This window comes from Photinus pyralis, unplaced genomic scaffold (assembly GCF_008802855.1).
Source record: "Photinus pyralis isolate 1611_PpyrPB1 unplaced genomic scaffold, Ppyr1.3 Ppyr1.4_LG3a, whole genome shotgun sequence".
Lineage (NCBI taxonomy): Eukaryota > Metazoa > Arthropoda > Insecta > Coleoptera > Lampyridae > Photinus > Photinus pyralis.
The window spans coordinates 11,761,442-11,831,091 of NW_022170509.1; the positions used below are offsets into that span (position 1 = coordinate 11,761,442).

At 37.5% G+C, this 69,650-nt stretch overlaps 7 protein-coding genes across 12 annotated transcripts; 3 read left to right on the top strand and 4 right to left on the bottom strand.

Annotated features, from left to right (window-relative positions):
• Positions 1 to 3,469: 3,469 nt before the first annotated feature.
• On the bottom strand, positions 3,470 to 5,884 carry LOC116165831 (solute carrier family 41 member 1-like). Of its 2 annotated transcripts, none has more exons than XM_031480518.1 (3): positions 5,737 to 5,884; positions 5,551 to 5,681; positions 3,470 to 5,496 (listed from the first exon to the last, which is right to left on the bottom strand). In XM_031480518.1, the coding sequence occupies exons 2-3, from the start codon at positions 5,650 to 5,652 to the stop codon at positions 4,150 to 4,152; spliced, it is 1,449 nt and encodes a 482-aa protein (XP_031336378.1). In that variant the 5' UTR covers positions 5,653 to 5,681; positions 5,737 to 5,884; the 3' UTR covers positions 3,470 to 4,149. The 2 variants fall into 2 exon arrangements, with proteins under 2 accessions (XP_031336378.1, XP_031336377.1); XM_031480517.1 differs by having other exon boundaries at positions 5,551 to 5,654; positions 5,722 to 5,880.
• An 18,361-nt stretch (positions 5,885 to 24,245) lies between these two features.
• Positions 24,246 to 26,720, top strand: LOC116165720. The gene is made up of 4 exons (XM_031480383.1): positions 24,246 to 24,391; positions 25,021 to 25,396; positions 25,447 to 25,602; positions 26,231 to 26,720. Exons 1-4 carry the CDS (start codon positions 24,331 to 24,333, stop codon positions 26,568 to 26,570), a joined length of 933 nt encoding a protein of 310 aa, XP_031336243.1. The 5' UTR covers positions 24,246 to 24,330; the 3' UTR covers positions 26,571 to 26,720.
• Positions 26,721 to 29,258: 2,538 nt separating this feature from the next.
• On the bottom strand, positions 29,259 to 38,245 carry LOC116166126 (cytosolic carboxypeptidase 3-like). 3 transcript variants are annotated; one of them, XM_031480967.1, is made up of 21 exons: positions 38,116 to 38,245; positions 37,613 to 37,669; positions 37,507 to 37,565; positions 36,702 to 36,951; positions 36,520 to 36,648; positions 32,191 to 32,307; positions 32,006 to 32,137; positions 31,782 to 31,958; positions 31,597 to 31,729; positions 31,336 to 31,545; positions 31,195 to 31,290; positions 31,080 to 31,143; positions 30,820 to 31,027; positions 30,613 to 30,776; positions 30,419 to 30,562; positions 30,183 to 30,364; positions 30,046 to 30,133; positions 29,833 to 29,997; positions 29,618 to 29,788; positions 29,470 to 29,573; positions 29,259 to 29,420 (listed from the first exon to the last, which is right to left on the bottom strand). In XM_031480967.1, the coding sequence occupies exons 1-21, from the start codon at positions 38,150 to 38,152 to the stop codon at positions 29,357 to 29,359; spliced, it is 2,751 nt and encodes a 916-aa protein (XP_031336827.1). In that variant the 5' UTR covers positions 38,153 to 38,245; the 3' UTR covers positions 29,259 to 29,356. The 3 variants fall into 3 exon arrangements, with proteins under 3 accessions (XP_031336827.1, XP_031336826.1, XP_031336828.1); XM_031480966.1 differs by having other exon boundaries at positions 31,597 to 31,735; XM_031480968.1 differs by having other exon boundaries at positions 31,597 to 31,735; positions 38,111 to 38,203.
• A 2,843-nt stretch (positions 38,246 to 41,088) lies between these two features.
• LOC116165577 (lipase 3-like) lies at positions 41,089 to 42,808 on the top strand. The gene is made up of 5 exons (XM_031480134.1): positions 41,089 to 41,468; positions 41,520 to 41,718; positions 41,762 to 42,123; positions 42,168 to 42,411; positions 42,456 to 42,808. The coding sequence occupies exons 1-5, from the start codon at positions 41,232 to 41,234 to the stop codon at positions 42,761 to 42,763; spliced, it is 1,350 nt and encodes a 449-aa protein (XP_031335994.1). The 5' UTR covers positions 41,089 to 41,231; the 3' UTR covers positions 42,764 to 42,808.
• A 3,160-nt stretch (positions 42,809 to 45,968) lies between these two features.
• LOC116165578 (sequestosome-1) lies at positions 45,969 to 48,601 on the bottom strand. 3 transcript variants are annotated; one of them, XM_031480138.1, is made up of 7 exons: positions 48,446 to 48,601; positions 47,474 to 47,654; positions 47,274 to 47,420; positions 46,835 to 47,222; positions 46,725 to 46,786; positions 46,305 to 46,625; positions 45,969 to 46,254 (listed from the first exon to the last, which is right to left on the bottom strand). In XM_031480138.1, the coding sequence occupies exons 2-7, from the start codon at positions 47,646 to 47,648 to the stop codon at positions 46,115 to 46,117; spliced, it is 1,233 nt and encodes a 410-aa protein (XP_031335998.1). In that variant the 5' UTR covers positions 47,649 to 47,654; positions 48,446 to 48,601; the 3' UTR covers positions 45,969 to 46,114. The 3 variants fall into 3 exon arrangements, with proteins under 3 accessions (XP_031335998.1, XP_031335995.1, XP_031335997.1); XM_031480135.1 differs by having other exon boundaries at positions 46,677 to 46,786; positions 48,446 to 48,600; XM_031480137.1 differs by lacking the exon at positions 48,446 to 48,601 and adding an exon at positions 47,750 to 48,349 and having other exon boundaries at positions 46,677 to 46,786.
• A 6,979-nt stretch (positions 48,602 to 55,580) lies between these two features.
• Positions 55,581 to 59,021, bottom strand: LOC116165762 (PDZ domain-containing RING finger protein 4). The gene is made up of 6 exons (XM_031480430.1): positions 58,956 to 59,021; positions 57,425 to 57,691; positions 56,771 to 57,372; positions 56,362 to 56,722; positions 56,128 to 56,301; positions 55,581 to 56,082 (listed from the first exon to the last, which is right to left on the bottom strand). Exons 1-6 carry the CDS (start codon positions 59,019 to 59,021, stop codon positions 55,786 to 55,788), a joined length of 1,767 nt encoding a protein of 588 aa, XP_031336290.1. The 3' UTR covers positions 55,581 to 55,785.
• A 4,850-nt stretch (positions 59,022 to 63,871) lies between these two features.
• Positions 63,872 to 67,808, top strand: LOC116165763 (uncharacterized protein K02A2.6-like). Its single transcript, XM_031480431.1, has 5 exons — positions 63,872 to 64,928; positions 65,008 to 65,537; positions 65,586 to 66,845; positions 67,153 to 67,311; positions 67,470 to 67,808. The coding sequence occupies exons 1-5, from the start codon at positions 63,872 to 63,874 to the stop codon at positions 67,806 to 67,808; spliced, it is 3,345 nt and encodes a 1,114-aa protein (XP_031336291.1).
• Positions 67,809 to 69,650: the final 1,842 nt, after the last annotated feature.

A 69,650-nucleotide genomic window follows, 5' to 3' on the forward strand; every position in this document is an offset into this window, starting at 1 on the left:
GCTACAAGACAGTCTTTGAGGATGGGCCCTAAAGTCTGCCAATTGCGCAGTAATTTTACTGACTGAAAATTGGAGGCGTTTTTAGAATAGCAGGGGAGTTCGAAAACTCTATCTTTTTTTTCGTGTGAAGAGAACTAGGTCCGCTTTTGTCAAGTTGACGGACATGGAGAGTGTTCCATCATAGTGGTTCCATACACAATTCTTCGGTTTTTTTGACGAATCTATAATAATTGAACATGCCAACTTTCTGCGCAGGTCTTGGATGGTCTTTGGTAACGAGAGATTATTGAGTCTGGATATCCTGATGGTTTCATACTATTGCCAAAAACGCAAGCGATGGTACACCAGCCCTGATGATGTTAACAGAGGATATAGTCCGTGCTTTGGCAACAGTGTCGGCAGCGTGTTGGACGAATGTTAGTCGCGCCGGTTGATATTATGACTCCGAGATACTGCCCATACGGCGTAGTTTCGTCAAATCCGTCGTCCTGCGATTCGTGAACACTATATAGATAGGGTCTTAGCCATCAGCTGCGTGTTCAACGTAGCGTATATGGTCTATGGTTGCTTTTGTACTCTCCTTATTGCCGTTTCCGGTAAGCTGGAGCTCGAGTATACGTGATGTTCTGCAGGGCTCGATAGGTTATGCCGTCAACTCCGGGTGCTTTATCGAGTCTTTGTTGAAGAATGATGGTCATGGTTTCCTTAGTGCTCGTTCCAGGACCTGTTATATTTCTGGATATCGATTTTGAGGACGCGACCTACTTGGCGTTGACCTGTTTCCCAATGTTGGGTGAGTTGCCATCTCCGAACAAGTCTCTCTCATTTCGTTCTTGAGATACCTACTGGGGGAGCTGGCTCGCCTTCTTGACCGGGTTTGGTTGTCAGTATAGCTGTACCTTTTCTTTTAAGTCGGCCGAGGTGCGGATGTCTGGATGGGATATTTTTTCTAATTCGTGATTTGTATGGTACTCGGGGATATTGTAACGGGTGGAGAGTCATTATAATGGAAGGGTGGTCAGATCTCCAATTCTGAACTACCTACGTCGAACTTGTACGGGTACGGAATCGTCGTGCAATACCGTCACGTCGAAAATGTATGGTTGGAGCGCAGGGTCGCCAGGCCGACATGTGCGTTGGGTGGTCGGGAGCGATGACATCGTATCTTCTCCTTTCGGAATGAGTTTACAGTGATCGTCCGGAGGTATTGGTCTCTAGGTGAGATCTTTCACGTTTAGGTCTCCTACAAGGATGCGGTGTGATCTGCAAAGTACCATAATGTTGTCGAGGTCTTGTGAGATGAAGCTGTTGCGTGGCCTGCGGTAGCCCAACTACGACGCGTTGCTGGTAAGATGGCCCAATTGATTGGTTTCGATGCCGGTGGCTTCAAGGGTAAGTTTATCAGCATAGAGGAAATACCCTCTATATGTATGGCATCAGTCAGCGATTGGCTATTAGGGCGGTACCTTGAGCCCTGCTATCGGTCGGTCTCGTCTGTAAATGGTGTAGTTTGGGATGTTGAGAGATTTTTTGGCGAATAAATGTGTTTGTAGCTCCATTAAAAAAAATCAAGTAACAAGCTTTGATCGAATTAATTTTCAAAATTGACGGAGCGATTTCTTTTAACACAAAAAAACTTTAACTTTGACCGTTTGAAGTAGACATGTTAGTACCTTTCATGGTTACCTAGTACCTAACACTGCAGTGTCGCGGCCTAAGTTTTATGACAACTGCGATTTCTAATATAATATTTACTGGACTACTTTTTGAAAAAAACGACGTATTTTAATGCACCGGTCCTTTGAGTTTTCTGTCTCCCCTACGCTATAACTACCCACTTATTTGTTAAAATCTCAATATCAAGTATAGACGTATATAGTACAATATATTTTTTATCAACAGCAATAAAAAGCGCAAAAGTATGGGTATAACACTTGTGTGTTATGAGAGTCCTTAGAGCTGCACGTTTTGAGGGAAAATGTACCACCGGGGGTCTGGACGATACGAAATACCCCCCATTATACAAAGAATTTAGGTAAGGGAATATTTAATGGCACTTTTTTCCTGAGGGGTATTCCAGACCCCCCGGTGCTAATTTATTTTCAAAACGTTTACCACTTTCACGTCTCTATATTTTTTAAGGAAGACCTTCCATTTTTCACTTTCTGCGGAGGTAGTAGATTACATAATTCCCAAGGCAATATCATGATTGTGTTAAGCGTTCCAAGCATTTTGGGGAACAGCTAGAATCTGGGGGTAAGGAATAACCCCCCTCCCTCCCAGCAAAGGGGGATTTGTTGGTCCTTCATATAAATATATAAATATCACAAAATGATGTGTTACTTGCGGAACAAATTACATCGGTAGAGACGGCCGCGTGAAGTTGGCTGTACGGATACGGATCGGCCCTTTGGTTTTCTGTCCCTGCATAAGAGTAGAAAATGTGCAATCCTCAGCAATAAATAACTTAGCCGTACCCTTTTTAGCGCATTTTACGACAAAAATTAAAAACATTGCGGCCACTCTTTGGCCGTCCGTTCCTATACAGCCGTTGGGTCGCTACTAGTTTTTTTTTATCTTAAGAGCTATATTGTTCTACTTTTTTCGCTATTTGGTTCGTTATGGTTTCCCACCAAGGAATTTTTTCTATGCCGGTTACGAAAAAAGTTATGGTAAAAATCAATTTTTCTTATGTATGTACCATAATTTTACACTTTTGCGGTTTATTAACGATCCTCGAGATCGTTTATAATTTTGTATTGCGGTCTGTCTGTCCGTGACTCCGTGTGCACGATAACTTTTGTATTTGCGCAATCCAATTTTTGTATTTGCGAAGATATTTAAATGAAATGTTGTATGTAGGTACGCATCTCGAATGAAGGTAAAACTAATGCCAGATATGTGCCAGATTAAATAAATTTGTATGCGCAATTCTATCCGATTAAAAACACTTAAAAACTATTGCGCATGCCCAGACCACAGATATACGTAAATCTGTGCCTAGAGCCCAGACACACATTCAGTATTTGTAAACCAATTCTAAAATTGTACGGTAGGATTCTAACTTTCCTATTTGTGCCCGGATTTTAACAGAAGTTGCATCTTACAAATGGGAAAGGAATGCAAGTGGAAATGCGTTTTTCGTACATCGTTTCCAATTATCTTTTTAACTTGATGTCGATCGAGTAGCATATTTTTTTTCGTCAGTAATAAATAGCACAAAACTATGGGTATAACACTTGTGTTTTGTGTTACTTGGGTACGACAAAACATTTTCTGATGCTCCAGAGCTATTGAATATCATTGGGACATGAAGTAAACTAATATGTTAATTGTCAACATAAGTTTTATTTATTATATAGAAAATAGCACCATTTTTGAATGAATGGCATGTTCTTACATATAGGATATTTATATACATATCACACAAGTCATTAACACTTAGGTACTTTAAAAATGTTGCTACAAAATGTAATCTCCTATACTTAAATAATAAAAGTACCATACTCTTAAATTAAAACTGTAAACTATATAAATTACAGTTAAATACAATGTCAAAAAATTGAAAGAACCACAGTATTGACAGCAATAATTGCTAAGGATCTACATACTAATTAGGCAAGAACAAAAGGACACTAAGGCGAAAGCGATTAGTGTACACTTGTGTACTGTAAATTAACGACTAGATTTTCAATTACACTAAATTAAACTAATGAGGTCAATAACTAAATTAATGAAAGGGATTTGGGAAGTCACAGTCTGTAAGTGGAGGACAAGCGAAAATATGGATAATCATTGTGCAATGAATTATGAGAAAATTAAAGCTACAAAGTGGTACTGGCTCATGATTGTATGCTGACCATATTTTCATAGGGTGTTTCCAATTTCTGTGTCAAAATTAAAATTATACTCTGTATGGGGCAAAAAATATGCGTTTGGAAAAAATATTGATTCAAAAAAAATCATAATAGAAAATTTGGTCCCAGTATATTTATAAAATGAATGAGAATTTTGAAAAAATGAAATGGCCACTTGTTTAATAGGCACCTATTCCCTCAAGCTACCATGAAACATTGAACAAAATTTGTAGTGTCGAAATGTAAAAATGTTTACCCTGTAGTAGCCTCTCTCAGCATAACAAAAACTAAATTAATCACCAACGTCACTATCACGGTCTCCGATGAGAAATAATAATTGAAAGGCGACGCCCAAAAGAAATGTACCTAACAAGTCTCCGATCGCGGTCAAGTATGGGATAGCAGAATTGTCTGGATCAATTCCAGCACGCCACATCCACGCAATCATAACTTGAGCTATGTAAAGTAAACAAAAAACTTGTAACATCGCTGCTGTCAAATACACCAGCATAAAAATGGGTGTTAACGAAGTATGGCCCGCTTGTAAGTAACTAATAGTGTATGAGAATATTAAATGTCCGGGTATCACCATTAACAGTAACATTCGTGCCGTACTCGAGTGCTTGGATTTATTTTTATCACAGAAAGTGGCACACGGGTTCAAGCAAACCTTCATACCTTTTGGTAAATGCCCTAACGTGGCTTTACTGTGCAGTTCTGTTGATATGCGGCTTGCTTGTACCGCGACTAAGTTTCCCCCAACCCCGTTTATTATTAACTGAAATACGGCAACTCCCTTGTACTGTGAAACCGTGAAATCTAATATTAATCCGCCAAGGCTACTAATTAACATTGCCGCAATAACCGGAGTCCAGCCCGTATCTAGCACCTGCCTACTGTATACATTTCTGCTTGCGAGCCAAGCCCACACAGGTATCAAGATGACAGCCAAAACTATGGCAATAATAGACAACAAAGGCAAATTGTTCATACTGTTATAAAACAAGGATGCGAGCCACGAGAGACAAGCTAAAGTTGTTAAGTCACCTAGGCTAGCCGCAATTGGCGTTGCGACATTATCTGGATTAATATTAAACCTTCGAGAAAATAATATGACGCCGACCATCACTAATCCTAGTATGAAACTTGCTCCGGAAGCGGTCACTACACTACTAGCACAAAGTAAGAGCGCATGTTCCGTATTAAATTCTCCACGTGGTACCCATCCTAAGACAACTGCGGCGAAGGACGCTAGGAACCCAACGACAAGAGCTTGACACTGTATGAGAGCGAGGTTGCCAACGATCAAGCTCCACTGTTGGTGTGCTGTATCCATATTCCCTAAATTTGCGTGGGTCGACAGCCGAGAAGCTAACGTCATCTCTAAATTGCCCTTCAAACCCAAAAGGGCAGGAACTAAGATGTAGACTTCTGAAACGTGCCTGTAGACTTGCCAGTGTTGCACTGTATCCAACAGTAGACTAGCAGTTACCATTCCAAAACCGGCCAATAAAAATGGTATAAACGTTTGTAAAGATGTGGCCCATAGAGACTCCTCATTTAATCCAGTAGCCTCCTTATCTTCTTCTTCTGCTGATAGTAATAGGCACGAGTCGCTTGTTGCCAGTTCAATTTCTTCCTGAAATTAGTACTTAACGTTATTTAAGGTGTCACTGTCACTCACTTCGCTTACAGAAATTTCGTTAAAGGAGTCCTTGTTCGATTTAGGAGTCATTTTGGTGTCTTTTCTCGCTTTTTCCTCTATTAAATGTTTGCCACGAAATCGGGTTTCCATTACTGTTATATTTATTATTTAAATAAATGCTGTAAATAGTATGATATGAAGATGAAATGAAAAACTAACCTTCGTGCGCATTACATGGTGGAATGGCGGCATTTAATTGTAAATCTCCTAACTTTTAAAATGGAAAATTTAATACGTGTCCCACACTCATTATTTTTTAAATAAACTACCTGCGATAGCAAACGAGAAACTGTCAAAACTGTCAAATGGAAATGGTATTTGAGGTTAAATTTACCACAAATGCAGAAACCGACATAACCGATATAACAAAAATCGCCAGTAGACCGTATAATCTTCTTGCGGGTTATGTTTTCCTGGTACTCCGGACAGCGGTTGTTATGTTCTATATATTAAAAAACGGCCGTTTTTCTGAACATCGAGTATGACGGGTTGCCTACATATCAGGTTAAATCAATGAATGGTATTCTTTATTCATTGGGTTAAATACATGACAATCTGTGACACTACTGTACGGTACGTACGCTGATATTATAGAACGCATTTTAGTTCCGTGCGTAAACAAATTTTTAATATGCAAAATTGGCCACAGGGAACGTTAGTTACCCGTTATATTTGTAGCGTACGAATAAATCTACGCACTGCCTAAATGTAACAAAACATAGTAAAATTAGATAACAGCATTACGTTTTTTAGCGCATTTTTGCAAATTTATTTGTGAAAAGTAGCTTTTAATCTCACTTTGGCTGGCTGGCTGGCTGGCAGCAAATGTGGGCGCGTAGAAGAACTTGTAGAAAGGCAACGGGTGTACGTGTATCTACAAGGCCGTGTAATTTGTCAACCTTAGGGACAGGGCTACAAGATGTGGGGTTGGTGACATCTGGGCGTCATCCTCGAGCGTAGTTTACTAACGTGAAGGGTTTTCAGTTTTTTCCTATCTTCTACTACAGTTTTGGTCCGATTCTTTTCAAATTGTTGTCATCAGAAAGATGCGCACAACTCTTGCCTGGCGGAATTTTGTTTTTTTGTCCTAGGAGCGAAATTAACGACCTTTGCGCGTCTTCGAGAGGTACTCAACTTCGCGCCCCTTTTACCTTCCGTTGCGAATTTTGTCACGCGGCTTAACGTTTCGTAAATCTCGAATCGCTGTCTCTCTTTCTCGTTCTCCTGTCGCCAATAGAAGCTCGAGCAATGAGAAGTGCCCCAAAAATTAAGTACTATTTTGTGGAAGGTTTTTAGCGAAATCCACCAAAATGTGGGTGTAATATAAGTATGCACCGAAAAAGGAAATGTGGTAGCCTCCGACAAGATCTAACTGATCTAATGGTGGAAACTTCAAACGCGAATTGCGGGTGAACGGAACGTCGGAAGTCGGTACCGTAAAATGGAATGTGGTAGCCCCCAACAAGATTTTACTGATGGTGGAGTCAAAACTTTAAACGCAATTGCGGGTGCACGCGGAAAGTGGGAAACGGGTACCGACAACGTGAATATGGTAGCCTTCTTATTGATGGTGGAGTCAACACTGGCTATTAAAACACTGATCTGCCACACAAAAATGCGCTGAAGTTGCATCGATCTCGATCTCACACGAGGACTTTGATAATTTTTTTTTAATTACTAATTTCTGCAAAAATAGTATGCTACGTCAGATACGTCGATTGACAAAACTAGCAGTGAATCGTCAATCGTCGTGTCTGAAGTGAGCAAGTGACCAAGCATTTACTAACCCGTTTTTGCAGCGTTCGAGTGCTTGATTGAGTTGGCTTGTCCACTCGATTTGTGGTTTGTCATTATGTGTGCTTGGGCCTTCGAGTAAAGTTTGTGAGTGCGTGTTGGGATGTGGCTGCGTTTTTGATAAATCTTCTATAATAGTTGAACATGCCTCGTACTCTATGAAGGTCGTACGGTAGTTGGTAACATCTTCGCGAGAGACGTCCATTCCAGGGAATGTGAGCGATGACACTCCAAACTCTGCATTTGGCGACGCTGATGGTGATTCAATGTTGTTGAAATAGTTGCAACACTGTTTTGAGATGCCCTTATGTGTGGTTTCGCTTGGTGATGCTATTAAGACATCGTAGAGGTACGCGAACGTGTAAGAGAACTTGGTTCATTAAACATTGAAAAGTTTGCGCCGAATTCTTGAGACCAAACGTCATCACCGGGAACTCGAATAGTCCGAAAGGAGTTGTAATGGAGGTCTTCTCGATGTCCGAAGGCACATCTTTGTACTTTTTAGATGGGTCTGCGAAGAGGTTAGAACTTTGGGCCGATTGCACTGTACACAGAGAACTCGCGGGTGCGGATGCGCTTGCACTAACTCGCGTTTCTCCGTCTACCAGTCTGCTTCCTTTTATACGTGCACGGTCCACCAGCAAATTAAATCGGCGAAGGGTGTCGGAACCGATGATGCCATACGAAGTTTCTGCGAAGGCCTAGGTCTGGGGATAGCAACTTACCTTATATTCTGTATTATTTCTGTTGTGTCCCATATGAGTGAAGATTTGTATCTTGGAACATGTATATCTAAGTGAGCGAACATAAGGGACCGCCGACCATCGCTCCGACCATAGCATAGCGCCATAGCATCAATCACAAAAAAGCATTCAGTGCATATTGGCGCCTCCATCCCCGCTCCGCTCATAGGTCTGAGTCAGGCCCTGGTACCATGGAATGGAGTTTAGTATTTTTTCGACCGTCGACCATCGTTCACGTTCTATGGTGCGATGCTATCGTCGGAGCGATGGTCGGCGCTCCGTTGTGGCCGTACCCTAATACTGCATAAATCATTCTGTATAGTTCTAACATTGACATTTTGATGAGAGTAAAGTGGGTACCGATCTATACTAGATAAAGCTATATATAAGTTAAAGTACCTGACATTTTTAAAGTTATAGTTTCTTTGTTGACTATTAGTATAGAGGAAAATTACACTATAGTATTGGCGACTTGATTTTTGGTGGCATGATTTCGACATCAAAGCAATCTATTGTTGTTACTTTTGGGTCATTGCCAAGTTGATCCAAAAAATGGGATATATTAAAATCTCCAACAATTACCACTCTCTGATTGGACATCTTCACTTGATAGCCCCTGAATTTTATCTAACAAAAAATGTTAAAATCACCACTTGGTAGACGGTAACGTCGGTAACAGATACATTTTGCAGTCTAACCACATTTGCGCGATGTTCTGCATTATGCTAACATAATATTTTAGTTTGACAAATTCAAGGTATTCATCCAATCATTATTGCACCATGTCCCAGTAAGGCAGATGAGATTAAAATTTGAAGTAAAGATCAACTTCAACTTGTGCGAGTTTGGGTATTGCAAGACGTTTATAGCTAAGTTTACATCAGTTCTGAATTCGTTTCTATGTACTATATCTGAAGCCTTTTATGGATAAAACTATAATTATTATTTTTTACATTTTGCAACGATACTATGTGAAAATGATTAAGTTATTGGAAATAATGCAATTCACTTCACTTGTATGATCATGCGTTCCGACACTATACTTTTTTCCCCGACATCAGACGACAATGTTGCGGTCTGACCAATAATTAGCTTCTATTTAATTAGGTACTGCTTTCCTTAGTAAATATAATCTTACAAAATAATTATGAATGCTCTACACACGGGCTGCTAACATAGATATTTGACAGTGATTGTTTATGATGTTAACGAGATAATTTTGTACTATTAACATTTGGATGTATCTTTGCGTAAAACTACAGCAAGCTAAAAGCTTTGTATTCTATAGATACAAATCTATTGTAAAATAAGATTCCAACGCTATATTGAATGGTTGACAAATACTTCCGATTTGAACGGAAAACCGGAGGAAGTGATAATAGTTATTGTACGTGCTTGTATTTATGATTTGTAGACGAGACATTAATTTTAGAAATAATTTATTACTGACTTGAGATGATGCTTTACATTATTTCGCTATTTTCCCCGCTCAAACTTATAACAGGTATTTTTTTCTTACTATTTATAGGCCCCTATTATTAATGACCCATCTCGTATATTTCTGCAGATGCTATCAAGGGAAGAATTAGGCATGTTACTCTTATTCAGATCGTAACATATGCAAGTATACGACCATTAATCAATAAACACAATAATTAATTTTGGTACCGCAAATAAGAATTGTTTGTTGAAAAATTATACATAGAATTCAAGTTAAGTGGGTTGTTTTTAACCCTGGACCGATTTGGTGTAAACTTTGCACAGATGATCTATAACAGGTAATAAGGCTATCGTAAATGGGTCAAATCCAATGACCCCTTGGGGTCACACCTCTCTGTCTCTGTCAAACGCTTGAACCTATTCAGTTCATGCCAGAGCTGGGCAGAATACTTTCAAAAAGTATTTGAATACTAAATAGTAAATACTTTACACAAATCAAAGGTATTTGAATACTATAGTATATTGGAAGACAAGTGTTACAATGCGACCTATTGTAATACGACTATCTTGTGGCACGAGTGGCGACGCGAAGCGTAGCCACGAGTGTCCGCAAGATAGGAGTATTACAATAAAGCATTGTAACACGCGTTTTTCATACTATTTTTTCTATTTCGGTGCTTTAATTTAATTAAAAAAATCATTATCAGAAACTATAGGGAACATTAGAACTAACATGTTTTATGTTGGGAACACTTTTTATGCCGTTAAGTTTTAGGTTGGCAGCGTAGTAAGACTGACATTTTGAAGTTCAAACATGGAAGTACCCAACGAAGTACCTACTTGTACTAACTAGTAACTGCCAACTTAAGAGATGAGTTACCAAAAAAAAACGACTATAATCACTGTCTTTGTACAACTGTTTTCGGCCGAAAACAGTTGTACAAAATCATCATTGTGACACCGAAATAGAAAAAATACTTTTACGTCCAGCACAAGCGAATACTAGATGCAGATACATTGAAAAGTATACAAATACTTAAAAAAATAAGTATTCAAATACTTTAGAATGTATTCGAATACTATAAAAAGTATTCGAATACTTTGAAAAGTATTCGAATAGGTACAGTAAAAAGTATTCAAATACTTGTCACTCAAATACGCATCAAAATTAATAAGAAAAAGTGGTTTCCCGAGAAATTTTGGTGTAGTCGATTTTTGGTAAAAAAGGAAGGTTTATACACTGCTTTTTTTTGAGGCCCGAAAAAAAATTGTTTCAGATCGACCCGGAAAAAAATTTTTCTTATAGAATGTGGCCTGTAGAATCCATAATTTCAAACAATTCCAAGATTGGGCTACTAGTTCAAAAGTTACAGCCCTTTGAATTTTCTTTCGAAATTGGTTTCTAGTCTATAACTTTTGATTGAGAAGTCTGATCGAAAAAGTACGAATTGTTTTGGATTCTACGCACCAAAATTAATAAGAAAAGTGTTTTCCCGAGAAATTTTGGTGTAGTCGATTTTTGGTAAAAAAGGAAGGTTATACTTACACTGCCTATTTTTGAGGCCCGAAAAAAAATTGTCTCAGATCGACCCGGAAAAAAATTTTTTTATAGAATGTGGCCTGTAGAATCCATAATTTCAAACAGTTCCAAGATTGGGCTACTAGTTCAAAAGTTACAGCCCTTTGAATTTTCTTTCGAATTGGTTTCTAGTCTATAACTTTTGATTGAGAAGTCTGATCGAAAAAGTACGAATTGTTTTGGATTCTACGCACCAAAATTAATAAGAAAAAGTGTTTCCCGAGAAATTTTGGTGCAGTCGATTTTTGGTAAAAAAGGAAGGTTATACACTGCCTTTTTTTGAGCCCCGAAAAAAAAATTGTCTCAGATCGACCCGGAAAAAAAATTTTCTTATAGAATGTGGCCTGTAGAATCCATAATTTCAAACAGTTCCAAGATTGGGCTACTAGTTCAAAAGTTACAGCCCTTTGAATTTTCTTTCGAAATTGGTTTCTAGTCTATTCGAGAAGGGGAGAGATCGACGCGACACGTGGCGGAGAAATATGTAACTAACCTAAACGGGATAAATAATAAGCATTATGGCTGAATGTACGTTAAATTCGTCCTCTTTAAAAAAAAATAAGAGCAAGAATTATTGTTGTGTGCCTCAGTAAGTAATACTCAATGGTAATAGGTATGCACGATACATACAAAACACAATTTAACCCCGTTTACACCGCCCATTTTGTGTTGTGGTAGCGCCATCTGTTATCACTTCCCTTCTCGAATAACTTTTGATTGAGAAGTCTGATTGAAAAAGTACGAATTGTTTTGGATTCTACGCACCAAAATTAATAAGAAAAAGTGTTTTCCCGAGAAATTTTGGTTATACACTGCCTTTTTTTGAGGCCCGAAAAAAAAATTGTCTCAGATCGACCCGGAAAAAAATTTTCTTATAGAATGTGGACTGTAGAATCCATAATTTCATACAGTTCCAAGATTGGGCTACTACGAGGAATCGTTTATAAGGTTACTGCAAGCCCATTTATTGTGGTCATGTTCCAGAAGGTTTAAAAGTGGTACCACTGTTACGAGTGAAATCTATAACTATCCGCAACATTTTCATGATTTAATCCATTTAGGTATTTACCTATTTCCTTGAGGGGCATCAGGTAAAGAGATTGATTGGTTATTTAAGCACAGCTAACGTAAGACCTTATAAAATTTAAATTTCTGGCAACGAATGGAATGTGCAAACTGATGACAAATGGCGTGTATATAGCTTTAACCATTGGAGTTTAGGTCATAATTCTAAAAGTGCCGTAATTAGAAACAAGACGTATTTATTGTCCTATCTAGATTTGTTGTTAAAAAATTTCGAAAGAACCTCCCACCGATTAAAAGAACTCGCTATTTCAGGATCATTAATTTACAGCTTAACGAGAGTTCAAGATTGTCGAAATACAATTATTACCGAAATTCGTGGCCCATAGAGTGGTTCTTTAATGAAGGCAGCTCTTGAGCCGTGTAACTTTTTTATGGGAGATGCTTACGGTTTCTGCAAATATATACTAATGAAGACGAAAGCGTGGAATTCTTAAAGTGTTTGTTAACGCTATATTTAATTTATTCGAATTCTTTGAAAGTTATACACTTTTTGACCCTGTGGCTAGATATTGGCGATGCAGACAAGTACATTTTTGTAGACACTAGTATACGCCGCCGTTAAACAATACCAAGCATCCTATAGGTAGAACTGAAAAAGAAACAAAAACTGCCGGTTGCGGCGAGATAAAGGTTTTTATTTTTTTCCATTGTTCACCTTCTTTTTTCGCAAACGAATCGTTCATTCTGAATACTGATTTATCGGAAAATCTACGTTAAATAGAAAAGGTAAACTAAGATATTCGAATAAGGTAAATGCAATTATCGTATTCGTTAACGAAATTGCAAAACAATTCAAGGTTATAGCCTTGTAGCAGTCTAAACAATATCTTGGGTACGTTCCTCCTTATTTTAAATAAGAACCGATTTCATTTTTCAAAATTATGTTTGGAAAATACGCTAAGAATTTTTCTTGGCTTTGCTCAATAATGAAATTCTTATTAATTTTGTTCGTAAAGAACCATAAAACACTATCCGCAGTCAACAACCAGTGATGAACCCTGATGGTCAGTCACTTTTCTAGACTTGGTTACCTTTAAACGAAAGAGGTTACACTATGAATGTAGATTTCATATATGATTATGAGTTACTTGTACAAATACCAATTAATATCGATATCTTTATCGTATATCCTTAACAAGCTCCATATAAATTGATCGAAATCCAGTTCTATTATGTGCGGTCGAACATAAAGTTGTAGGCAATAATGTTTCCCAAGATTATATTGTATGGTACTGGTATACTTAATATTGATTGCTTGTCAGGTTTATATACTAACTCTCCCAGTCAATGCAGAACGTAATGATCCTTTATGAATCATAAGTTACGGTACACAAAAAGAAAATATTCGTATACGACTGGGGCAACATCATTGTAATCAATCACAGTGTATACCAGAAAAGAGATTAATGGTTTTATTTAAAATTTAAGATTACCTCGATTTTTTTCTATGGCAAAATCGTACCAGAATAATCGAAACCATTTCATTTTGATTTCTTTCCTCTTCAATAATCTTAGAAAAAGGTAAAATAATTAATTTAAACATATAGGTTATAGTTACTAGATACCCCGGTGTAAAACGATCTATTCTCCACCGTGGGTCACTACCTACCTACAATAGCAGACTTTTGAAGTATACCGGCGACCGAAAAGTGACCACTTTAATGTTTTACGAAGCACTTAAAAATAACAACAAAAAGTTGTTTATTTTTGAAGGACCGACCTTACCTAACTTAGCAGACGGTTGTATTTTTATGAATGGAATTATATTTGTGTACGTTGAGTTAATTATTTATTCAAAGCAGTATCTTTTAGTTATAAGTTGAACTTTAATAAAATGAAAAATACCTAAGTATATTGAAACTTTAGCGCAAATAATGGGAGGAATGTATGGCGTAATGGCTTATTGGTCGTAAAATTGCAAGTTGGTCTTTCCATTTGGGAAAAATCATTAATTACAATACACTTTGAGAAGTCATAATTGATGTTGCCAACGCAATTTTCTTTTTGGGCAAATACTTTCAGCAGTTACAATGATATACCTTTGTTTAATTTATCCGACGAGTTTAGTCACAATAACTGTTTTCCATATTTATAAGTATCGGTATTATATATTAATTAACATGCGCTTTATTGATTTGGAAGCAAAGCAATGTTTGCCATGTAGATGTACGAGAAATAGTAAAAAATAACTGCATTCCCAAATCGACTGGTTTATTGACCGAGAATAGATATTTCTGCTGTTATAAATGAAGGGGCCTAGACCAGTCACACTCAACCTTTTTTTTACACCAAGGTCTTCCGCATCAACTTCACAACATCGAACTTCCAAAAAAGCGAAAACAGCCGATAATGTTAGCTGTTGAGAAAGCTTTGCTAACGGCAGAACATTAAAACATACCTATAAATAGAAAAGAGCAAAACGCTTACCTGGAGCCCAGCAAAGATATCCAAACGTTTTTTTGTAACAGTGTATTTTTTAAAATAAAGTTTTTTTTTACTTACACCAGTAGAGCATGGACTGTGAACCGTCCGCTATTTTGGAGGAGGAGAGGGCCAAAAACCCCAACATTTTCAGTATTTCGCTTATATCTCGTATAAATTTAAACTTGGGTTTAGGTCTATTACCATTATTACTTCTGTTATCTTAATAATTCCTTTTGGAACACCTATGACCCCCCTCCCACTAACGTGAACATGCCTCATTTTAATGTAAGAAAGATGTTTGAAGAAACCTTCTCTCACACCAAAAGCATTTAGGTTGTACACACAATGTACGAGTAGATCCCGTACTTTAAAACTAATAGTTTACTTATTGGCATCTATTTTCTCTCCGATATACATACAGGCCACCAACGAGTGTGCATAATCAAACAATCAGAGGCTGAACTCGCTCCTTTCCCAACGTCACGTCAACGTCGCAGAAGGAATGCATAAAGACAAAAAATTCATGCTGTATGATGCACTCTTTCCTATCGTGGGTGAAGACGTAGACTTCGACACCAGAAAATGCAATGTAAGGTGCCAGGTAGTCTGCCAAAAGTACGAAGATTATGTCCAAAGGCATTTTCGGGGTAATGCCATAGTTGTTTTTGATGGATATTCTGTTGGAATAAGCTACCAAAAGCACTCAAGCAGTTGATCGTCATCGGCGTTCTTCCCTTCACTCCTCAACAAGTTAATAATAATATGAATTATTATAAATTGCTCCTAGCTGAAAAGTAAAAGAATAACGTAGAAAAAATTTCTTTTACCATAACCTTAAGGGTACAATATTTTAAAAGTGAAAAGTGTTGCCGATCAAAAGTGATGAAGCCTAGTGAGCATTCTCGATAATGACTTACCTTGAAAACAGAATTAATGACTAATGAAAGATTAAGCTTTCTTTCCTGGCCATGAAAATGAATCCCGATTTAACACAGAAATGAGTTTGCAATGAACAAATTAAAGACTGCGGCGCAAAAATGCAGAAAAATCATGTTTGAATAACCGTTTTGAGAAAATGGAAAGAGCCCCCCCACCATTGTGAATCAATTTAAGAATGGTATCCAATTTATGAGCTATTTAGGAGCTTTTCATATCGCAAGCTTAAAATTTTAGAGCTCGCTAGGAATCGAACATTTATTCTTATGGGGTGTACAAGTAATTGCAATTTTTAAGCGTGACTCTTAAAAAGAGCAAATAGATGTCATCCTGGGAGCGGCCAGGTCTATTCTGGCGTAGCCCTTATCTGTTTTTCTTTATCTATTACAAATTAATCTTTTTCCATGAATTACGAGTATAATTATATAAGTCTAATTTTGGAGCTCCGCCCTCAATAGGTCAAATAGTCAATCGTTGAGGGCGGCCAGATCCATTTCATGGTAGCCTTACTACTGAGCTACCGGTTAGTTGCATCAGCAGGTACTCTCTGTGTTTGGCTGTTTGCATAAGACTGTGAGTTTCTGAGTGCATTTGTTTGTGTAAAAAGTGAAAACTTGGGGTAATCTCGAATGTTTTCTCATCAGTGTTAGTAGCTAATCGGACCAACCTATCTCTTCTATTGATCCATTGCGGAATCCAGAAGCGTTTCTTTTTGTATCGTAAAAACCTAATTTCCAAGGGTCAGAGGGCCGAAGTGGATGCGTGGCTGAATAGATGATCAGCAACTACCGGCCCCAACTTCGGAGCACCGGGCGCCACACCGTTGTATTAAGTCGTCTTACACGTGTGCAGGGGGCACGACGCGTGTGGATATTTCTTTCTCCCATACTCGTGGCACTCTTATGGCCCAAGAAAAAACACAAAACGCAAGAAACTACTCCCAGAGCACCGGTATTAAATAACCTAAAAAAAACTCTCCAGAGCGGCGCGTCGGAAGCTAATAAAGATGAGACAGAAACCAGGAGGCCTCGATAACCTGACCTCCCATCTGATGAAGTGGGCGCAACCTGGGAGTCCTAAGCACCCAGGTAACGCAGCCACCGAGACTGCATTGAAGACTGGGACGCAAAAGCAACACCGGTCTGATGACAGCCCTCCCAAGGGAAGTACCTCGAAAAAGGCAAAAACTGAACTGTAAAGGATACCAGTCATTAGCGAAGCAGCTACAGTTTCCGAATTGCTTTTGTTCATGAAGACTTGGAGCGAACGCTGTGAGAAGAGGAGATATGACGAATCAAAGCCTGGATCCGTGACAGAGTCGACGCTTTGTTCATTGAGACGGTTTCCCCCAATTTACGGAATGTCGCCACGAGGGGGGGCGCTGCTGATCAATGCGCAAACCAGTTATCTGTGGACTGCTTGAGTTCAGAGCTAGCGAGAGCAGCTCCGGGGAGGGGGGGGCGAAATTTTGATTCTTCGAAACGAAGACCGTAAGGGCACACGCGTGGATCTCCGGTGCTCAAGTAAAACCTGTGAATATCCCGAAAAGGATCGAAAGCCAAAATGCTGGAGATTAAATGATGATGGCTACACCACAGTGTTGCAATTACCGATGACATAGTGATTGTAGTACGTAGGGGATTTGTGGAGACTGTATCACTTGTGAGACAGGGAGCTTTAAATCTAGTGGAAACATAGTGCGAAGAGGAGGGCTTTCTGTTAATTCAACAGAAACAAACCTCATTAGCTTTTCTCACGTACAAAAGGGCCGGCAAAGCTAACGGACGTTGCAATGTAGGGCACCAAGCTACAGGTAGTGAAAGAAGGTAAATACTTGGGTATCACGTTCGGCCAAGCGCTTCCTTTCAAATCACAAATGGAAAAAATAGCGAACAACGTCCTGTCCTGTGGGGAGCACCCACTGGATATACACTACAATAATTATACCAGTTATTACGTATTCGTCAGGTGGCCCAGCCCAGCCCAGAAGAACATACAGATGCTTATGAAGGTGCAGCGCAAAGCTTGCCTTAGAATTACGAGGGCAATGATAAAGAGTCAATGGAGAGGAGGAATCGTCAATGGTGAGGCATTCGCTTAATCTGTGATGAAATCTCTAAAAATAAAATCCTCGGTAGGATAATTGAGAGGATAACCAAAACAGTTTGTGATAAAGATGATAATCCCAGCTCGATATGGATGGGAGGATAATACCAGTAAGGTAAAGCAGAATGGAATCGTGTATTACACAAGTGGCTTAAAAACTACGGAGGGCACCGCCTGTAGAGTGTACGGAAGTAATGGACAGGGCTTCATAATCTAGGACAAAAAGCAACCGTGCTCCAAGCTGAGGTATACGAAATCCTGACAGCAGTTGCTCAATTATATTAAGAGAAAACCTTACCAAAAGGAAAATCTTTAAAGTAACAGACAGCAAAGCACCGATTGCAGAATTAGACTCATATTTTCCGGACTTTCCGGACTTTTCCTTGGATGCACAAAAGTACTAAACGGAATAGGAAGCTGTAGCACAGTCACAAGTGGAACTGGTCGCCCCATCGATTATATCTATTTGCTCTTTTAAGAGTGGCGCTCAAAAATCGAAATTACTTGTAAATGAAAGCTCCTAATTCCAGTACTTGATTCACAATGATGGGGGGGGGGGGGCTAGGTCCAGCGGGGTAAGAAGTCCTGCATGTCAAGAGTTTCTTCTTAGTTCGTATATTACATTTAATATACTTTTCATGTGTTCATTAGTGTGTAATTTTAATAATAATATTTTGAATATTTGGTCCAGAAATTCGTTTCATCAGCCAAATTTGAACAAATTTAATGCCCTACAACGTTGTAATGCACTATGATAGTACAAGTTGTAAATCATCATATGCATGATGAAAGCGCATTTATTGTAATACAGATCAGTATTTTATTAGTAAAGTTTAACATTAATTATGGCTCTCACGAGTAATCTAACCCAAAATGGGCTAGAGCCTGCACATCTAAGTACACTATAGCAGAAAGCTTTTAGTGAAAATTTGAAGTCTCTAGCTATTGTAATTGTTGCTCAGCCGGACAGTCGGTCAGCAAACCAGTAAGACAGCCAGTCATAACGAATATCATAGCGTATCGTATCGAAAAAATATTTTTAGTTTATGAGATATAAACGAAAAACTGAGCCAGGTTAGAAAATTGTTGGGTTTTTGACCCAACCCCCTAGTTAGTGCATGGTCCTGGAGGTCGAAAACTTTGGAATATATACTATTCAGATGAAATGCGATATCGACGGCACTAAAATTCGCAGCGGCCTCAGTAATTTCTATCAACTCGAAATATTGTAAAATGACTAATACCGAAAATGAATCAAAAACGTTAAGAGAGGTAAAGAATGTGTGAGGAAGGCAATAGGCAAATGGTCGTTTATATACTTATAAATTTGTTGCACGAATCCACAAAAGGTTTACTGACAAAATTCAAATTCTTGTGCGGAATGCTTCAACATTGGAATTTCAAGCTCTTTATGAGAGCTTTGAAAGTCTTATGGGTTCAATCCTTCGCCACAGCTCTGGTTGTAACATGTAACTAATGAAGGACATTATTGGTCTTTGTGATGAAATGGAGGAACGTAGCTACGTGAACGTAATTTTAACTGTTAACGATTACTACAAAACTTTTGTATGAGGGATTTAAATTTCGCTACCTTTATGTTGATCACTCATTAAATCTCGTAAGTATCTTAATTATATCGCTGGGAAGGCATAAACCGACAAAACTTTGGGACGTTACAATTCGTTAGACATAAAAGTACAATATTGCATCAAAACGATTTAAAAAGAAATGCCATTTTTTTCTCGTCACACTGTTGTTTTTTTTCTTTTTATTTAACGTTAACATACCGCTGTTGTATATGCTGTAGAAGCGTATCTTGTTTTGTAAGCCAGCCTTAGGCTAAACGTTAATTTACTTCTAAAGCCATACGAGTTATGTTTTCTAACAATCATATATCATCTGTGGTGATCTTCAAAATATCTTCTTAGAAGTTAAGTTTATGTTTTCATGTAAATTCTGAAATACAACGCAATATAATTTTTGTGTCTTGATGGGAAGGTAATATAGGTAGATGGGATGTATTTTGTATTTGTTGCCTTTATTATTCCCATGTTAGTTGCTATAAATAGAAACGAGCAGATATAATAAATACAGAGAAAATGTTAGCCGGTTTAATTATATAGGCTTCCCTTCCACTATTTTATAAGTATGTGTATAAATGCGATTTTCGTGGTGTCTGGTTGCGGTTTAGTAAGTCGTTTGGCGCCATGTATAAATGGATGAAAATGAAATGAAGATGTAGATTTTTAATTACATCCGATTCTCATTGTAAAGTACATTACCTAGCCATGTATTTAACTTTAACCGCACCGCGGCGATTCACTAAACAATGGATAAGAGAGACACGCCGTACAACCTTCTTTATTATTAAACAGAAGGTAACCTTTTCACTGAATTTGATTCCTATACCATTATTGACGGAATTCGACCTTCATATTACTTTCTTTTCAATGGTTTTATTGGTACTCTCTTCAGAAGGCAATACTATTACCTACATTATTCCTTTTCATAAGAGATACACTGTTAGTTGCCATCAATTTAGATTAGAAATGTTCCAGTTTCGAAAATGGTTCGGGAAAATAATGTGGTGAAAGACGATCATCTTTGTTCCAGAAAACCGAAGTTTAACCGAAATGCTTTCTGGATCTGTCGGCCACGTGGGTGATATACCAAACACGACTCTCAAACATTTCAAAACGTCCACCGTGTAAAACCTTTCCTTTGATCTTTGATGAGCTGACAGGTATGCAGTCTGCAGACCTAGTCTTGTATCAATCTGCTTTTGTTTATTAAGAGCAGGTCCAGGAAAAACGCAATTACCGACTTATTTTCAAATGAAATAATTGAAATTCTGAAACTATTTAGTAAAGATCTAGCCCAACATGTTAAAAACGAAGTAAGTTTAAACGAGTAAAAATAATTTTAGAATAAATTAAAACAACAAACTTATATAATTTTGGAATCTGCTAAATTTGATATATAGGCGACGCTAAAAGAAAGGAATGTTGCACACTGAAAACGATTTATGTGCGCGATTCAAGATGGTCAGGTCATAGTCATATACCTATCGATAAAACCCATAATTGCTGGTTGTTCAACCTTAGCATCCTAAGATAATCTCTTTCGGCACCATCAAATAATTATGCAAAATTATTCATCACCAGATACCGAAAAATAGAAATTTAGGTAACTTCACGGTATTATAAAGTAATGGTAGCCAGTAAATGAACGATTATACGATGAAAATTTGAACTTTACTTTTGTCTTCATTTACATTATTTGTTTATTACCTGATGTTATTTATTCTTCACAGTGACTCGAATTAGTTTTCTTTTCTAAATTCACAATCGACTTTTTTTTTAAAAGTTGATTCTTGTTAAATCCGAAGATAATTAACTTTTTTCCTCATTTTTTAGAATAAATGTTGAAACGTCTTTTCTTAGAAACATCTTACCTTTTCTGGTCCCGAATACAGTTTATTCTTTGTTTTCTTTATCCTTAATGTTGGTAATATACAGCGTGAAAATTTTGTCTGGAGGGCGGCTTATTTTTTTTTAACGGCAACCACTAGTTTTAATTAAATATTCTTAAAGGGTACATTTTTTGGATATAACAGCATAAACAAACATAATATGATATTACATAACCAAAACTCAAATTAAGGAAAACGGTTCTGAGTTTGCGTTGACAAAAAGCGATATTCTATTGCTAATTACGTGAAAGATCATTTAAATTTAAGGAGATCTACATGCTTAAAAATTCTTTATAATGGCGTGAGTCTACCGAGGCCTCCGAGAGTCGTTTTTTTTGGATAGCACTATTTCTGGTGAGGTATTATTAAAGAATTGACTTTTTTTTAAATATGACAACTAATAATCATGATCAAACTAGTAAAATTATGAAATCAATTAACAAAATATTTTCCTTGATTTGAGTTCTTCTATTAAATTTGATTATTTGATATAATAAGTATTTTGTGGTGTTATATCCAAAAAAAGTGTACTCTTTAAGAATATGTAAGGTATGTAAGTATGTAAGGAAAACTAACTAGTGGTGGATATTTAAAACATGTTGTAAATCAATTTGGTTATATAGATCAGTTTTTATACGCGAAGTGTAGAATCATCGAGCTCTATTTTTTAAATATTGTTAAAATATCTTCTTTTTTGTCTGGCAAACTTTGCCTTGGCTAGTGTATGTTCGTAGTTTCTTGCGTTTTTACGAATTCATGGCGCCATTTCTTATTAAAAAATTTTTTAAATTAGAAAAAATTGCAAATGTCACAAAAAGTAAAAATGACTTCCATAAGAAAAAACCCAGTTGATGGTGGTTAACCGGAGACTTAAAACCAGTCGAGGCAGTGCAGTATTATTAGCATTATTCTCCGCTAAAGCTTATTTAATTTTTCATGCCATTTGTGCCCGAAATTACTACCGAAGTTCGTCGCATACCTATCAATTTGGCGCCCGAGCTGTAGTATACACCGGGAAAATTTATATGTGACGAACTACAAGAAAATAAACAAATTTACAAATTATAGTCTCTAAATCATGTGAACGGACGAACCTGGGTGTTCGGTCGGACGGACGGACTCAACAGTAGTAAACGGCAGCTCCAGGCACTCTAAGGGGCAAGTGACGGCCGGCTACAGGTGAATGCTAAAACAAAATTAAAGCGCACAGCAGTTTCTCTAAGCGGGAACAGTAAATAATCGGATTCGATAGCGGTATTTACGGAGAAGCAAATACAGCAAAGCGAAACAATATCCCCCCTTATAATTAATCAAACTTACCAGGCAATTAAACGGAGCGCTAGAAATTACTGTACAAAGAAAAAGCAAAAGCTATAGATACGCTGCGGTAAACTATTGTTAAATGATTAAACTGTTTGGATGCAAAATAAATTTACGGAAAAGCTCAAAATTACGGTACTTGCGAAATTGCAAAAGGCAGAAAGATCTTACTTTTCGGTTACAACACCCAAAGGCAAAAATGTCGATGGTTTAAATACGGTACGGTTGTCAAAGTAAATTAACGAAAATGCCCAAAAATTACGGTACTTGTGCAAAAGGCAAAAAGATCGTTTACTTTAAGTTTGAATCGTATGGTACAGGTTCTGTACAGGTATCGCACCTTCTAACTGATGGTGGTGGTGGGGTTAGATGAGGTTTACCTTTGAATTATCCTTTCTTCCTGACCGAGTATTGAAAGGGAACAGTCGTCTTTGACTAAAAATGGCAACATTGAAGACGATGGTTTACTTAAACCACGGTCGTTGTGTGCAGACAATTAAAGGGTGAGAGAAAAATCAGGGACGAGTAATTTTTTTCTCGGGGATGAATTTTGTTCAGTAGTGATATAATTTTTTACATGACAACTTATGCCCGACCCGCGGCCGAGTGTGGACGTATTCTTTAAATGAACGGGACGCTGATGAATTGCCGCTTCATCGGGGATGAATTTTTACCTGCTACTAAAACTGGGGCGATTATTTCGAAAATTGATAGTTTGATACTTACCTACTCACCCCTTTTGTGATGTGTCCTCTACAATGAAGTGGAGTGACAGCAAAATGGGTACTAATTCTGAATTATTGAGCGGAATTATTTCCTATACATGTACTTATGGGATAGTTGTCGACTACGAAAACTGGGGAAATTGTTATGAAAATCGCTACTATAAAATTAATGAGTAATAATTGTATTTGTATTTGTATATTTTATATTGCCAGTACCTACATTCCGTATGTATGCAATATTTGTCATAAATTGTAACATATCTTGCCAGTGGATAAAATTTGAGCCCGGAAAATGCTGGTCCGTCTTCTCCTATATTTGACCGAAATATGAGTTTCCATAAAAACGTGTCTACTTTAGCTTCAAAGATTGTAACGTTGTTAAGCAGTAATCAATAATGCTTATTGTTCATAATCCATAAATGAACAATCATAAAAAAGTAAATATATAGTTAATGCAAAAGATATTAGAAAAAAAGTATAAGAAAAATGAAAGTGGCCAAGCGGATTCCTGGCCTATCGGACTAATTGAAAAAAAGACCACCAACGTGTACTATTTATCAACTTCCACTACACCAAAAATTCACTCTATAGCATCAAGAAATCAAGAGTGTTTGTTTCATTCAATTTAGGGAAATAAAGTAATCCAGAACACAAAAATTTCAGCTCAAATTGCAAATTCGATTAAAATTTCAGATTAGGTACGTACCTACTGAAGATAAATTAGGTATTTTATTGGACAAGTAAGTTTTTCTGTGCTTAACCGAAAGCCGCTCAATGCATAAATTAAAGTTAGATTAATTACAATGGCGCATATTTTCTAAAAAGTACAGAAGAGCATAATCGGTATTGTGAATATGCGTTTTAAGAAGTCATATTTCACAAGGTAAGGCTGCTAATTTTTTTCTTGTCCTAACATATATCCAATCATCGAAATCCCGAAGCAAAAATTTACGGACTTGTTTATAGAGTTGACTCGATTTTTTGTAATGGGAAAGAGGTAAAGCTAGATGGCAAATCGAATTCTTAGACATTATGAAATCCTAAGTAAGGGTGGGGGTGTATCCGGTGCTTTAGAACAAAATTTCAAGCGCGTTTCGAGTCACGGCCAGTCAGTGTGCACCTTTGTTGGTAGAAGATTTGAAGATGCATTTGCTAAGTGTGATTTCCAGTATTATAGTTTTAGTAACAGTTTCTTTGTCCAATGGTAAGTTAGTTTTTTAACAATGAATTACGACTTAATTGACTCGCGATAATTGCTATTATTGGCTATAAGTATTTTATGATAAAAAAGGTCAATAGGATCGCACAGCATAATTTTTTGTGTTTGATTTAAATATTAAGCAGTTTTTCAATAGCGTTTCTCACGTTCTGCATAATTATACTTGTAACGAGCGGAAGCAGCGCGATGGACTTAGATTCAAAATTCAAATCACGTATCGGAAGGAGGTGCGTAACCACCTCTTATTGTATCGGTTGTATGGCTTTATTATGTAAAATGTACATGGGCAGTTCCTTTGTAAAGATGCAATTGTAGTTTCTTAAGCACACTTTACCTTGAAATAAAACAAAGGCCACTCGCGGTCTACTGTACAAAAATACAAAAAGTCATGCTGATGTTTCCATTTATATTACGAGCCGGTTCTGCTGCTGTAACTAAGTTAATGAAATACTGGGTAGTCTTGGGGTAATTATCGTTATGCAGTTTTTGTATGGGGCCCTTTCAATTGTTTAAGTTTTGCCTAATAAAATTGTATAAGAGCACATTGTACAATTTTTTGGCACAGAATGCGTGTTTCATTCATTCGACTCGTTTTAAATAAATAATATTTACAGGACAGAAAATAACCACTATCCAACTAGATGGGGTGCAATATTTTATAAGTAGGATGAATCCATACACAGCAGAATTAAACTTTTTCTTGGCATATCAATATTGTCGATCATTAGGATTACAATTAGCGTCATTCGAAGCGAAAGAAAAGGCGGATTCGATAACGGAATTTTTGAAAAACGCCGGTTACGACAAATATGACTTTTGGATTTCTGGAAATACGTTGGGTACTGACATGATGTTGTGGATGAGTACTGGAACGTCGTTTAATGCAACTTTTAACTACATGAGGAAACGTTCGAACGAAATTCCCGCGAACTCAAGTGGATATGACATTCCAAATGGCAGCACTAGCCCGCAAAGAACTGCTCGGGAAAGGTAAGCAAGTGGTCTTCGTTGGAGGGATGGTTAATCACGTTGGTTTACAGTGGTAGCAACGGTTTACACAATAGCTGTATTGCGATGAAAGCTCCACGGTTTGACTGGGACACGGATGATTGCTTGGTGAACAAAGACTTTATCTGCGAGCAAACGCGTTGCTATTACTACAACTATGGACCAATACCAGTTTCCTCTTCACAGGGGTAAGAAAGGTGAGCCCGTACAGCGCCACACCTAGTGTTGTACTTTTTTTTAATGGAATTCACTTAATTTTGTTCAGAGCTGTGCGAAATTCATCATCCTGTTGCAGACGCTTTAAAGTAGGAACTCACTGTAGACTTCTTTCACTCTAATTAATGTAGACCTTGAAATTAGCCAAAGCAATTTATACGAAGGCGAATGAACTATTATTTGTACACATCTGATGAGTCATCGTTTTGACAAATGCAAAATAGTAGTTGCATACTAATTAGGTATATTTACTTACGCATTTGTTCCGCGAAATAACGTATTACAACTTACTGCTTATAATGTTCACTTTTCAATTGTTAGGGATTTCAAACGCTTTTTACATTTCCCTAGCTACCTACTCCTTTTATCCCTTTCGCTTTCCTACCGGTATTCAGCACCACAGCTCTGAATACCTATCTTAGTTGAAACATTTAACTCAATTCCGTAGTATAAAAAAATCATAACCTAGGTGAGAGGTTGCATGGTGGATGGGCTGACTAAGCTTAACTAAATAATCTCTCGCTCAATTACTATTCTTTTGCCAAGTAGTTTTTGGAAATTTCTTAGTGCACAATTTGCTTTATGTATAATAATTTTCAGAAAAACATCCGCAACCTCAGTACCACAAATATCTTCAACAACCGAACAGGCCAAATTTGTACCAATGGGCATAAATGAATTAATCCATAAGTTAAAATCTAGCACTTTTGTTCCTGCACATCCAGATGACGTTAATATTAACACAGCCGTTCCTGTTCGTGATGAAGATGCTGAAGTTGAAATGGCAACAAACGGACCATACGACAATTTCCATTCCAATATTGAAATGCAAGATGATCCATCAGCCGTTGCCAGTCATAATCGTTACGATGACAACGATGCATCTACGCTTCAACCTGACATGGCCACAATGTTTGCAGGACCTCATTCTTCATCGTAAATACATCGTCATCTACGTTAGTTTTATATTTTACTGTAGGAATATTTCTGAATCATTTCATTTCATTACCCTCTAATTGTCGTATTATTCACTGTAACTGTACTACTTAGGACTGAACCGTCCAGTAATAATAAATTTAAGTACTACCAATGGGGTTGCCACACATGGTTGACAAGTTTTGGGGATTTATCCGATACTTAAAGCAGAGTGATATTTTTCACTGAATTTTTGAAAAACGCCCGGACACGCCAATTTTTATTCGACGAAGACTGGATTTTTCAGCCGTTAGCGCTGTGAGCACATCCTCCGCAATGATAAATTAATACTATGCCAAATGACATCATTTTCATGATCTAAATTCTTTTAAGACTTGATCGTTTAGTTCCTAAAGCATTCGCTCTTTGTTTATTTCGCATTGGAAGGAATAGGTAACAAAAGAAAAGAGGTACGAGCTATTGATACCGGTTTTTTCTGAATTTCATTTGTTTTTAGAAGAGATTTAAAGTAACTTCGCGCCATTTACTTACTTCCGCCATTTGGGGAGTTAGTGCACTCACAGATAAAATACCTATTTATCTGTGGTGCACTTTTGCCTCACGTGACTTGTGTCTCGCACTTCTGTTTTTGTCACATACTTCAAAATGATCAAATCTAAAAAATGACTCACCTTGCGAAGAGTAGCAAAATTAGGTGTCTTCCCGTGAGTTCACCGTTGCAAAGTAGAGCGAGTGAGAGCCGATGCCTGATAAAAACCTTTGTGTCCAAACTAAGATTTGAACCAGGAACTCCAGTATTTACTGGACTGAGCATAACGCTCAACGACGACGACGCTTACTTCAAACCACAACCCCCAACTTAGTAGGTATTAGACTTTACCCTGAACATGACCACAATGCCTAATTCCCAACAAACTCGAGTTTGTAAGAATGCACACAACCCTCAATATTATTCAACTTTACAAAATTAGTCTGTTCTCTGAAATCATCAGTTGCTGCATAACTAACGAACGCTGAAACATATGACGCAATGTCAATACCAATAAAGATTTGAAAATTCCTGTACATAGAACTGCATCATTTGAGAAAGGACCTTATTATTCCGCCATTAAAGCATATAATATGCTACCACTGCCACTTAAAAAAATAATACCAACGCATCGTTTTAAAAATGAGTTGAAACTTTATTTAACACGATTAACCCTATCCAACGCACATTCAAGATTTTCAAGATCTTTAAGAGATGTCAGGAGCTTCAAGGTATACAACAACTCTTAAGCTCCAAAGAGAGTGCATCCAAATTTGAAGAGCTTCAGAAACTTCAAGGGGTTCCAGGATTTCAACAGTTTCAATATAATCAAGAGCTTCAAAACCTTCAAGGAGATCAAGAACTTCGAGGGAATAAAAAATTTAAAACTTCAGAAATATTACATTCATTTGAACATCAAGGCATTCAGAGTCAAAAAGTCCTAAAGGGTTAAGAGCATCAATACCTTTAAGAGCTTTAATAATATCAAGATGTTCAAAAGATTCAAATTTCCCAACTTTAAGAGTTTCTTGAGCTTCGTAGGGTTTTACTACTTTAGAACCTTCAAGAAGGTCATGCGCTTTAAGGATGAATATCGAATGGAGTAGTCCATGTTTCTCAGGGCAACAACCAGGATACTTTAGGGAGGTCAATCGCATAAAGTATCATCGGAACTGCAAAATCATCAAGGGGTTCAAGATATTTAGCAACTTCAAGACTGTCAAAAACTTCAAGAGTTGCAAGAGCGTTCAGAGCTTTAAATTCAAAATCTACAAGTGGGCAAAGACCTCTAAGAGGAGCATCCGAAACGTCAAAGATTTCAAGAGTTTCAACAGTTCTAAGAAGTTAAGAAGCGTTCAATGGCTCTAAAAATTGCTTGAAAAGCTTAAAGAGAATAATGAAGTTTAAGGAGGTAGAGTGTCAAAAGCTTCAAAAACTTCGGAAGGTTGCAAAACCTCAACCGATCCAAAACCTGCAAGAGTTTAAGAATTTTTAGAGAGTCAACAGGTTCTAGAGTGGCAAGCACCAAAATCCTCAAAAGATTTAGCAAAATCATGAATATACAGAGATTGAAGAGCTTTAAATTCGTCAATAATAAAATAAATCGTCAAGAGATTCCGAGGACTTTAAAAGCTTCACGTAGGTAAAAAGGCTCAAAGAGCTTAGGGAACTTTAAAGGCTTTAATAGAAATGATATCCTCAAAGATAAAATCGTGCAAGTCCAAGAGCTTGAAATGTTCCCAACACTTCAAGAGCTTCAAGAGGGTATAGTTTTAAGGGATTTGAGACCTTTAAGAGAGACACCGTCACATATTCAACAGCTTGAAAAGTTTCGGTGTATCCGCGGTAATCGTATGCTCTATAAGTGGTTGGGGCTTAGTTACCCAAGCACTTGCTCAGAACACTGCTGCCTTGAAGCAAATTAAGTTTAAAATTATACTTACTAAAACATGCTCTCCCTACCAAGAGTTCTACTTCTATTAAATAGAGTTTTAGAGTTAGTGTAGGGTTGGATCCACAGACATTCAAAATAGTTTTAAAAATGTAGGACAGATGCATGTTTAGGCCCGAAAGGTTATTGTCGAGTGCTCAAACACTATTCCGTGCAAACAATTTTCTTAAACACCATACCATATTTGTATTTTTAGAAAATGAAAAAGGCGATTTAAAAGGTTAGTACATTTTTTAATTTAAGCGTAAATAGTGCATCTATAATACTTTTGTTTATCACAATGGTTTTTAGCAACCACTTTATATTAAGCTCAATTCTCTTCTGTTTCCCCATTGGTGGTTACAAAGCTGTGCAGATGTGACTCATCAACACCCCTAAAGTCCCCGATGTATTTCGCTCAGTCTCCTATATAAATTTACTTACAATATTGGCATACACTTTGAGGTTGAAAAAGCTGCGTCAGCCATACTAGCAAAGGCTCTAACAATGCTAGCGCCAATATCAGTTAATATTTTGGTATTTATTGTCTACAAGTAGAACTTCATTGCTAAGAAATTCATATGGTACCTACCTGTTTTTCCGCTCCTGCGCAATAAGAGCATTCCAAAGTGTAGGAGTACGGAATTCCGAATTCCCTCCAGACGACTACGCGTCCCGTACTTTCTTTGGCTTTTTGAATTTTGTATTTGCAATCGTTAAGGCGTAGATGTGGAGTGAAACCGTGAACCATTTGAGGAAATACCTGAAATTATTCTCATATGAGCTGCTTAACACAGCAAGCACTACCTTTAAAATGTCTTGAACGTCTCCGTATACTGCGTCGGATTTATTCCAACTCATAGCGGGATTGCATCCGTAGAAGAAGAAGAATTTTTTCCTACTGTGGCCGTGTATGTCTAAGTAAAAGGATACCGGCTGACGAAGGACACGTTTGGCATATTCCATCAATTTCTAAAAGACTATTGTTAATTAACTAGAAAATTTAGTTATAATAATGACCTTTGTAAAGTAAATTTCTGGACATTTATATCGGTGAGGTCTCAGCCAGCACCTGTTCAAATCGTGTCCATTTAAACCACTTCTTGTACTACAAGTGCATGATCTGTTACGTATACAAGATATGTTACAACACTCACTTTCCCAAAATTACCCCATCTGGATTTAGCATCGGAATGATTTTAAAGATGAAAAGCTCTCTAGCTCTTTTCGCATGCTCATTTTCTTTGTCAAGTAAAAAATTGATAATACCTTCCATAATCCACGATGAATTCGTTTCACCGGGATGGACTCTTGAAGTAATAAAAATGAATGGGCGTCTCTGTATGAGGAACGAATTTACTCATTTACATAAATTAGGTGGCGGTACGCTTACATTGACACTTAACTGGGGAGTTGAAGGTGCCGTAATAGTCAATAGTGGTACCTCATTTTTACAGCTGGCAGTATTGCATAATTTCGTTATTCTGAGAAAAATTCCACTACTCGAACTATCGTTTGTTAGTGACGATATTACGTTCTAAAGCACAACAGAAATTGGTAATAAGTTGTAGTGGGGGTACTTTTTACCAGTAGTCTTGTGTAAGTGTACGGGTAATGGTAAGCTAAGTAAACGGTATCGTTGCTATGTTGAAATGTGATGGAAAATGACAGCGTTCTGTATTGTTTACTACAACCATCGTCTGTATAATTATTTCCATGGTAAACAATATGTTCACCACAGCGCCTCCACCCTAAAATACTTTAATAGTCTCCTCGACGGTAAGAATTACCTACCAATCCCTTGTGTCGTATAATCCTTCAGCGAGAACAGAAGTGGTTGCATTCCATAATTATACTGACTATTAATTTTGAGAAAATTGATAATATTGAAAGTGTAAGCTACACCAGTTGTTGTATTGCCGATTTGAAAATAGTACCATTGTTGCCCATTGCAGCTGTTTGAGTCTGAATCGAGCAGTAGTTCATACTCGTGGCTTCCAATCTGGGTTATCATCAAAATAAGTGAGTGAATTACATTTATCAAAGAAAGATACCTGTTTGGCGCACTTTAGATTTCCACATTCAAACCGCGAATCAAATTGAAGGGACTGTTCTGACCTGGAAAACAACAAACGATTATTGAACCAAGTTACGTGTTTAGACGTTTACTCTGCGATATTCTGGTCGACATTGTAAACAACTTTGGATTTGTATTTGTTGTCAGAGAGGCCTTTGGCGTTCATTAACTTATATGTCAAATACTCCCTATAAGAAAATAAGAAATAAACGAAATAACAACTACTTGCGTACCGCGAAAGATCGTTTGTTGAGGAATTTAAATAATGTTCTTCATAACTGGCCTTTAGGTTTAGAGTATCTGGATAGGCTTGCTTATTCATATGTTTAGGATTGAAAACACGATGCGTAATGTTTCCTTGGCAAAATGAAAAATCTGAATCACTTATTTGCATTGCAAAATTTTCGTTGACATCGGTAAGTTCGGTAAAGAAGCAACCCATACTGCAACCATAGAATGTTTGGTTGGACTTACAACCACCTGGATAAATTTACTTGTCTGATTCACAATCCTCCGAAACGTTTTTTTCACGAGACTGCTCTTCTGCAAGATCGTCATCTTGGTGTTCTTCCTCGCTTTCATCCGAATCTAAATCACTTTCTTCCGAGCTTTCTTCTTCTTCTTCGTCTTCTTCTGCAATTCGAATTTAAGTTCAATGGGGTTTGTAGGTGCATTATACCTAAGTAGCCTCGAGAAATGCTCGGTGTAGTTTGGGGCAATTGATGACTTGGCACTGTCCTATACAGTATGGTGTACGCCTTTATAGCAGCTAGACGATTATTATTATTACAGTTTGTAAAAAACTGAAACAGCGTATTAAACCCATCAGCTTCCAGAAACAGGCTTAGCCCGGAACCTACACCAAATCGCAAAATGTGCAAACAGAATGTGTGTCTTACTTACTGGTTGCGGTGACTCTGTACAAAATCGTCATTAACGACCGCTTATTAGTTGCCCGCTTGCCATTGTAATTAACTAAGTTTGTAACCAAATTGATTATTTTTCGATGGTTAGACATGCATTGCGCTGCGACAGCTGCAAAATATTTCGTGTTGTTTAAAGTAAAATTTGATTCCATTTATACATACCGCTACGAGACATTAATTTTAGAATTAATACCACTGTCGACACTTTTTGCGTTAATTTACAACACACATAGAGACCATCAAAAAAACTTTGAGAGGATAGAATTTCACTGTTTTTCTCTGTAAAAAAAAATTAACGAGTTTTAATTAGTTTCAGACTATAAAGGCCCCATATACCTGTTCTTGTATGCTAAATTAGTAGATACCCTATACCTTCCATGAGCTATTTATAGCTAGAGGTACGTCTTTATGGTTTTACACACGCCGTATATACACTTACCTACGTTGAGCAAGATTCAGAATGATACCTAATGATTTGGAAATAATTATACCTAGCTGTATGTATTGCACTAGGGCATGTATTATTGAGTAATTAGTTTTTATGGTGTTTGTTTTAAAAGAGGACATTTGTTGTGCAAACTATTTTTCGTAATCACTTTTCTTTGAGAAAAAGTCTTTAGTCTGATCAAACAACAGTTTAATCTGAAGGCAGTGGTCGAGGTGATTCGATTCCTAAAAATTTATATTTGTGCTACACCAATTTCAATGTACACAAGACTAAACCGACCAATTACGTTGGGAAAAAGGGATCAATTTGTCATATAAAATGACGTTTAAATTATGTGGTTAAGCACATTTGGCCGGACTCGAGAACTATATTACGCACTTAATTAATGTTGTTAATTTAATGTTGTTTGGTGGACTGATTCCACATTATTGTATTTTATTGGCTTTTGAAGTGCAAGATGCACTTTTTCTTTAAAGTAATGTTCGATGGTGGTTACTTCTCGAGATGCATAGAAATCTTCACTGCTTGATTCTGTTAATGCAAAAAATTAATAAACCAACAATAAAAGTGCAAGCAACAGTTCGGTAATAAACTTCCAATCAGATATAAGTAACGCTAATTACATCTCAAGCGCTTACGATGAACCTAAGAAATTCCTTTGAAATACTCATGACCCAGTAAGTTTAGGTGGAGAATCTTTTTACAGTTGATTTACTAGAAATGATAAATGAAAAATTCCCACTTTTCCAATGCCGGATTTCGGATCCCTTTCCTGGGATTTTACATTGGAACTGGTATTACGTGGAAAGTTTTCCTTGCACATGCCCAAAGTCGGCCCAAATGCAACTGTAAGCAGTAACTGTTCCAATGATTGTCAATAGCATGTCATATCTGACCCAACAGAAAAGCTCGGGAGGTTTAAATATTTTTTAACACTTGTCCACCGATATTCCGTGGGTCGACCTCTTTAGGAATGTTAAATTGGCTTCGAGCATAAATTTCTAATTAAACTTCCTAAAACGGTCGACTCCTGTTTTTATACAATGTAAAAATTTTAACTAACACATTTAGCTATGCGTCGAAATTACAGTCGATTTTCTCCTTTTGAAAGGTAGCGGCAATTCGGAAAATTGCATGGTGGAACGCCTTGTTCAACACAATTGGACCTTTTGTATCGCCTTTGGTTAATTCACTGGGATAATTTACCACTATTCCGCAATATGGAAATGTCAATTTTACCTTATGATCTCAGGGTTTTAGCTAGCAAGAGCACTAATTAATCGTCTTTCAACATTTTACCGGTTGTCGATTCCTCTATGCAACGAAGTTCCCTTTGTATAGTTTCGCCACTTTATATTAGTTCCATTCATAATGCCAATGAATTTAAATAGCACACACAACAACAATTTTGTCGAATTGCCGCACTTGACTTGCATAGATTCGCCTGGAAAAGTCGGTGAAGGATCTCAATCTCCCACCCAATTATTCCTAATATAATCGCCGAGTTAAAAACCCGACACGGACCCAACGCAAACTAAGCTTCGGCTACCTTTTTTATACATGCAAAGGAAAAGCCGTCCCGTGAGAAGGGTCATTAGAACCGGCAAAACTGTGGCGCATTTTATGAAAGCTAATATTTTTTTGCTGCTGAATGGTAAAGAAAATCCGCATAATTATGTTTCGTGATTAGCAGATAGATAAGGAAGGTGATTATTATTTGTCACGCTTCGTGGTGTCTTTTATATGCTCTACACCATTTTTGAATAGTATGGCGAGACCACGCGAGACCAAACGAGACTAGACGAGACGAGACGAGACTTTGAATTGGTCTCGTCTCGTCTGGCGGCAACATTAGGGAAAATCAATGTAATGAAATAGAAAAGCACGATGTTATTTACAACAGGGTTAAAGAGCTTACCTGGGACAGATGCTCAAGATCTGCTTGTAGCAATGACCGGAATGGAAAAGTACTGAACGAAGAGAAAGGAATTCTAGAGTATATGGTAGATCTCTATAAAACACATGAAAAACCAAGGCAATGGAACTAGAAACCGAAGAATCGCTCTGTCTTGATAGCACAGGGGCCAGAATTATGTTTACCAAAGTATAAAGCTACGTTGATAGATGGAATTTCAGTAGAGATATTAAGGTGTCTTCAGGAAGAAGAAATGAAGGAATTAACTCTGATGATACCTCTGGTTAAAACGAAAGGAACAAAGAAGAATGGTGAGTATAGAACAAACAGCCTGGTAGGACATGCAGCGAAAATATTGTTGAGGATAATAGAAGGCTCGAGAGGATAATGAAAGAAAATGTGGCAGAAGAGCAATTCGAATTTATTTAGAAGAGGGATAAGGACAAGAGATGTAATTGGATGTATAAGAACGATAGGTATGCACAAAGGAAGAAATCTGAGTTTCGTTGACCTAGTAAAGGCATTTGATTGTGTTCTGTGGGAAAAATTGAATGACATTTTCAAAGAAAAGAAAAAAAAGTGTAGATTGGAAGGATAGAAGGCAGCATTGAGAGTGGGCAGAAACGAAACGTATTGGTCTGAACTTGGTAAGGCCGGTGTCTTTTATCACCGACATTATTTAATATTTACGCTGAGTACATGGAATACAAAGTGTTGGAAAGGTGATACATATTGGAGAGGGAGGAGTTATATCCATTCGGTGTGCTGATGCCACTCTCTTGTTTTGCAGAAAATACAAAGTATTAATACACAACTTGAAGATGGGGAAAAGAAATATGGTTTAATTGAAAATCAAAATAAGGACTAAAGGAATTGGAGAGGCAGAAGAAATGCATGTATGTGAAAGATGAAATGCTGGAACAGGTACAAAACTTGTAAATATCTAGGAAGCACTGGAACATGTGAGAGAAGCTGGAAAGAAATACAGACGCGTATTGGAATAAGAAGCGTTTGTCAGGGAAAGTTGTTATACTGTACGTGGACAATTTTGAAAAAAAAAGAATAGAATTGAAGCTATGGAAATGTGGATATGGAGAAGAATGCTTGGAATAAACTGGCCTGAGAGGATTAGGAACGAACAGGTAAGTACTAGAAAAAATAGGAGAAGAAAGATTTTTCTGTAACACATTTTGAGAAGGAAAAGAATGTGGCTTGGTCATCTGCTAAGCGGGAATATTTTGCTGAAAGACATGATCGAAGGCGCCGTCGACGGTACAAGGAAAAGATAAAGAAGACGAGTGAAGATGGTAGACGATCTTAAAGAGAGGAGATGATACGTGGATATGAAAAGAAAGAGTGGCGACGGCAAAATAAAATTTGCATATAGCAGAAAACTAAAAAAAGACGACGAAGTAACAGTGACAGGAAAAACTGTCATTTAATGCAGGGCTTACGATCAAGATTGAAAATTGGTCTTACATACGAATTCACATAGTATTTCCAAATTTTGTATCGATGCTTTTGCAAGTATCTACCATCAACGATTCCGTCTCTATCGGAGGGAAAGTTGTTTGGAAGTGCACTGAAACTAAGATGTTGTTACCTCTAGGCGGATTATAGGATGTTTGGATTCCACGGGATTTATTTCACCGGATGTGACATTATACTATCAAAACGCACATCATTGGACAGGTTACGGGCACTGTGAAACGTTTCCACCTGTTGCAGTGATTCGGGGTGATGTCAAATACTACGAGATTCAAAGTTTCTGAAACGTGGACATAGGCGCGGGTGTCCAATTTTTGTATTTTCAAAGATAATCGGTTTAAATCGCAGTAGTGTTATTTTTTATGGGAATAACGTAATTCAAAAACTGCTTCACATGTTCGATAAGGGAAAACAGTAGTGCTTTATTTTTTATTAGTGTAATTGTCAACGCGAATCATTACTTACAATTTTCATATAAGTATATGTACTCACAGTTTGGTGACATGATTGGACAAAATTATAAACAATTACCTACTTAATTTTTTCCAGTTGGTCACTTTAAGATGGCGATTATTAGGATATTTCCCAAAAATACCATAACCTACCACACTTAAAATTAGTTTAGCTAATAAATACTTACTATTAAGGCAGATAATTTTTAAAACAGGTAATAGATGTAACATTAAATCCTTGTGTGTAGTTTGAGATGTTACCAGAAGACTGTAGAATCGGACAGTAGCTTCACTAGCAGCTATTGTTAGCTTTTTACCTGAAATTGGAGGTTTCATTATTCCAGTACTTATAATATTCCGAAAGAATTACATTTTTTTACTTGGTATATTGTCGTGATTGTGTGCAAAAGTTTAATTTGCATGTCGGGGAAGGAGTCCCTATATTCCTTTAGTTCGCAAAATTTGGCATGTGTGTTGTAGGTGCAGTGTGTTAGAATATTCAAATGTTCCGATGCGTTTACAGTTTTCATTGCTAGCTGCTTTTCTTCGTCATTGCTCAGACACAGAAGACTATAAAGCATATTTATGGCGCAACTGCAAAAATCTATTTCTTCTGAATCCTGTGGTACGAAATATTGAAATTAGGACTCTTAAGCGCTATATGAGTTAATGATTGTCGATAACGTGATTCGGTGACTGTGAAAATTACGATGACCGGTCGTAAATATAAACAAAGTTGTACAACACTTGACGAAAAACGTGCAATTTTGGCAGTCGTCCAACACGATTAAAAAAACAGTACGGTGGTTGTACTATTTTAGTAGTCATAAGAACATTTGTGTATAATTATTTATTCGTAGTGCAGCTCATGTGATTTGTGACAATGCACAAATTGATTTAATACCAAAGTACTGACAGACATAATCTAGGCAAAGCTGCCAATGTAGGTACGAGCGGCCAAATCGGATAAAAACGTCCGGATTTAAAAATTTCTTTGTAGTTGTACTGATTGAAAATGAACAACTGTCTTTCAGTTTTTTAATAAAAATTATTACTATCGCCAAAAATATAGTGTGCCAAAACTTGAATTTATATTTACCTAGATCCCATAAAAAAACGTCAAACATGATTAATGGAATGTTAGGGTTACTACGATGAGGGCTCGTCATACTTACCCAAATCATGTGAATTAGTTGATTTATTAGAGAGGGCTGTGAACTTATGTGTTGGGTCACTAAAACGTATTCAGATATTATAGCCCTAAATTAAGCACCATTTTACCTTCATAGTTACTGATGAGGGGGTCCTTGATATTTAATTTCCGGAATAACTTCCGATCTGTGCATAAAAAATGATTATCAGAAAATTTTAACGCAATCGTGGCACTGCGCCAATTTTTGTAATAAAAACAAATTATACTTCAACAATACCGCTAACCGTTACTTTGTTTTCATTTTGGTGTAAAAGAGACATTGAATTCTGTGAATTATTTCCAAGCGAAAGTGTTACAAATGTTAAATTTGAACAAAGTTCATCATTAAGTACGTATTTGAGTACCCAAGAAGACCTGCACCTTACAGACCATTGCGAATAGTACACAGGTTTTTGGAACGAGTAGAGTTGAAGATGAGAAATTCCACTATAGTCTACAAATAGCCAGTTCTTCACATGCTTGAAATAGTTTCTGTGCAGAAAGAAGTCCACACGACAAAAATATTGAGGTTTAATGAATTAAATGTTATTAAATACTAAGCAAAAAAGTAATTTTACAACATGTACTTTACTTTGAAAACAAAGCCCATCCGCATCTTTGTCAGACATGCCGCTTTCAAATATCCACTTCCACTTGTTTGAATCTACTAACACGATTACTTGAAAACTACCGCTTAGACAGAAATTTGGCAGACTATACAAGTTCAGTTTAAAATAGAAGTTAACTCTGCCATCTGGTGAAAGTAAAACTTTGGGTTACTTATTCTAAAGATAGTTTTATACTTCCTGGAAATATCTTTAATTTAACAATGCATCACTATTTTACCCTAAGAGTGGCACTTTCACGAAATTAAGATCAAAGATTGTGCAACTTAGTTACATATCCGTGTGTCTAAGTAATAAATGTGACTACTGGTTGTTTTGGCATTACATTCAACAGGTGTTATCAATTTTGTATGTAGATTTTTACACCAAAACTGCAACAGTCTATGTTGGCAAGCTTCTTAAGAGAATATGATCAAAATTTGTACATATTCTGAATGCGTTTTAATTTTTTAATGCAATCATCTTTATTTTGCTTGTTTTTGTTTTTATGTTATAGATCTTGTGGGTAGTACAATAATCATGACATGACTCATTAAATTGATGTATTACCAGAGTTACAAATTGGTTTTGGTTTTTCCCCAATTTTTTAATGATGAATCCTTATGTCACACACTTCTAATTATATCTTCTGATAAGGTATATTAAAATTTTCAGTACCTATTTGTCTCCGTGTGTACCATATAGAAAGAATACACTATAGTAATCTTTCTCATTGTATTTTATAATATATTTACATTTTACAATATCGTAGAGTAGGCATGTTGTAACAATATACTTAGCGTGGGCAGATTAAGTTTTTGTAGTAATCGCAAATAGAACTACAAAATTCGTGCCATGCGGGGGTAGCATCAGTAATGCGTACTTTACTGTGTATATTGGCTGCCGGTCGAATCTTAATTATATATGAGGCGAGTAGAAAATGTTGCTCGTTGTTCCAAAAGCGCTTATTTCTTGTCAAAAATTTGAGAATTTTGATCAATTCTGAATTTGATTAAGTATCGATATTTAGGGTCTATTAGATGGCTCGGGGTGAATAATGTCAATGTCAATTTACAAATGTTAGTACTTTCGGTATAAGAAGTCACCCCTTCATCAAGTGTCAACGACTTCTTGAAAAGGGCGGATGAGCGGTTGGGGGTAGGGCACTCTATTGCTCTTGAGGGTAGAAAAAAGCTCCTAAAGGCGGATGAGTCATCAGAGATCAACGGCATAGGATGTGGAAAGCAACGGGAAACTACCACATTATAAATACTATAAAAATGGGTCGCATAGGTCGATTCCTTTAAGATAACCAAATTTAAACAAAATCAATCTGCAAATTCCAAATAACCGACCACTAATTTATACAATTCAAAAAATTCCAATCCAATCAATTACCTTTGAGTTTTCTGCATAATGATGTCTATAAAATCGAAGAGATAAAATATTATTTTTCGCATACGCATAGTACGTGTTTCCTCTTTTAAAGGATTACCTCGTCTGCCGTCTGCCAAACGTACACACGGTCCCTATCCTCGCTTATCTCGAAAGATAAAACCCAAACACCTCTTATTAAGCGACAGCGCAAAGCGATGCAAGCTTTATAGGGGAGTCGATGGTGTCCGTCTGTCCGTGAACACGATAACTGTCAAACGCTTGGATCGATTTGGTTCAAACTTTGCACAGTTGACCTATATGCCTCTGAAGACAATCCGACCGCCCGAAAAAACGTAGTTTCAAAAATGCATTATCCATTCGAGAGTCTTCAGTAATTTGCATTTTATCGCGCCTGACAGCGTAATGGGGGGACAATTAAGGAGAATTATTTATTATTTATTTATTTATTAACCCTCTCTTGTTCTGGGCCCTCAACAGGCTTGCACCCAATTACAGAGTGACCCGCATAATGCTTTTTAGAGGTGAGAATTACATGGGATTGGTATAAACCGCGAAAAAAAGAAGTTCCCAGGTTTGTTACTAACTCCTTTAATTTGTTTACTAATTTTAATTTTTACTAATGTATTCTGCACTAGTTCCTCTAATTATACTTCATATTAACTTAAAAAATATCTAGTTATTCCCCTAATTCTACTAATTTCCTGTTCCTCCTCATTCTCTAAATTCTCTTATTTATGAATTTTTTTTATTTATTGACAAAATTATGTAAAATAAATTAAGCATGTTTTCAGTAGGTACTATAATACAAACCTAATTAAAAAGCTGGGAAAAAGACATTGTTTATTTTTACATCAAACACTTTTTAGCGGTTATGTCCTCACTTTTCAGTACTTCTGTGCGTCGTTCCGCGTTATACCTCAGTCAAAACTGTCCTCAGTGAAAACTTATGGGTTTAAGATGTGCAACTATCAAGAACTAACTTTGGCATCCATCACCATGTTGCCCAGAAGAGTCAACTCTATTGCATGATACCGAAGAATCCGTATCCATTTTTGGTAACCAAAATATTTCTAGCTAAAAGATGCCGATGCCGATTATCACCAATTTTCTTGGGAAAAAGACCAAACTAGATTGCTCGATACCCAAAAAGTGATCCATGTGTATTTTTAACGAGGAAAATATTTTTTTAAGTTAATCTTTTTTCATGCAAAAGCTGCTGTAACCATTCACATGAGAAACATTTTTGTATATCATAAGCCCAAGGACCTCTCTGCCGCCGTTCTGGTTGGCAATTGTGCGAATGTGTATAGATGTAATTAGGGCACTCTTAGGAATTATAGCAAGATCGTGCGTGTATATTTCAAAACGGGTCTGATTTCTAAGAGTAGGTATTTTATATATACATGTTTCGTAATTTGCTCATGCACTCATCATATAAAGGTCGATTAGTGTTACATGATTGCGAAATTTTCCTCTCGTAATTCTTGAACGTCACGGTATTTACAAACAATTGTCATATTATTCCTCAGATAGTTAAGCTAATGACCTTTTAATTATATGCTTTGTTAGTTATTAAATCATTTACTCTAATTTTGTTCATAATTTTGATAGCTTTCGACTCCTTACGATAAAGCAGTATATGTAAGTAGTAAGTTATCTTTAGTACTGATACCTACACGAATATTTGTTGCGATAAGTTACGAAGATGCATCCCTTGAATATATTATTAGTGTTTATGATAATAATAGTGCACTCAAAGTCTCAAATTCCTGTTCTAATACCTCATTTGCCTTCTTTACCTCCTCTTCCAACAATCCCCAGGTTATCCGATTTGGCATTTCTTCAGAATGTAGACTATGATATTACGGCAATCTTCCAAAAGGTGCAGACATTTTATAAGTCACTTCCCAGTACAGTTAAAGAAGATGCCCTTTTGGCAGTGGTAAAGCCATCCACTTATCTAACTTTGTTGTAAAATAATGGTGTCTTACAGTCAGAACTAGTGCGTAAATACGGGTACCCTTGCGAGTCGCATTCGGTTACTTCGTCCGATGGTTACATTTTAACTTTGCATCGCATTCCAAGTTCCAAAAATCATCAACGCGACAAACTGAAACCGGCTGTTTTTGTGCAGCATGGCATATTGTCATCATCTGCCGATTGGTTAATTCCGGGACCAGGAAAGGCCTTAGGTAAATTAGCTCACTAAGTCACAAACTGATAAATTGATTCAAGGATATTTACTGTCTGACGCCGGTTTTGACGTGTGGCTTGGAAATGTACGTGGAAATCGATATTCTCGCAAACACGTTTGGCTTAACACGAAGGAACCAAAATTTTGGGATTTTAGTTTTCACGAAATTGCGGTTTACGATTTACCTGCCATGATTGATTATATTCTAAACCAGACTAACCAAGAGAACTTAACTTACATCGGCCACTCCCAAGGTACTACGGTATTTTACGTTCTCTGCTCAGAAAAACCGGAGTATAACGACAAGATCAATATGCAACTGAGTTTGTCGCCTGTCGGTTATATGAACCACTTACTTAGTCCACTGATGCACGTACTTGCTCGAGGAGAAGTCCCTTTAGGAGTAAGTTTGTGCTTCAGTATGACGGTTTCTAATCCTTCTTGCAGATTCTTGCGAGTTTAATTGGTATGAATGAATTTTTACCTAACACAAAATTCTTGGCGGTTGCCAGCCATTACTTATGTTCAGACATTTCTGTAACTCAAATCTTATGCAGTAATTCTTATTTTGCAATGTGTGGATTTAATCAGAGACAAATGAATTCTACGTTATTACCAGTTATAATGGCTCACAATCCGGCTGGAGCATCAACCAAGCAATTTTTACACTACGCACAAGAAATTAAATCAGGTTGCTCCTCGACTAATGACTTTAAAGTAATTCGATTTTTTTAGGTAAATTTCGCCAGTATGACTATGGTAGTGTTGAGAACAGGCAGAAATACAACCGGAGCGTACCACCAGACTATAAATTAGAAAACATAGTTGCACCCACCTACCTTTATTACAGTCGAAATGATTGGCTGAGTAGTGAAATTGATGTTAATCGATTGGCTGCTAGACTCGGAAACCTTAGGGGCAAATTTCTGGTATCGGATCCCAAACTTAATCATGTTGATTATTTATATAGTATTAATGCGCCTGAAGTTTTATATAAACCAATGTTGATGCTTATGAAATCATCGGGATTGGTTGACTTGTAGTAAATCGGTAGCATTCGGTGTGCAAAATAAAAATATTTGGATTTATTATTTTGTATATCTAAGCAAGACACTCACTCTCACATCCACAGGATTTATATAACATGCAGAATCTATGGGATCTGTCCAGATAACAATGATTCGATGGCCCGTTCTCGAGATATTAGCATTTGAAGTTTTGGCCTCAAGTAAGGTGCATGGACCTGGTCAACCAATTTCCCTTTGCGAATATTTTCTTCCTACAATCAGCCACTTGATGCGTGTGGTCCACATCAACCAATTTTCCTCTGTAACTACCACCTTCCGATAGTGTTCTCTATGCAGAGTCTTTAACGAAGAGCGTCATTTAGACGTTTTTGGGAGACCGTTCAAGATCATTTTTAGCGCATTATTATTAATGTGCTATTGTTTGCGTTTTATCTGTTGGTCCGTCCGGACTCACTTCTGCCGTGTTGAACTACTTTTAGGGGAATTGTACTAGGAGTCCTGGAATTGTTTGCAGTAAGTAAGTAAGTAAGTAGCCTATATCATGAAGATGCGCCAGACGGCCATCAAATTTCACTGTCTTAAGCCCCCCCCTCCTCCCCAAGTAAAGTGTGCATACCTTTTAGCGGTACCAAGTACAATTTTTGATAAGTGGTGGGTGGGGAAGGGGTGGGGGGCGAAGACACGTTCTACCCTATTGTAATGACAAATCTCAGGTAAATGAACTGGTTTGTAAATATGACAATGTATCTCAAACGGTAGGTATTCTAATTAAAGGTTTCAACACAAGGAACACTGTTCTCTACCACCTAACCCCCTGTTTATCTGACTCCTTATCAAGAGAGGGAGTGGAACTGGTTTTCTGGTACCTACTCTTCATGGTACCTACTCTAATAGAAGGTTTCAACGAAACGAATTAATTTCTACTAACCATAGCCCTCTCCTCGACCCCTTATTGTGATCGGATGTAATTCCTTAATATCAAGTGTCGGAGGAAAGTACTCACCATGGACACTTAAGACATCTAGAAGAAATGTATCCATTGGTGACGCCAAAGCTTTAAAAGCGAATATTAGGACAACGGTTTGTCAGAGGGTTGGATTCTTCTAGCATTATATAGCGTTGGTTTTGAATGTATGCCTTTAAATGTTTATGTGTAAACAGCTTCCTCCCCATTAATCATCTACCAAGAAAGCAAACTTCTATAAATATATAGCACGCTACTACCTTATAAACCATTTACTATAAGCTACTTCGGTTTTTAAAAAATGCGCTTTATCTGCGTAAGAGTTGTGCACAATTTATACCTGTTTTAAATAGCATGTCTATTCTTTGTTACGGGATTTAAAAAATAGTAAATTCTGCTTCTTTTTTATATAAGGTGTTTCTGTATCTCTTATAGTTTCTGATTTATTTGCGTTCTTTACACCACCTTCACATTTTGTCCGTATAAAAAATAAGTCGTTTTGACGTCTGTCTCTCTTATTCACTTGTCAAAAATAATTTGGTTAGTCAAGTCAAGTGTCAATTAATAACATTATTAATAGTCTTGCTTTTTGACACCCTTTTGTTTATGCAAAAATGTATGTTTATTTTAATTTTTAGCATTCAGTACGCGGCCTTTAATTATCTCCACGATGTTTAATTTGTGTTTATAGCGGCGTTGTAATTTGTTTATTTAATTCTACAGAAATTATGTGTTATAAGGTGGAGAGCATCTCGAAATTGTTTGCGTAATATTTGAAATGCATATGAGCTTCAAAGTAATCGGGACGCCGTGATTGTTTTGAGTAAGGGGGCAATGCATAAGGGACGCCGATACCTATCGGGTACCCATGGTCTATATCGATCAGGAAAAAGAATCACGAGAGGAAAATCACTGTTTCGATGTACTTTCGTATATCTATGGGCCAAAGGAGAAGCCAGAAGTGAGTTGGATGGGTTCAGAGCTAACAAAGGTCGCCAGGGAAGAAGAGGTGTGTCCATGCAAACCCCGTGTCGATCACGGACGATACACACTAAGACTTATATATAAGTTGACTAACTTTTCAAGTGCCGGTTCAGCGAATCATGAAAAGTACCAGGAAAATAAATCGCACATTTTATATTCTTTTTCCCATTTTCAAGCTAATTTCACAACCCCTCAGAGTCCAACCCAACTAGGTAGGTAGGGGTGGTCCAGGCTCTGGAGCTTCCCACTTCCCTGAGTACTTGTGTCGATAAAGTTTCCTTGTTCCTTCACCTTTAACAACTGATGCGATTGAGTTCCATTTCTCGAAACTCGACTCCTGTATCGGTAAATGGCAATGGACCTTTTACCAAAAAGCCTGAGTTCAGAAGTTGTCCAAATGTCGTCTACCGTACGCCTCAGGAGTGAACGTACATGAAAATTGTGCTACTCATTTCCTATATTACGTTTAACGCGCGATCGTCGACAACCAGAGAATCATTATTAACGAGCGACAATGCTCGTTCATGATTTGATTTTGCACTTTCTGTCCGTCCGTGCGTTTGTCTGTGTACATGACAACTCGCGAACGGTTTGCCATTTTAAAAATATAGATAGTAAAAGAATATTTAAAAATCCTAACCTAAAATTTTTTATTAGCGTTTATATTTCTGTGTACAACCTACAAAAATTGAGCCAGGTTTTATTACAAAAAAACTTAGAAAAAATGTCAAAGTTAAAAAACTAAAATGTTGTTTCGCAAAAACTAAATTTATTCTAATTAGGAATTATTATTAATTATTTGATGCCTTGTGACATTAAAATAAAAAAATAAATAAAATCAATGGACAAACATGAGCAAAAATTAAACAAACTTCCCAAGCTGCCCAGTTCCCAAGCGGTCCCCATCCAAGAATTTCGGTGATGCGACGAGAACCGGCGCGGCGTTTTCAACGAGGCATTGCCGTTGTCGAGAAGTTACCGTTCTAAAGGAAAAAAATTGCTGTCAACAAAAATTTTCTTTTAGGAATTTATTTTTTGTTAAATATTTACCTCGAGCTAGGAAGCTGTTCTATCAAGAAGTTTTTTAACTTGTACATAAGTTTTTCGATTACCCTAATATGAGCATGATGAGTTTTGTTATTCTTGATTTAGTTATTCAACTAAAGAAAACCTAATTTAAATGACGATCGGGTGAAAAGTCCCTCCAGTCCACCACTGCTCGAGATATCTGTAATTTCAAAATTGTCTCTACATTCTGAAAACATGGCAAGCTTAGGTATATCTGTAGGTGTTTATTTAATTGTGCTGAATACAGTAAACCCATTCCGGTAACTAACTACATTTTACATATTATCGTATACTATCCCACTACTAAACAATATATGAATATACAGTATAAAAGTGGCAAAGATCGATGTTTAAATATTTCTATCAAAAATAGCCTTAACTACGTCATTAACATTTCCGTTGAAATGTTCAAGAAGATTGCTAAGCACTCCAGTTTCGTTAGAAAATCCCATTTCGTGCAATTTAACCAATCCTTCCGCTATAACTGGATCTAAAAGTTGAAATCAGTAATGGATCGCTTCTAAGGTAGCTTTGGCTTACTTTCGTGGTAAATAAATGCAACTCTAGGTTGGTTAGTTTGTGAGGCGGTATTGCTGTTGTTCTCAGTTTGGCTATTTGAAGCAACAAAAGTCCACTCCGGATTCCTATTGTTCTCCGGTGGGGTGGCAGATCCAGCGGTAGCCATAGACGGCGAACCAGATCCTGGGGTTGTTGAATTTGGTAGATCTCGATCTAGTACTGGATAGATAGGGGCGGAAGGTGAATTTTCGGTCTCCATTGGTGCAGGTGGATTTTCGGATGTGGTCTTAGGGGAGGCATCCGTCTGTTGTTGGCTATTAGAGGTTGCCGAAGTCGGGTGACCTATTTAACAGACATAATGTATAACATAAGCAACAATATGGAGTGCCGTACCAAAAAATCCATCCACAACATTTCGTATAACATCCATAAGAATCATACCTTGATCCTTGTCGTCATTAGCTTGGGTCCCAGACGAAGTGGTTGGTTTAAAGATCTCCGACCTGAAAATTGTGATGTTAAAGTGTCTTAATGCAAAGTGAATAGTTTACAATGTCTGTTGGGCAAATGTTCCAAACTCGTGGGCGTCCTTTGCGGTGAAAGGGCAGCTTGGTGTTTGGTCGTCTTCTTCAGCCGACGAGTCTGTTTGTCTACATTTTGAGGCGTATCTCGCTGCATGTTTAGCTGCCCGATGGGCCTCTTTGCTTGCGCAGTGAGCCGATTTTTTCAAGTTTCGCGCAATATGGTGCATGAACTTACGCGCGCATCGCGGCGAGTAAGTTTCATTGTGGGGCAAACGAACCATGACATGATTGGAGTGACACCCTTGAAACTCGCAGTTCCCGCAGAGATCGTAGTCAGGGCATTGCAAACACTTATAGCGAAACCCTGGAATGCTTCGGTCGCAACCGTCACAAATTATCAACGGTTTTGGAGGCTCTAAAAAAATTTTTGAAGTTATATTCTGTAAAGCACGTCGTCTCGTCTTACCCTCGGAAGCGGCGCAAACATAGATCCCAGACTCAACAGCACGTTTTGAAACTGTTACGGTCAATATTTTAACATTCCCATTCATCTCCGTAAATGCAGTAATAAAGTCTTCATCAGACGCAATTGTGATTTCGTCATCGTCAATATCTAATATTTAACAAGTCAATAGGTCGATCAACCACAATGTATTGTAAAATTACCTTTCCATGTTATCTTGAACGGAGAATTTCGCAAAATGGGGAAAACACTTTGAAGTTTTTCTTTCATAAATATGAAGCTTGTAGCAACCGATGCATCTACGGTTATTCGACGAACTTCATCGGGGGTATCCCCTTTTAGGAAGATTTTAAGATTCATTACATTACCATCGGCCATGATGAGCTGAAGTAGAAATTACACTATGTGAAACAATATGGATGCAGTAAAGCAAAGCAAGGTGAAGTGAAAGTTGCTCAATTACTCTCTAATATACTTACGTCGTTTCTTCTTCTACAGTAAATGTTAGTGCAATGAACATAATTGACCTTTTCCGTCTGCTAATGACACAATAAACATAGATTGAATAATTTACCAGTGATTCCCCGTAACCGTCATTGACCAAATTGTAATAGATCCATACATTAATTGTGACTGACAATGACTAATTAAGAATTTTAATATTACTGAATAATTGCTTTGGCGGCTTTGTGATAAACCCGGATTAGTAGATTGCTTCGTGGAATTAAAATATTGAAAAACTTTTGAAACGCAATAATCGCACAAACAGCTTCAATTTAGGCCATTTTGACCAAATTACAGCCAGCCATACCTATATGAACATGAACTTTTGGCTGACCCGACAGAACACCTTACCTTGGCCCCGCTTACCTGTCCTCGATCTAGTAGGTAACTATACAGTCTATAAATAGGTACACTAGGAAATGCGATTATCTTTGAATATTGATAACCGAGACCTTGGCCGGCTAACAAAAATACATAAAAACAATCTCATATTGCTGAAGATGCGTGCATTGAGAAGTAGGTATTTTCTGGGATTATTGGAATTCATCGCAGCTTATTTTTTAAATAGCCAGTAATTCCGAGAATCCCCAAGAAAAATTTTGGGAAAACATCTATGTACTGTTAGTAGTCAACAAATATGTAAACAAAATCTAGAGAAAAGGTCAACTTACCAGTTTTATGAACGCACACACACTTCTAACTTTCAATCAAGTTTAAATACGTAATACACGTTTTGCTTATATATACGATTTCACAAAATATGCTTATAATGCTCTTCAGGGGTACCACATTAATTAATCATAATACGTAGTACATTTTGTACCGATTTCCTTTCACTTTAAGTTGGTAGTCTGTATTATGTATGACTAATCTTAGTGGAAACAAAAACAAGTAAACAATCATGTACGCGTGATCACTCATAGTTCGGGAACATTCGAGACAGTTCCATCCATTAATGTTTCATCATATTTCGTCATTATTACTTTTGCCTTTCATTTATTTAATTAATTACACAAATTATACCGTCATATTACTTTAATACATTCGTATGCATATAACGGTGCCCTGCACAGGTACCGTTTTAGGGGTGTTTTCGCAATAATTTGGAATTTAGATATCTTACCCGTAATTTGTATAATTTTAAAATTCGTTGATACATTTCCGGTTTTTTGACTGAAAGTAATTTGAACTTACTGTTTGATTTAAAAATTTTCTTTCATTGATATCCACTCTTGGTGTATCTGATCTGATATTCAAATATTAGAAAATGAGTTGAGGGGCGTTCGTCCAATGACAAAAATAACAAAAATTGTTTAAAAATAGATTGCCTATTTTTTACTTACGGCATTTGAAAGGTCGTAAAATTGTGCTTCTTTTCATATAAGGTGGTCCCATTCATACCTATCTCTTAGGTATGCATTATAGTCCCAACCGAGCTCCTAACCCTACAAGTCGAAAAATGCGATTATAGGGCGTTTGATGATTAAAGCAAGTCACTTTGCACACTTGCATATTGGACCAAAAGAAACATTTTTAGAAGGGGAGCCATCTGCCCCCTTATTGCGGGAGAGGGTGAGCTACCCCTAACGGTGCATTTTTTTTAGTTTTTGGAATTTTACAGGAAAACTAGTCCTTTTATTGAAAAAGGCGTGGTTACCTTTTTTGTAGAGCATAAAATTCTTTATCTCTATCGATTAGGTATTAACTTTTGTTCTATCGCCATTCTAACCACTAAAACAAAACCGCACAGTTGATTAACATTTTCACATTTGATCAAAAACGCCTTTGAGGATGATTTGATTTCACCAAAGCACTTAATGCTTTATTCAAAAAAGGCCAAAAGAGAACACTATTATAAAATATTTTTTACTAAAAATATTGCACCAAGACGGTATAGTTTGAGTTGATTTTTTTGCATACCATTGGAAAACTCCCTTCCACAAAACAACACTATTTGAAAGGTCCTTTACCTATAATATTGCGAAACTGTATAATGATTTGCCGAGTAATCTAAAAAAGTTATCTGTTAGGTCCTTTAAAATTCAGTTACACAGTTTCTTAATGAATTCTCAAAACCTGTCGTAATAAATTTCAATCATATTAATCTTCAGTACCAATTTTGTTATATTAAATTTGGTAAAAAATATAATCTTTATAAACATAATTAAAGCAGGCAGCTTAATTCATCAATCATTTTTATAATGAACAATGTCGACCAATCAACTGACGAATTTTACAATTGAATAACACTGGAATACTGAATGGGACAGTAAAGAAATTAGAAATTCCTATTTTATTGAAGACCCAGCTCTCCCGGAATATAAAATAACCATTCCATTAAAAAAATGTTGTTATTGTAGCGTTGTGTGAATAGCGTTGTCCCTTTGATCCTTTTTTTTAACATTGGAACATCAGATCAGATACACCAAAAATGGAACTTAATTATGGAAAAATACGAGGAAAATATCATCATTTCCCAATCAAACAGTACAGAATTCAAGCTCAAAAACTACTAATGTATTAGAATAAGATACAGAATACAAAAAGTGAATAAAAGAGTCATGTCTTTTAAAACAACAAAGTTAGTGTCGACTTGCGATCTAAGCGGAAGTGCCGCCCACTTGAAAATCCTTTCTTCGTTTGGAAAATTGAAGTGGGTTTTCTTTGTATACTTTGTTTGCGCGTATGTACACCATATCGCCAAGGACAGTTGGGATTTTAACAAAATCTAGAAAACTAAACACCTTTGCTCTACAATTGTATGTATAAAGTAAATTAACAAAAGCGTCTTCGATCTAGAGGCACATTTTCTGAAGTAAATCCTTCAGTTTTAAACCAAATGCCACTTTTTATAAATTTTAAAAAAGTGAAACCTTTTCCTTTGGAGCAACCCCTTTTGCTTGTAGCATATATACCTTTTCCTCGTTTTTCGTTTTGAATAAAATGTGAAGTAAATGCTTTGATTTTTTCAAGTAAAAGGAAATCATTTTTCTTATAAATATACGGCCGGCCTATTGTCTCCGTTCCGAAACAAAGGGAAAAAGGGGTTGCATAACACTGGTATAGGAAGCTGTAAATGGAGGGTGTTTTCCTTGTTACTTCTGCAATCATTTAATTTCTTTCTATCGAGTTAAAGGCATTTCGACAGTTCACTTTTAAGAGGACGTAACTTGCCGTGTGCTTCACAACCACCTCTAGTGTTGACGCCAAGTAAATCTAAAATGTAATACTGTCACTGCCAGCAAAATTATGTTACTTTACTATGACATCGATTAATGCTTATTCCGATAAATGTAGGTACTTGAATTGCTTTACTCGAAGGATGGTAAGAAGAAAATGTGCCGTCATTACAGTCTACCCCTATAGCAAGAATTCTTACATTTAGCATACATTTAAACATACCTACTTGGAAGGCTTAATTGTTATTTATTTTCAAAACGTGTTTTGAAATCAAACAAACTATTGTTCTGTTGCTTGTGTTTATCTTTTGGAAATGCTAAACAATTTTGTATTTAGATCTAACTGCCCCACTTCAAGAAATAGGTTGCAACAACCTACCTAAACTCAGAAATGTCAAAGAAATGATGCCACCTAAAATATATTTGTATTGAATGCGTACACCCACTTAATTTTAGTACCTGCGGCAAATAGAATATTATTTCACCTTTTCATTCTTGGCGAGAGTAAATAACCAGTCCTTTTGGAGAAACGAGTGAAAATTTGCATCTCTTTACTAAAGCGGCTAAGAATAACCCTAATTTGGAATTTAATTGATCAACAATTACACAAAGAAAATCAAATACGTGCTCGAATACATTTATTACAGACTATGCACCAACATTTTAGCAACCTATTACTGTCAAATTTGACAGTTCGAGGTCAGCGTGCGAGAAACTATAAAACTTTGACAAAGAAGAATTGCCGTTCAAAGCCGGTCCCTAATTAATTTTTTGGCTTTAGCCCAATTGATTAAAGTAACACTTACAAATGATTACGACATCTGTAACGAATTCACAAAAGAGACCCATTGCAAAAGTTAGCTTCTGCCTGAATTGGCAACGAGTTCAATTCAAAGTAAAAGCTTCCAGTCTTTTTGGAATTGAATCAATTTAAAAATCCAATAAAATTAATGTGGATTAATTAATTAATTCGATTCCTACAAGCGATGTGAAGTTGGACTTGGGTCATTAGAGTTGGACTATAGATTAATTAAATTATACATATAAATATAGGAAAAACTGCAGTAACAGCTAGAACAATATGATATTTTATGACACAATTGCTGCTGTGACACTGGTAACTCCAATTTTGCAACGTTAGGTACCTATTAACTTAATTAAATTAAAATTGCTATATTTTGAAATAGTAATTGCTTGGCGACTCCAGCAACAAACACATATAACTGTTCATCAATTTTGTTCTTAAACATCGAAAAAGTGTACTTAACCTGCAAATTTCATGAAATTCTGGCTATTTTTACTTTCAGTTCAAGCGATGCAGCTGATGACATCATTTTCTTCGAATTTAAAAAAAAGCTAATTTTTGACTTGATATTTATGCTGAAAATCACCGACTAACCAAAGCTATCTTGTAGTAGTCATTCACAAAATTAAAAGGGTATAAAAACCTGAGTGTCAGTTTAAACTTTCTACATGTCACTGGTGTTGAGAGAAAATTCAATAACCGCAAATTAAAGATTAATGCATTAAAAGCAAAAGTTTTATAAATATTCCTCAGCAAATGCCACCAAATTGACCTTCAAAACACTCACCCTCCATTCCCAATCAATTGGAAGGCACGAATCACTGCGTTATAATATTTTTTGATTTCTTAATCTTCGTAAAATGTACGTCTGACAAATTAATCCTTCGTCCCAGCAGACATTAGCGTTGAAGAGGTTTTGGTAAGAAAGAAAGTATTGAATCGCAATGCATTTACTCCCATGCCCAATAATGACCTTTGTAGGCCTTTATGTTACTCCCTGAGAAATCAAGATTCAGATTCTAACGTGTTAGAAACGGATTAAAAAAATCAAACCTAGGGGGGTAACCACTCCCGAAATCACTGTACATTGGTTCCGAAATCTCGCCGCAATCCTCCGAAATCTAGCCGAATTCCTCGTAATCCAGCCGAATTCAAGGAAATCGCTCCGAAATCAAGGAAATCACAAGGGAAATCACTCCGAATTCCTAGAAATCTCACCGAAATCCCCGCAATCCTGCCGAATTCAGTGTAGGTAGCTACGTTTTGTTCCTTATTCTCGTCGAAATTCTCCGCAATCAGACCGAACTTAGATGGGTTATATTTTTCCAGAACGGAGTGCCGGAAGAGAGTGCCTACAAAGTGAGACTGGAACATTCCAGCGGGCGTATCAAAATGTCAAGTGCGGCTACCTCGATAACAAAGTGTCAGAAAATGTCGTTTGGAAGCTGCATTGAATTGCACCTAAAATGTTTTGTGCTGCTCGGCATTCGCCTTTTTTGCAGAGCATGTGCACAATGTCTTTATCCCTTAGCGACACCCCTAAATATTTAAATCGTACAATAGTGAAGTAATTTCAAAGTGCGGACATGGGCAGATGCAAGTTTTTAAAGCGTCCCAAAATTTTCGCGTTCCCTTTGGGTTTCGAATATCGTAAGTCCCCTTTATTTTGTTTTGAGTATGTAAATACTTTGAATTGAATCATGAGTTGGTAGTTTTTACCTTCGGAGTCAATCCCTCAAAATCATCTCGAGATTTTTAAAGATTCTCAAGATCTTGTGTCCCACGGGGATCGTAAGTTCCCTTCACTAATTTCATATTCGACTCAAATTTTGAAAGCCATCGTCAGGAGGGGCAGAAGAGTAACAGCCCAGGGACCGGGGATCTCGACGCGAAATCCCAATACTTATAGTATAATCGACCAGTGGATCAGGTTAATACGATATTCTTTTCCCAATGCATTTCGAAATGGAAAATGGTTACTCTATTCCGTTGTGCGGATCTTGGGTAAGTATTTCTGTTGTTTTTGTTGATTTAGGCTGAACACAATCTATCACCTTGACCTTGAAAGCAAAAGGATATGCGGGTCGCAAGGAGCAGCGAGGATATTATTTCGAAGAGCAATTGCTTAGAAATAAATTTGTTCGCGTTTTTGTAACTGCAATGGCCACAAGAGTTTCAGTGGTACACAAAAGTATAAGATAAGATCTCTCCACTCCCAATGACAATCCGAACAAGCAATCCAAGATTTTAAAAAATTGTAAAATACAGTATCAGTGTGGGGGATGCGTAGGTACAATCTATAATGAAGATATTTTGAATGTAGTTGTACGCAATCAGTGCAGAAGAAAATGTCTTGAGTGTGCGCCATTGTTTAATAACTATTGTGTGTTTTTTTCCAACGATACAGGAATGACCTTATGGTCAACGTCTAACGTTTTTGAATATGTTTTCGGATGACACTTGTTGCAAACAACTAATAGGTAGTTGTTTTCCAAAATTCGAATGCTGGACAAGCCATCTCCTATTTTATACCTGGAAAGTGTCCTCGGTTAAAAACCAAATCGTACTAACTCTCTATTACAATCGCACTCATATAACTTCTATTTAATTCTGTATCTTCCATGCATAGAATTTTCCACTCACTTGTTTTGTATTTGTATTTTTATTTGCCATATTTTCAATATGCAAGACGTTAGTAGTAGTTTTCGCCTACTTTCTATATCATATTAATAAATATATTCTGACGATGATTTCTTTCATAATAATTATTGCAGATGTTGGCCGCGCTATGACGTCAAAAATGAAATGTTGAGGATTTGTCTCTAATATCAAGGACTTGCTAAACAACGACGACATGTCAGTCACTTTTGAAGCCGTATCCCGCTGTACCAAAGTAGATGATTCACGGCTCTTACTTAAAACAGGGTTTGACACAGACACTGCACAGTAATTTGTGTCTCAAAAACAATCTTAACTTAAAAGATGAAACTTACAAGCATGGTCCGACTATGAGTTCGCCGTTGCCAATATCTACATAGAACACACACTTTGGAACCACAGCCCTCAAATGTGTAAACCCAAATTGCCCGTTTAGATACGTGAACGACACTTTAATCCCAACTTAGTGTTCGACTTTCGCTCAAGTCAGTAGTCACATCCTGAATAGGTTTTACAAATTTCCAAGTTGCTCCATATTTTGGGAGCTCTTACAGTGGAAATACACCTGACTGCTATAAAAGCCTTTCAGACAACTGGATTAGTCCCAAATAATCCCATTGTGTTTTAGAGCTGTATGTTTGCTCCAGCTGAGACAACAAATCAACCAGAAGACAACAGAGTAAATTCCTTGATGTTGCTGTCTGACCTCAAATAGAAGTAGGGGAAAAAACGTGAAGTTAGAGAGGGAACAAAAAAGAAAACTGGTAGTTGTTGACGAATGCACTAGACCATTGAACAAGAATTTGAAGATCACCAAGAAGATGTAGATTATTTGTAATAGCGTTCACTACTCCATTTGTGGTCCAAACCTAAAGGGTTTTGCATTAGAGGTCAATCATGCAAGGTGTGGGCCCAATGTAAACAAAATGGGAGCACAAAAAATTGTATTCGTGAATTGCGGCCATACTGTTTTATTTCTAAGATTAAATGCATTTAGTTAAAGTAATTTATTCTTTGTTAATTTCGTAACATTTAAAATAAAGCAAATGTAAACAGCGTCCAATTGTTTTTGTAATTTCGCAGTGGTTGACAAAAGTTTGACCTCTATATGAGTACCTATGCATTGCAGAAAAGGGGTCAGGGGACAGAAATAATTGTTAGTAATTTCTAAATATATAACTTTATTTTTGATATGTACACTAAATAAAAACATCACATAGGGAATATTCTATATTATGCAAATTAATCTTCCACAACATTAATGTAACATTAGATTTAAGTCTCTTATAAAAAATTTTAATTTATAACTTTGAAAATATTCCAAATAGGCAAACACTTGCTGTTAAAATCAAAGCATCTTGTCATTTAACTACACGGTTGTAACAGAAAGTAACCCCATTATTTTACTGTTTGAGTTGGGGAGCACTTGAGGGCCATGCATAAGCATTTCTTGAACAGCTGTGAAGTCATGATATTCTTCCTTATTTGTACGTTTGGGTTTGTGTTTTTTGTTGGTATTCTCTGCGATATTTTTTTTTGTTGCACTGGAATGAACTTTTTCAAATGGTTTTTGGTAAACACCGTCTGTGTTTTCTTGCCTTTGCTTTCGTTCCTTTGACCTTTCCAAGTGTTTTTTGCGTTCTTCTTTCTTCCAGTATTTACCCATCTAAAGAGATGTAATGGAATTATGATTGATAGGATGTAACATTACCTTAAATTCGGATATGGTGTCATCTTCGGTGGTAACTCCGGCCCTTTCTTCAGATATTCTAAGTGCCCTATTCCTTAAAATGCGATTTCTAACAGGGCGCCGCGCTATGTATCTTGTTCCATCTGACCGTCTTTTCACTTTCCATTCCATTTTGGTATCCTTTGCTTTATATGTCTACACAAATTAATATTTATATATGTTTAGATTAACCTTCTTAGAGGTTAAAATACTTACCTGTGGACAATTAACGAACTGATACTGACTTAAACTTGGTGTTGTGAAACTAGTTGTTGGTTTGCAGATGGTACCATTACTCTGTTTGCCTAAAGCTTGTCGGAAAAGTTGTTGTTGTAGCAATATGGTCTGTTGCAGATTAGCAACATTTGTGTACATAGTATCGGACAAAAAATCCGATATATTGAGATCTGGTTTGGTAATAGGAGATGTAGTAGGAGCATTACATGTTTTTGTAGGCAAAGTTTTGTTTTTGTTTGGCTTTAGTGTAACAACCTCACACAAATCACAGTTATCATTTGATTCCTGTTGTTTTTTGGATTTTTCTTCCTCAGACGGTGCATATAAGACAAGGGTGGACCTAAAATATAACTTTTCGTTAGCAGTTCATAAAATGATATCAAATTGCCTGTAATTGTCCCTTTGATTGGAGTTTAGCCCATAACTCAGTTCCACAGTTAGCAAATTACTGTTACAGGACCCTCCTGTGTTGTATGCGCTGGAGCTATTGTCGTGCTCTTCTTCATTACTGTTATTTCGAACACTTTGCGCATTTTTTGATTGATTGGTTTTTTCTTCTTTAGAGATCGAGTCTTGTTTTTCTGTTACAAAAAGTTGAAGATTGATGTTTTCTTGCGATTCGTATGGGCAGGAGTATATGGGTTCCAATGTGGAATCTAAAGATTCTGGAATGGTTTCATAAATGTGTTCTGAATCAGATTCCGAGGGCAATTGTAAAGACTTAAATTTATCTCTTTTTACTAGTTGTATGTTTTGCATCCTCTTATCCAATTCTGATATCTCATGGTTTATCATGTACATTTGGGAACGTATCAATGAGTTGGTGAGATTCAACTGTAAGTGTGGTGGGACCATTGGTACATCACGCGTGTGAGATTGTTCAAAAACTGATTGCTGCTGCACTAATTGCTCTATAAGGCTATTTTGATAAGCTACACTTCGGGGAGATGAAGTTAAAAATTCTGTTGGAGATTCGGCTTCTTTCTCATTCTAAAGCGAAACGTTAGATATCTAAACAACATATAGCTAGTTTGAATAATACCTGATTTGGACATCGACTGACCAATAACGTTACTGCCTTTGGATTTTCGGCAAAGAGGGATTCTGTTTCTTCTTTATTGGTAACATCCTTACCATTTACTTGGAGTATTTGATCCCCTTCACGTAGTCTCCCGTCACAATGGGCAACGCTGTTAGGTGCAATGTTTTGGATATATACTTCAGTGTATGTATCAACATCTGATCCAGAACTATAGCATACTGTTAGACCTAGTTTTTCATTACCATTACATTTTCGCAATGTGACTTCCTAAAATAAAATAAAAACTGGTATTAACTTAAATGAAACTACCTGCGCGTAATATACATAAAACTGAAATTACCAATTGGGCATTAGAACGCCTTTAGCTCACAAACAAAATCATATTAATTCGTTTGAGTCCTAACGAATTTTTGACCAACTTTTGAAGATCAATAGACAATGCAATGATGTATAAACGGGGTATGATTGTTATCTGGCAGTAAGTATTAATGTGAAAAGAATATTTTCTTTCCCTCAGTACTTTAAATAAGTCTGATGTACACTAGTTAACGCAGAAGGAATACATTACAAACACTATTTCCCGTTCCATCTATAAATACTTTCACGTGGAGCATTAAGAGTCCGTAAGGGCGAACTGAAAAAATTCACCTATTGAACTTGCAGATAGTTTACTTACGCTATTTTTAGTACCAATTTACTTACCTAAATTTATCTACCTATATCTATTAATTCAGTTTTATCTACAGTTTTACGTATCTTACAATAGGTTACCGCAAATACAAGAACATACAAGGACAAGTTTTTCCCTATAAGGAAACTATCGAAGATTAAATGAGTGAAGATTTTTGCTTTTCACAATTCCTCATTGGCTTATAACAGGTGAATTTGATGTCGGCTCAAGTAGTCAAAGGTGCTAAACTTAAAACCGAATCTTAAAATGGAAACTCTTTAATTACAAAATGTAATTTTCAAATTTACGACAAAAAAGTACAACATTTATCTTTCATTATGGAGATCAAATAGTACGTTAATTTTTCATTAAGAATATCGTTTCCTGATTAAAGTGAAATAGGTACCACGGACACGAACTCTGGTTTTCTACATTGTCTTGCCTAAACTACGCAATTATTCCAGAAGCCACTGAATCATTTGCAATTCTTACAAACTTTACATATCTTAACAGGATGTGGAAACCAAAATACCACTTGACGGTTTTAAAGAAAAAATAAGTCGTACGTTATCCCTTTTAATAGAAAAATTGTTCGATGATGATGACATGCATACGTTTAATTAAGCGACAGAGCAAAGCGATAGAAGCTTTATAGGTCTTCCCTATACCACCATCTCCGATGCAGTCTCCATCACCGTCCCTACGAATCTCCTTCATCTTTATTGACAGAAGATCTCTGATAAGATACTTAATCTCATTAGGGAATAGAGAAACCCGTCAAAGGAGGACCCCTTCCCCGAAAACCTAAGAAGAAATTCAAATTCCCTTCCACTCTCCTAATCCAACTACTCGAAGACCTACCACAGGAATTCGAGGAACTCCTTGACAACGCCCATTACACCATCCGGTAACCGTAACGCAAACCATACTAAAAATTATCTCCAGTTGTATAATGACATGCTTTACGCCGATTGGAATGCTCTTAACTCCATTGTCGATATTAATATAGCATGTACTGAATTATATTCTATACTAGAGTCGATACTCAATAGAAGTGTTCCTTTGTACCGCCGAACTAGAACTTCTAAATTCCCTCCATGGTTTAGTGAACAATTGAAATATAATCTAAAATTAAAAAATCGTAGTCATAAAAAATACAAATTAACCAAAAGTGTACACGACTTTCAAGAATTTAAGCGTTTGCGCCGGTTAACCAAGGCATTAATGAGTGAGTCATGTAACCGGCACATGGCATATCTTGAGCATTCCCTTTCATCGGATCCGAAGCAATTCTGGTCATTTATTCGATCAAAGAAAAATATCTCTCGTATTCCTGGTGAAATGTGTCTCAACAACTCCACTTTCAACGAACCTCAAACAATTGTCGACGCATTTGCTTCGCATTTCTCAAGTGTGTACAGACAACCCCTACCTAATTATAATAGTAATCAACCTCTCTATTGCCACCTTAGTGGTCAAATAGCCATGGACGAGATTACTGAAGAGGACATTATGCAGGCCATCAAAGCGCTTAAAAATAAGTATACAGCCGGACCGGACCAAATTCCAGCATTCTTTATTAAGGACTGTGCCAGCATACTAAGTCGACCTTTGCTAGTAATTTTTAATTTAGCTCTGAAACAGCGCACTTTCCCTGAAGTATGGAAAACTGCTAAAGTCTGCCCGATATTAAAATCGGATTCCCCCTCGAAGATTGAAAACTATCGCCCTATATCTATCCTTTGCAACTTCTCGAAATTATTTGAGATGGTATTATATAACAAGCTATTTCATCAAATTCAAGCACAGCTATCGGAATACCAACATGGATTTGTCAGGAAATGATCTACCATATCAAATCTTGCCGTGTTTACCCAAAGTTGCGCCGAAACCATCGACGAACGAGGTCAAATGGACGTTATCTACACAGATTTCCAGAAAGCATTTGATCAGATTGACCACCGTATCATGCTGAAGAAGTTATCTGACTACGGATTTAGCGTCGACCTAGTAGATCTCTTCGAATCATATTTGTCAACCCGAACTCAGTTTGTATGGTACAATGGCTACCGATCTCGATCATATGTTGTAACCTCAGGCGTACCTCAAGGGTCTAATTTGGGTCCCCTACTTTTTTTAGTATTTATCAACGACCTTCCCCGATACATCTCATCCAACAAGCTGATGTTTGCCGACGATCTCAAAATTTTTAGAAAAATTACCTGCCCTGCGGAGTGTCGTAGACTGCAAGACGATCTAGATTCCCTACACGAATGGTGCCGATGCAACAACCTGCACTTAAATGTTTCAAAATGCAAAGTTATGTCTTTTACTCGTTCACATAATCCACTTCTATATAATTATACCTACCATAGACAAGACCGTTCTGGAAAAAGTCAGTGTAATTAAGGATCTGGGCATTCACTTTGATCCCGCTTTAAATTTCTCCTACCACATAAGGAACATGATAAAACGTGCACTGCAGACTCTGGGATTTATTATACGAACAAGTACCGCCTTTAGGAATACTTTTACTATAAGAGCTCTGTATACTTCGCTGGTGAGAAGTAAGCTGGAGTACGGTGCATTAATTTGGTTCCCACTATACCAAAACTACGTCCACGAAATTGAGCGCGTCCAACGTAGGCTTTTAAAATACCTATGCTACCGAGAAGATGGATGTTATCCCCCAAGAGGTTTCTCTCAGTCGACTATGTGTGCGCGGTTTGAACTTTTACCTCTTAGTACCAGAAGAAAGAGGCTATGTGTTACCTTTCTCTACAAACTTTTGTCCAATACTATAGATTGCCCTTCTTTACTAAACAAAATCAGGTTCCGCGTTCCAAGATTGTCATCAAGATGCACAGCAACATTCAACTCGTTCAGATGCAGAACTGCTGCGTTACAGAGATCACCAGCTCATTGAATGTGCTCTCTAGTGAACGAATTACCTTCCACCACGGATATATTTAATATTACTTTAAACGAACTGTTAAAATTCGTTGAATGAGTTTAGTTGTATCTGAGTTGAATTTTTAGATTTTTTTTTGTTTATTTTTTTTTCTTTCTTGAATAGTTAGCGGCTCGCAATTACGGTAACATTTCTTTTTTAGATATTGTCCTGTTATAGAGAATCTACTTGTTTGGACAATAAATATTATTATTATTATTATATTATTATTATACTGCCTATCTCGAACGATTCCTAATAGTTGCGCGTAGTTAATAATATAGTTCACCTGTGAGTACAGGGTGTACCGTAACAACTGCTATTTATTACCTTATACTAACTATTAATTCTATGAGGACCTAGACCAGTAATACATAATTAATTCTACCCTAAACTGTACACCTTATTACCTACTTACTAATATTAAATAAAATGAAATTTTAATCATCAGCCACTAAGAAATATTGCTCCACTTCTCTAATTAAGGGATATTGTAAGTTTGTTAAGGCTCCAACTGTTTGGAAAACCTCCTCTGCATAGGGAATCAATTTAGAAGGAATAAAAGACAAAATCCGATACACTTTCATGCGGCGGATGGCACGTTCTACATGAATGCGTGCACGTGCAATACATTCTGTCTGCCTAATTTGTTCCGGTGAAAATTGTGCTGTACTTAAAAAAGGTGGGATGTTTAGTGCCACTCCAGGTGGTAATAAATCTCGAATAAGAAACCCTTTATCGGCCAAAATCAAATCACCCGGTACCATTTGATCGAGGATTCCGCTGTGCTGGACTATTTTTTTATCAGACGTTGAACCTGGATAAAGACCGCTTATATAAGTTATAACACCATTGGGTGCAACACCTACAAAAAGATTCAATAAATATATTGATTTTCCCTCCATAGTGCATATGAATTACCTATAAGACCTTTGCAGGTATTCCTATGTTTATAGGCACTGTATGTGACTCGTTGCGTAGCCATTGAGCTCCGTGGGACAGCGGTGAAAATATCTGTGCAGTCTATAATAATTCGGCAGTTTGTAAAAGTACTGCAACAATTTGGCAAGCACGTTCTATTTTTCTCCCTAGCTGGGATGGTGTTCATTAGTTTTTTAAACAATATCTGATGAAGAACATGAATCCATGTAATTACAATATTTGATACAGTAGCCTGTGAAATACCAAATCGATAGGCTAGGTCTAAATGCGGAGCATTTTGTCGCAACTTCATAAGGGTAAGGAGCAACTGATCCTTGCGATTCAATTTTTCCACATTCCAATGGAAATAATAATTTATTTTCAAATTGCTAACTAAGTTATACACACTTTCAAAAATTTCTTTGCTGGGTAATCCAGTGTATAACAATACTAGTGTATTGTGGTCTGCAATGCTGTCAAAACTCATGCGGTTGGAGAAATACTGTAGTTGTCTCTTTTGCGCATTAATTTCTTGTAATAAGAAATAATTTTCTGCATCCACCACAGCAGAATCACTTGACACAAAGACTTCTTGGGATGTGCTTGGTTGTGACTCGTCCAATATGGAGGCTTGCCATGAGGTGCTTGGCTGTAGCTCATCCAATGCCGGAACTTGTCTGGATGCGGTTAGTTCATGGGATGTGCTTGGTTGGGGATCGCCCCATGCGGAGGCTTGCAGTGATTTGCTTGGCTGTAGCTCACTTGATGCAGGAACAGGTTCAGACGTTTCATTATCTTGTACTTTTGACCTATAACATTATGTAAATATACATAACTTTGATTAAACACACTTCAACTTACTCTATGTCTCTTGAATCCGTACATCTACGTTTCTTTTCTGGAGATGAGAACGCAAATCGTTTCTCACGATTATATTCAAATAATTTTGGGCCATTTTCTTTCCGGCCATCTGGAAAATGGCAACTGCATAAAAAGGCACCACTACCTGGTTCGATACTGCGCCTATAATATTTGTGATTTTAGACAGTTTAAAACAACATACTGCAAAAAGACGTACCTAACAAGTTGTTTCCATTTGGCCCTTAAACGAGGTTCTGTGGGAAACTTAAAAAATCTGCAGGTTTCTCGTTGGTTGTAATGGTTACAACCCGGAGCCCAACATAAAACCATTATCACCCTCTTGTTAATTAATACTTTCCAAAATCCGAAAGTGTTAATATTTTAAAAACACGATCGTAAAATAGGTACAACTAAGTTTTTGTACTAATAACCGCGAAAATTTTGAGGTTAATTTGAATAAACACAATATTCAATGTTTTTAACACTGGAGGGAATGAAATGAAATTTTTAACATAATGTTTAAGGTACTCTCTTCAAGTTTCAACACTTTGTAACTGTTAAAAACACGACAATATTTATAAAATCACTTCAATAATGTTCACTCATAAGACAAAGCATGCAGATCAAACGTGTTTGGATAATTGGACATGACCTTCCATAACAAAAATGGCGTGTGACGTCATCACTAATATAGCGTATACAGAGTATTATCATTTGAATAAAAACACTATAAGAAGCCTAACCCCCGTGGACTAAAGCGGCGACCAGAGTTTGAACTGAGGAATATAATGGGAAACACTGTCATAGAGTCGATTCTAACTGAAAAGAATGAGAATTTTGCTTCCTCCTATTTACCGCAAAGAGAGTTTCGGTGGTCACAACCAACGGGTCAGGGGATTTGTGAGATTGTGTCGCGCTTTCTTTCCATAACGTTTAGGCTTCTTATAGTGTTTTTATTCAAGGTATTATCAATCGCGACACGTGGTTGTGTTCCCGGACAACACAACAATTGGCGACGAGAGGGGATCACGGTAAATCGGAATAAATGGCGGGTTTTCGTGGTTTACCAGAATTCGACCCAACGGGATCGATTACGTGGGATGTGTACGCCGAGCGTTTACATTTCTGTTTGGAAGCAAGCGATATCGAGGAGGATTCTAAGAAGAGAGCCGTATTGTTAAGTGCTTGTGGTCATGCCACATATGAAATAGTAAGATCGCTTTGCGCGCCAAAAAAACCGGGGGAAGTTGAATACAAGGAGTTGGTAAAATTACTAACATCACATTTTGCACCGGCACCGTCCAAAATTGTGCAGCGTTTCCTGTTCAACAAGCGGGATCAGAAAGTCGGCGAGAAATTCTCCAGCTATTTGGCGGAATTGAGAAAGTTAGCAGACACGTGCAGTTTCCACGAGGATTCACGGGATGAAATGCTTCGTGACAGGATTGTGTGCGGGGTCAGGGACGAAGCGCTGCAACGTCGCTTATTAGCGGAAAGCGACTTGACCTTGCAGAAAGCTGTCGATGCCGCGATTGCAGCGGAAACGGCTGGCGTAAATTTAAACGAATTACGAGGGTCAATCACCGGAGGCGGCGATACTTCGAAATCGGCGAATGCAGTTACAGGAAAACGGAATGCTAATTATAGCACAAACAAAAGGGACAACGCGGCCGCAACAATGAAACCCTGTTTTAGGTGCGGTGACCTTCACAAACCGGACGTTTGCAGATGCAAAGAAGTGGTTTGCAGGTTTTGCAAGAAAAAGGGCCACATCGAGCGAGTTTGTTTGGCGAAGGCTAAAAATAAGACGCCGCAACGCAGAACAATGGTTAATCAAGTGGGCAACACCGACGAAGATAGCTACGGGCTCGGGGAACTATTCAACGTCAACATGAACGACCGCGGGAAAGCAAATCTGTTTAAGGTTAACATTAACATAAACGGAGAATTGTGCGAATTCGAGGTAGATAGTGGCGCCAGTGACACAATTATGTCGTTACAAACTTTTAATCGACTTTGGCCAATTAATAAACCGGAAATGCGTCCGTGTGAAACTACTTTTCGAGATTTTTCCATGGCAACCGTGGAAACGGCGGGAGTTTGTGACGTGCTCGTGACATTTAAAAACATTGTGTACCCTACCAATGGTAATTACAAGGAACACTAGAGCCAATCTATTAGGGCGTAATTGGTTCGACGCACTTAAGATTGAAATTTCGGGAATAAATAAAATTGAGGTTAACTCCTCGTTGGACGAGCTAGTGTTGGAGTTTCAGGAAGTGTTCTCGGAGGGGTTAGGCCAGTATAAGGGGCCACCCATTAAATTTGCGTTAGACCCGTCCATGGCACCAGTGAGCTGCAGAGCTCGAAACATTCCTTTTGCGTTGAGAGGGAAAGTCGGAGCGGAATTGGAGAAGTTGGTTCGTCAAGGAGTGCTGCAACCAATCGACCATTCGGAATGGAGCAGTCCGATTGTTCCAGTTGTTAAAAGTTCGGGCGAAATTAGAATTTGTGCAGACTACAAAGCCACAATCAATAAGGCACTACGAGTACCGGCTTACCCGATGCCAGTAATAAATGAGATCTTGGCCAGCTTGGGTGAGTGTAAAGGGTTTGCAAAATTGGACCTAGCACAGGCATACCAGCAATTGAGTGTGGACGAGAATGCAGCGAAAGCTCAAGCTGTAATTACCCATCGAGGTCTTTTCAAAGTAAATAGGCTTCAATTTGGGGTGAATGTCGCTCCACAATTATTTCAGAAATTCATTAATTCAAGATTAGCGGGAATAGAGGGGGTCTTTCCATATTTCGACGACATCCTTGTTTGTGCGCGTGATGAAAGACAAATTCTAGATCGATTGCGAGAAGTGTTACAGAGACTACAGCAGGACGGGCTGAAATTAAAACGGGCGAAGTGCGTTTTTAATGTACAAGAAATTGAGTTCCTGGGATTCAGGATTGACAGCGAGGGAATTCGACCGACCCAGGAGAAAGTGAAGGCAATATGGGCCACTCCAGAACCTACATGTAAAAAGGAGCTGCAAGCATTTTTAGGTTTGCTGAATTTTTATCATACCTTTCTCAAGGGCAACGCTGACATAGTCGAGCCATTGCATCGATTGCTTGATGAGGACAAACCTTGGGAGTGGACAGGTATTCACAAAATTGCTTTTGAATCTGTAAAAAGCCTAGTTACATCAGATTCCTTGTTGGTTCACTACAACCTCGAGTTACCACTGGTGATGGTTTGCGATGCATCACCTTGGGGGGTTGGTATTGTTTTAAGTCACATCATGCCGGGGGGAGTGGAAGCTCCAATTGCTTTTCATTCCCAAACACTGTCAGCCACGCAGCGGAACTATGCACAGCTAGATCGAGAGGCATTTGCCATCATCGCAGGAATAAAAAAATTCCACAAATACCTATATGGCAGGGAATTTACAATTATCACGGACCACAAACCGTTATTGGGGCTATTGGGAGCGACGAAACCGACTCCCGAGATATTATCACCGCGAATGCTAAGGTGGATTTTATTCTTAGCCAACTACCAGTACGAGTTAGAGTATCGACCGGGGGCGAAAATTCAGCATGCTGACGCGTTAAGCCGGTTACCAGTGTCATCAATCGGGGCGGATCCTGAGGGTTTGGGGGACGTCCTGATGATTGAAATGATGCCAGAGAAGATTCTTAATGCAGAACAAGTCGAGAAGCTAACCGGTAAAGACTTAATTCTTTCGCGAGTGCGTGATTGGCTGCTTAAAGGGTGGCCTAGTGACATTCCACCTGAATATATACCATTTCGGAACAAACGCGCGGAATTGTCAGTATATAAAAACTGTGTTCTGTGGGGTTCAAGGGTAGTAATACCTGAGAAAGCGCGACAACAAGCCGTTGAATTATTGCACGCGACCCATCAAGGTATTGTGCGGATGAAAGCGCTTGCTCGTAGTTACATGTGGTGGCCAGGTTTGGACCAGGACATCGAGAAAATTGTGAAAGAGTGTAAAAAGTGCCAGGTAGTTGGTCATGCGCCGCCGCGTGCGCCAATTCACCCATGGGAGTGGGCTTCTGGACCCATGGTCGCGAATTCACGTGGACCATGCAGGTCCAATAAAGGGACAAAATTTCTTAATTGTGGTAGACTCGTATTCGAAATGGCTCGAGGTAAAAAAAGTGCCGTCTGTGTCCTCGGGGGCTACGATTTGCGCGCTTCGAGAAATCTTTGCCACACATGGGCTGCCTAATGTAGTAGTCAGCGACAATGGGACAGCATTCACATCTTCCGAATTTGCAGAATTCCTTAGGAAGAACGGAATTCGACAGGTATGCGTGGCACCGTATCACCCTTCGTCAAACGGCCAAGCCGAAAGAATGGTGCAGTTTACCAAGCTAAATTTGGCGAAATTGGGGGAGGGAGATTGGTCGCTGAAAATCTCCAGATTCTTGCTGGGCCAACACACCACACCATGTGCCATGACAGGGGTGAGTCCAGCGGAACTGTTACAGAAACGAAAACTACGTACTTGTTTGGATCGAGTCCGACCAGATTTTGTACAATCAATGCAGCAGAAACAAGAAAAGCAGGCCGGGACCACGAAAGCTCCCAGACAATTTGAAGCGGAACAGGACGTCTTCATTAGAGGGGGTATGGTGAAGCTAGAAAATGGGTTCCTGCCACTATTGTTAGATCGACTGGGCCAATTTCGTACGAGACCAAGGACACCGAGGAGAAAATGGTACGTCGACATGTGGATCAGATCAGAGATCGTGGGGCACCATCCTCATCCAGCACCGACTATCCACCGAGAAGAACCTCATCGGAGACATCGGAGAACATTCCTTGCAGCAGCGTACCAGACAACGAGGGAATCCCGAAGGAGAACATCGTAGAGACACAAAGTGATGTGAGTGAGCAGGCAGTAGGGAAACGAGTGCGCAAAAGACCCTTACGTTTAGCCGATTATGTGCTTGAAAGCTAGGGGGGTGGAGTGTTATGTATTTGGCGGGAGTGCGCGCGCCTTAAGAGAGTGGAGGGTGTGCTCCGATATGCTAGTTTTAGTTCTTGCTTAGATATGGTAGTAGAATGTAGTCTGTTACAATAAAGTCGAGCTAGAGTAGTTGAAGTAATACAGAGTATTATTCAATCGCGACACGTGGTTGTGTTCCCGGACAACACAACAAGTGCGTAATTGTAATTCCTGAAATGCCATTCAAAGTTGGGTTATGTTATGGATTATGTTTAGGTACCTGATTTAGATTAACTGCAAAATAACAAAAAAAACCAGTACCTACCTAGGTAAGTAAAGTTGAGGATCTTTATTTTAATATAGTTCTATTAATGGATTGTTTTAGGCTATCCTTCGACTGTACACATTTCCGAAGATTGACTTCCGACATGGAGTACATTTTTTTCCGATTATCATTTTACCGAACGATGTCATTGCAGTGCGTTTATATAAGGCCATCGGTCACATCATGGTCAGAACACGGTGTGGTCAATTATTGTAACCGTGTATTTCTGTTCTGTTCATGTTCTGACCGTAACCTGACCGATAATAATGTGAATCGGCCTTAAGGAATACTCAGCCTTTATGATCACAAAGGACAATCCACGCAATATTTTTAGGAAAAGATTTGCAAGTCAGCAATACTAACTCATAATTGAATGTTATTTGTTTGGGTGGGAAATCATATTTTGATATAATACCGATAGCATTGAATTATTCAATGCCGATAGTATGTAGTTCATTCAAATTATGGGAACCGAGATGGCATCCAATCGGTGGGGTTTCGTTATTATTAATAGTGCTTAAATTTAGTTGTAAGTGACGTGTACATTTATTCTCCAGTTACTGATTTCTTGCAGAGTTGTCTGATAGCACTGCCGAGGTGTAAATACCACCGTACATGTCGACAGTGCTATTAGATAGCTTGGGCGAGAAATTTTGATAGAGTATTCTTGCCCTTAAGTAGCGCTCATGAAGCGCTTCGTCTGGTAAACGTAAGCAGTATTAACACTGTATTATCAATTCAGAAACACCATCCAACATAACCTCTTTTTGTTGTAAGCTCTGAAATTTTTATATTAATTAATTATAACGTAGAGTGAAAAATCCCATGATCCTAAACTCAACGTTTATAAATACTTCTTTTGCCAGTTTCCTAACCCAAATTTTGAATGTAGGTAACGTACGTTAACCAGTGTAATTCCTACTTATGGTACGGTTTTTTGCTGGATACATTTTATCTGCATTAATGACCAACAAAGCCAATAAAGGAATAAGTTATACTGCTAAAAAATAGATACATTAATACATTCCAAAAAGTGCTCCATTTTAAATTTCCCGCTTTGTAAGAATAGTATACCGTAGCCATCTTAGTGGATACACGTTGAACTACACTGAGCACAGATTTCTTTTCTATAATTGTTTTACGAGTTATTTTTCAAGTGTACGGAGTTCATACCGTTTGTGCTTTAGAAACCACATATTATCCATTTTTACATCACGTTTTATTCCTTATATGTTCAAGAATCTGGAGAAACAATTTATATTTCAAAAACTTCTTTGACCTTTGTATACACAAAAGATTGCCATTGCAATCGAACGTCTACTTTATACACTTTCAGAGAATGTGCTATGAGTTTTAGTGCAATATAAACTGTTCACTCATAATTTACATACATTTAAGAACAAGAAACAACAAACATTTCCCAAAAAAAAGTATAGTTTTTAAAAACGGTATGAATTACGTTAGGCATGTTTCCCATAAGAAAGCTATTGTGAGATAGGCAACACACAATACTGATAGCGCGCCCTTAA

What these genes read in the sequence shown, in the direction of transcription:
- LOC116165831 (XM_031480518.1), bottom strand. Translation starts at nt 5,652, where the DNA reads ATGGAAACCCGATTTCGTGGCAAACATTTAATAGAGGAAAAAGCGAGA. An exon ending in ACTCCTTTAACGAAATTTCT is followed by an intron (nt 5,497 to 5,550) that starts GTAAGCGAAGTG and finishes TACTAATTTCAG; the next exon opens with GAAGAAATTGAACTGGCAAC.
- LOC116165720 (XM_031480383.1), top strand. Translation starts at nt 24,331, where the DNA reads ATGCATTTGCTAAGTGTGATTTCCAGTATTATAGTTTTAGTAACAGTT. An exon ending in AACAGTTTCTTTGTCCAATG is followed by an intron (nt 24,392 to 25,020) that starts GTAAGTTAGTTT and finishes TAATATTTACAG; the next exon opens with GACAGAAAATAACCACTATC. An exon ending in CAAAGAACTGCTCGGGAAAG is followed by an intron (nt 25,397 to 25,446) that starts GTAAGCAAGTGG and finishes GTTGGTTTACAG; the next exon opens with TGGTAGCAACGGTTTACACA.
- LOC116166126 (XM_031480966.1), bottom strand. Translation starts at nt 38,152, where the DNA reads ATGTCTGACAAAGATGCGGATGGGCTTTGTTTTCAAA. An exon ending in AATATACCAAGTAAAAAAAT is followed by an intron (nt 36,649 to 36,701) that starts GTAATTCTTTCG and finishes CTCCAATTTCAG; the next exon opens with GTAAAAAGCTAACAATAGCT. An exon ending in GTACAGAGTCACCGCAACCA is followed by an intron (nt 31,959 to 32,005) that starts GTAAGTAAGACA and finishes GATTTGGTGTAG; the next exon opens with GTTCCGGGCTAAGCCTGTTT.
- LOC116165577 (XM_031480134.1), top strand. Translation starts at nt 41,232, where the DNA reads ATGCATCCCTTGAATATATTATTAGTGTTTATGATAATAATAGTGCAC. An exon ending in GAGGAGAAGTCCCTTTAGGA is followed by an intron (nt 42,124 to 42,167) that starts GTAAGTTTGTGC and finishes TCCTTCTTGCAG; the next exon opens with ATTCTTGCGAGTTTAATTGG. An exon ending in CGCACAAGAAATTAAATCAG is followed by an intron (nt 42,412 to 42,455) that starts GTTGCTCCTCGA and finishes CGATTTTTTTAG; the next exon opens with GTAAATTTCGCCAGTATGAC.
- LOC116165578 (XM_031480135.1), bottom strand. Translation starts at nt 47,648, where the DNA reads ATGGCCGATGGTAATGTAATGAATCTTAAAATCTTCCTAAAAGGGGAT. An exon ending in TGTTGTGGATGGATTTTTTG is followed by an intron (nt 46,626 to 46,676) that starts GTACGGCACTCC and finishes TCTGTTAAATAG; the next exon opens with GTCACCCGACTTCGGCAACC. An exon ending in TGCATTTATTTACCACGAAA is followed by an intron (nt 46,255 to 46,304) that starts GTAAGCCAAAGC and finishes TTCAACTTTTAG; the next exon opens with ATCCAGTTATAGCGGAAGGA.
- LOC116165762 (XM_031480430.1), bottom strand. Translation starts at nt 59,021, where the DNA reads ATGGTTTGCGTTACGGTTACCGGATGGTGTAATGGGCGTTGTCAAGGA. An exon ending in GAGTTCCTCGAATTCCTGTG is followed by an intron (nt 57,692 to 58,955) that starts GTAGGTCTTCGA and finishes ATTTTATTTTAG; the next exon opens with GAAGTCACATTGCGAAAATG. An exon ending in TCAGTCGATGTCCAAATCAG is followed by an intron (nt 57,373 to 57,424) that starts GTATTATTCAAA and finishes GTTTCGCTTTAG; the next exon opens with AATGAGAAAGAAGCCGAATC.
- LOC116165763 (XM_031480431.1), top strand. Translation starts at nt 63,872, where the DNA reads ATGGCGGGTTTTCGTGGTTTACCAGAATTCGACCCAACGGGATCGATT. An exon ending in CCCATCGAGGTCTTTTCAAA is followed by an intron (nt 65,538 to 65,585) that starts GTAAATAGGCTT and finishes CAATTATTTCAG; the next exon opens with AAATTCATTAATTCAAGATT. An exon ending in AAGAGTGTAAAAAGTGCCAG is followed by an intron (nt 66,846 to 67,152) that starts GTAGTTGGTCAT and finishes GGAATTCGACAG; the next exon opens with GTATGCGTGGCACCGTATCA.